Raw genomic sequence first — 72,089 nt, 5'->3', positions numbered from 1 at the left:
TTCCATAATCTCCTCATACTATTTATTGGTGATCCGTTGACGGAAGACTTCTTCATAAAAACTCTGTCTCGAAGTCAACCCAGCTCATCTGGTTGACTGCTCTCTTACTCTTAACTCTCTCCCACCACATACAAGCACCTCCAGATTGGCAGAAAGAGGCACGCTTGACCTTCTCAACTTCTGGCAAGTCAAGAGGCTCCATGGTGCTCTCAAGTGTCTTGAACCAAGCCTGGGCATCCCAGGGCTCAGTCGTGCCTGAGAATCTTTCTGGTTTCAGCTTCAGCCACTGGATGAGATATGCTTCTTGTCTTCTAGGTATTGTGGCGACTTCTAGGACAACCGATAGGACTTCAATCACCACTGGGGTCTCCACATTAATGGCTGTGGGAGTGGGAGGAGCTGGCTTCTGATTGGACATTAGATTGGCAATTACTTGCTGCTGCTCGCTACTTGTCTCTGAAGTTGAGCAACAACTTCAGAGAGAATAGGCCCAGGGGTTCTGGGCTCTTCGTTCTCCTGAACTCGGTCCTAAGTATGAACGTTACGGGGACGTCCTCTTCTTGACATCTAATTATACAGAGGAAAAGGCTTGATAGCTTCTCTAACCCTTCTAATTATACTTATATATGAATATAGAAAAGGGAAACAAAATCTTCTATCTTACTTAAGCATTCAAAAACAAATACTCTATACTGCAGTTAATAATAAGGAAAGCAGAATAAAGAAAGAATTTAAATACTTTCTTATTTGGAGACGGCAAGGATGATGCTGATGTGTGTGTGATGCTGAAGAATGGGAACTGCTCTGATACCAACTGTAACAACCCACCCTTCTTACTACTACTCTCTAAGGGTGACCGTTACCTAACTACTACTCTACTCACTAGTGTCACTTATGCTATTATTAGCGACACTTAGATTTATCACGGCCCTAGAGGAATTCCTACCGAAAAATTTCGACAAAGTCTCCCCTGTACCGGTGACCAAATCCATAATACAAACAAATATATAATAAACCATCAGCCACATGCGGCTGGTATATATACTTCACAACCACGCAGTAATAATGTCACAATAACTAAAAGGAAACTATTCTAGCAATAGTTAACAGATAGAACCCCAACGATAAGACATAACAAGCTACAAGTGCGGAATTGACTCAATTACAATCTCAACTTCATCATAGCATTAAGGAGAAAAGAAAAGGAAACTCTAAACAGGTAAATTTTGACAACTCCTTAGCAAACTCTTGATCTCTCCATAGTCCAGCCATCACACACCTTCATCACCACCACCTTGTCGCCTTCCTTTTATACTTTAGCTTTTTCTTTATCTGCAGTAGGAGGAAAAAGAAATCTATAAGTGAAACGCTTAGTAAGTACTAATCTATCTCACAAAAACTCGAAGTGCATAGAAATAATGCAACAATACTAAAACTGAAATGCTAAAAGAAAAACTGCATGTACTCATCTAATAGCAAAGTACTCCTGGTGTACTGAAATAAAACTGAACACTGGAAATAATACTAAAGGAAAATGCTCATGTGTATCTAGTAGAAAAGGACTAAAAATAGGAATCAATACTGCTCATGTTAAACTGATAGCAAAGAAAAACTAAAGAATCTACTCATGTAATTCTAATAGCTAATCATGCTGCTCATCTAATAGGTAAACATGAAAAACTACTCATCTACTAGATAAACATGGTAGAATAAAGAACTAAACTTACTGATTTTTAGAACTATATGAAACTTATTTCATTTGTTATAAACTTAATCTTTAATACTTTATGTTTATGTAAAACTCATTTTACTTGTTCAAAAACTTATACTTATAATACTTCAAAATAATAATCAACTTCTTCTTGGGCCCAGGATTAGTACCATCTTATGCGCGTTCCCTAATAGGTTGGGGTAGCGAGCCACCAATCCTAAAAGAGCAGACCTTGGTCTACCAGGGCCAAGACCTTGGAATTGGACACCTGGATTTGTTTGACGACAACCTTGTGAAGTCGGGTACTAGCATCTTCTTAAAATTAAAATACTTATAATCTTAATTACTTCTTCTTTAAATGACTTGGCATTTTAATAGACACCTTGTGTGCCAAAAATCCCTAAAGTCTTGACTTTGGAATTTACTTAAGACCTTGGCCTTTCTCTTTCTTTTCTTTTTCTTTCTTTTACTTTCTTTTACTTGTTAATACTTCTAAAAGTATTTAATAGGATTCTTATTTTTCCACTAGAATACATGGCTGTTCATGCTTGTTAAAATAGCAAATGAAAACTAAAGAAAACTGCACGTCTAATAGCAATAGAAAAGAAGTCTGCTCATGCTTACTAATAAACTGAAATACTTAAATCACATGCTGTTCATGTCCAGTTAATGACATACTACTAAAATCTGCACATTCTGATTAATTCTAACAAGTGGGACACAAGGAAAGGTTGCAGTAAATGCTTAATGAACTAAAATTCTGCACTTATCAAATCTACAACTAAAATCCGGAAACCAAAGAAACCACATCTGAAACACTAACTATAAGGCTGTTCTTTACTCATACTTCTCATACTCCTTGATTAGAGCTTATTAGAATCCTGTAGATATATCTAACAAGTGTAGGATTACAACTAACCAAGCATGCTATATAAAAATAACATAAGGGAAGCAGATCTGAACTCTCTAAGCATGTTATAAAACAAAGCAAAGGAAAGCAAATCTGAACTTACTAATCATGCTATAAAATAGAGCAAAAGAAAGCAACTTTGAACTTACTAATCATGCTATAAAATAGAGCAAAAGAAAGCAACTTTGAGCTTACTAATCATGCCATAAAGTAGAGCAAAAGAAAGCAACTTTGAACTTACTAATCATGCTATAAAATAGAGCAAAAGAAAGCAACTTTGAGCTTACTAATCATGCTATAAAATAGAGCAAAAGAAAGCAACTTTGAACTTACTAATCATAATAAAAGCTGTACATGTCCAACTAATAGCAAGTAAAAGCTACTGTTAAGGAACTACATACTAGAATTCTGCATTCAATGGAACAACTAAAACTGTACTTAAAAGAATGCATTGTTCTAAGCTCCAATGGAACTGTTTGTTGTTCCCATAAAAAATCTGCATTTACTAAGGTAAAAACACATCTAATTCTGCACCCATTTCATGGCACAAACCCAAATCCAAACAACAAGCTTAAGGATTTGTTTATGCCCATCTTTCCTAACATCTAACTGGTTGGCACAGCAAGATTACAAACCCAGATTACTCCACAATGAGGTGATCTCTTATTCAACCTAGAATATTCGGAATTTATAGTCATGGCAGCAACTAACACCATACAACCTGAAATCTCTAATCATGCCTCATTAGATTGGAAAGAAAACAATCAAAACCTTGGATCTATTCTAGAATCCCTAACATCAGAATTCACTACAGGTACAATTCTGAAAACACAACGGAAGCAAATTCTTCCCGGAATGATGGCATGGCAGAAAAAACTTGAACACATCCATTTTCCTTCTTTGAAGGTCACGGCAGATTCGAAACAAGGAGAAACAAAACCGAAAACAACTCCTACCACAGGTGAGTAGTACTTACCCTTGCTTTTAGGACTTACAACCGAGAGGAGAAGAGGCTTCTAGGGTTCCGGCGAGACTCAAAATCGCAGCGCCTTCTTCGCGTCTACGTGCTCTCCACGTCGAGAAGATCACGAGAATGTGAAGGATTCTCAGAGACAACCCTCCGCCGACCGCCGGAGAAGAAATTAGGGTTTCTGCAGTTTCGCCCGAGAAGAAACGGCGCACGCACGAAGAGGAAGAAGAGTAGCATGAGGGTTCGGGAAAGAAATTAACCCTTTATAACCTAGGTTTTAATTTTGCCCTTTACTATAACTTAAATACATCTTGCTACATACTTGGTTAACAAATCACGCGCAGCCCAGTTGGTTGGCTGTGTCTGGTTGGGTTAGGTTCGGCCGGAGGTCTTGGGTTTGAGTCTCACCTTCAACTTATTTTGGTCAAAACTTCTTTCTTTTTGTAAACATACTAAACGACATCCAAAAATTACGTAAAAATACTCTAAAAATCTCTAGAATATTTTAAAAATATTTTCAAATATTTTATGGACTTTTAAAACTTGAAATAGGGAAAATTGGGTCGTTACACTAGTTAGGATCCGTAAAGGGTAGCTTCGGTCAGTTCCACTTAGTCAAATGTACCAGGTCGAAGTCATATCTTCCTAGACATGCATAGACTAAGCTTTCCTAACGTACTATCATCCAGAACTTCACCAGTACAGTAGGTCAAGTTAAACCTAGCCCTTTTAGTTCTAACCCTAATTACCCTGCCAAGTAGTTTGGTTTGGATTACCCTGCCGAGTAGGTTAGTTTTGGAGGTGCCAGCTATTCTGGAGCCTCCCTACATTATTAATTTATAGATTGGATTTAAGTTTCTTAATTTAATTATATTTTAATTATTTTCTTTTAATTATTTATCTATTTATTAATATAATTTTCTTTTGGCTCCCCTTGGATCATAGCCTCGATATGGTCTATCAAGGTAATGTACTTGTCCTTGGGAACCCAATATTGACCAAGTTCAACTTGATTGACCAAGTTGGACTTGGGTACCCATGATTGGACCACTTTTCTATTTGTTCTGTGTACAAGTGACAAATATGATCTATACTTATTTTTAGGATTGAATCCAATTCCGGATCTGTTGTATACGCCCTTTTGTTTTCCAAGGATCAGATCAAGATTCTTGGAACCCAAAGTGAACCGTTCCAACGTGGTGTTCAAATCCTTGACTTGAATTTTCAGGTTGGAATTCTCTTCCTCAAGCTTTTGGACTTGAGTTGAGGTTCCAGTCTAAACGGATTCAGACAAGGATTTGGGGTTGGTCACTTCTTTAAGGGTTGATGCCTCTTTCAGAAGTGACTTGATCCGAATATTGGATTTTACTAATTTACGTAATAAATAATTAACTAAATTATTTAAACGCGGAATACTTACAGTGGGGTCAGGCCCTTCGGAAACGGATACGGATCCGTGGCTTCTTTCCGATTCAGCTTCCGATTCGTTCTCTCTCTCGAACATATTGATCTGGTCCCGGGCCATCAGTGCAAGGAGACTCGTCTGATCGAGTTCGTCATCGTCGTCTTCTGAGGAAGATTCTTCGAATGTTGCCTTCAAGACCTTTTTCCTTCTTTGTTTCTTTACAAGGTTGACGAGCTCAGCCGTTAGTTCGTCGTCTTCATCGTCTGAGTCAGGTTCTTCATCTGATTCTGGTTCGGTTCTACACCTTGGTCTTGGTTCACGTGTTCTGCTTGTACCTGCAACCAAAGCAATGCCCTTCTCGGTTGGCTGTGCATTAGTCTGCTTATGTAATTCGAACTCAGAGAATAATTCATCTAATTTTATAGAAGATAAGTCCTTGGAGACTTTGTAGGTATCTACCATTGATGCCTACAATGTACTCCTCAGAAACGCGTTGAGAGCGTACCTTATTATATCTCTGTTCTCGATCCTTTGCCCGATCGCGTGGAGGGAGTTGAGAATGTCTTGAATACGTGCGTGGAGTTGACTTGCTATCTCTCCTTCCTGCATTTTGAGATTATATAATTTATTAAACAACAAATCTCTTTTGCTTACCTTGGTGTCGGAGGTGCCCTCGTGCAGTTCGATCAGCTTCTCCCACAGCTCTTTTGCGGTTGAAAAAGGACCAACTCTATTGAGCTCCTCCTTGGTTAGTCCACACTGGAGGGTGTAGGTTGCTCTGGCATTAGCTTCCACCTTCCTGATTAGGGCTGGTTCCCAGTTCTCGCAGGGTGTAGGTTTGCCGTCTTCGTCGGTTGGCAGTTGAAACCCAGTCTTGATGATCATCCACATCTCGAACTGGATTTTTAGAAAATTCTCCATTCGTCCTTTCCAGTACCCGAAATCTTCTCCGGTGAAGAGGGGGGGGACGAACGGTGTTGTAACCTTCTTGCTGGGCCATTTAATTAATATGCAAGAACAAAATAGAACGAGATGTCCCAAGACTAGGTCTTGGATTAGTAGTGCGAGAAAAATTTAAAATAACGAGCTCGAGTGGTGTTGCACCAATTTCGATCAAAAATTGATTCGTAAAAAGAATTAGAATGTAGCTATTAAGCTAATTCTAATTGATTCCGTAAAACTGAAAATAACCACAAAAAAATACTTGATTGGTGGTTGCACCAAATCGAAGCGACCCCGCTCTGATACCAATTGTTGGATCGAGAAGTGCTAGAGGGGGGTGAATAGCGCTCGTGGTTATTTCGTTCAATTTAAAACACTCGAGATAATAAACACAACGGAAAAGAAAAGAACACAGTCAAATGCTAACACAGGTTGTTTACATGGTTCGGAATCTGTGGCGACTCCTACTCCAAGGTCCGCGATCGTTGATCGCTTCCGGTGGGCAACAACTATAAGCTCGAAAGATTATTACAAACTTATTACAATTTGAATTGTAAAGAAAACAATACCGACAACAAAAATATCAAATCTGGAGCTCCGGGTCGTCGGGATGTTGCTACAGCACTTCGAGAACTTCTTGTTAGCAGCTTGTCGCAGAAGGATCACTTAGAATGTGTGTTATTAAGCTGCTGATCGAGACCCTCTTATATAGGGTGTTCAAGGCGCCTCCAACCTGAAGTTTGATCCCGAAATCCACTCTGCAATAAGCCTCTGCACGCTGCCCATTATCCATTTGAAGGTGCCTTCAACGCCACTCCAAGGCGCCTCCAGGCAGCAGTCCAAGACGCCTCCAAGTCCTATGGAGGTGCCTCCAGCTCCTTGCCGCAGATAGCTTCTGCCTTGCACCCGAGGTGCCTCTAAGCTCCATGGAGGCACCTCGGATACTATTCATCCGAGGTGTGACTTTCTCATTTGTTCCTGCAAAATGTGTTAGTCCCAAACACATACCTTGCAAAACAAAGTTAGGACATAGTAGTGATAGTAAATAAAATATTGACAGTCTTCGGACTGTCCGGGACTGACTTTAGATTTCCTGTCGGAAACCCTAGGTCAACCCGACGCCTACTTTCCCTCTGCGGGGAACGCATCCTCACCTACTCCACTTAGGAGAGTTACCTGTTGTCAGTGCGATCCTCCAGATCGACTGGACTTTTGCTCAACGCTCGATGCTTCCGGACTTTCTGCTGGACGCCCGCTCCCCGACCCATCCAGTCTTCCACCTGGTTCGCGATACTAGGACTTTCTACCTAGGGTTACACTCCCTAGGACTTTTGCCTGAAGCCCTCGACCCGCCAAGACTTTCCGCATAGGGTTACCTCCCCCTAGGGGTTTTCACTTGCCTAACCGCAGCTAGGACTTTTGCCTAAGTATACTTAGGACTTTGCTGCAAGCTCATTCAAACTGTTAGATCACAAAATAACTTAACTTTGAACCCTTTTCCATTATCAAAACACGGGTTCGATCATCGGATGCTTTCCGCACCAACAGAGTTCGGGTGAGCCCTATTCCGGAAGGCAGAGATCACCCAAGCGAGCGAAAGACTCGGACTGAGGTGAACGGAGCTGGAGCAGAAGACCCGGGCTGAAAAAGTCAACGGGGTTGACTTTCTCGCCCGGGGCGCCCGGACCAAAAATATATCCAGATCTCAGTCAAACCGAGATCTATGCGTTGGGGATAAAGTTTTATCCCCACCAGGGTGCCCGGAACACTTCGGGGCGCCCCGACCAAGGCTATATATACAGCCTTGGTCCAGAAGCTTTTCATCAACTCAGAAATTGTGTATTCCAACACTTGTGTGCTTCCAGTTGTAGTTTAGCTTCTATTTTCCTGTGCGTTATTGCTGTAAGATGCTTCTCCGCCTGAAGGAGTACTAGTGCGATATTTTTCTTGGATTAACAACCTCCCCGGCGTTGGGATCTTAGATGGCTAGAGGGGGGGGGGGGTGAATAGCTCCTTTAAAAACTTAAACGAAAACTTCTACACAGATAATCGTTAGCACAGCGGAATTGGACAACTAAAGGAGAGAAAAACACAAGCACACTAACACTAGGATTTACGAGGTTCGGGGATAACTTGCCCCTACTCCTCGGCGTGTCCGTAAGGTGGACGACTCCTTGATCTTCGGTAGATCGCACCCCGGATAAACTCCGGCTAAAGATCCTCCTTCTCGGTGGAGTAACCTCTCCACAAAGATCACAAGAGTAGATTTGAAAGTGAAGCACAATTACTTACAGAGTGTGGCTAAAGGATTGAACAGTTTAACTTACAGCCACGAAGCAGAAAAACAACGACAGGAGGAATCAGCCAAGAGCTCAACAAAAACGCACAGCCTCTTGCTTGAACGACAGAGAGAGTTTTTCCAGAGTAAGAATTCTACCAAACCTCTCTTTTGCCTCCTTCTTATTTCTCTGCTCTCTTGCTGTCTTCAGCCAGAGCCAAGCCACTGCATCGAATCACGTCAACCAGTAGCGTATCACTGTCGCCGAACCAGGCGTCGCCAATCACGCTTCTTCCTCATCTGATTATCTGAGCTCACACCAATACCATCCTTGGTCTTCACTGGTGCCTCTGAACTCGAACCAATGAGGAAGAGTCAAGCTGATTGCAGCCAGTGAGCCAACTGAACAAGCCAGTGAACGTTGACGCTTCTTTTGCACAATCTGCAGCGATAACCAGTGGAAAAACCATTTTGTTTTATTCCTTTGATAGTCATTGATTTGAATTAAAGCATCACCATGGTACCTGCAACCTGTTACTCAAAAAGCTCACAAGCAGATGTTAGATCAGACGTATAACAAACGAATCAGAAATCAGCAGAAATTGACAGTGTGTGCAGACAGTGTGGTGGATCGGTCAGCGGACCGATCCACACCTTTGGATTGAACTCTGATCGGTCGTGAAGACCGATCAGGGTATGGCCTGATCGGTCGACAGACCGATCAGGGTTTAATGGGTGCGGTTCCTCGCACTCCTGAGATCATCACCTGATCGGTCTGGAGACCGATCAGGATATGACCTGATCGGTCCGACAGACCGATCAGGGTTCATATGGATCGGTCCACGGACCGATCCACTGCCTTTTTCCTTCTCGCGACATCATCTCCTGATCGGTCTACAGACCGATCAGATTACGAGCGGTCTACAGACCGATCAGGTTACACTCAGTGTGCTACTGAGTGTTTCCTGATCGGTCGCCAGACCGATCAGCAAACATAGTTTCACCAGATCGGTCTGTGCACCGATCAGGAAAACAAAATCCCACTGGATCGGTCTGTTGACCGATCCAACGCCCATGTGATATTGGGATTGGTCTTGAGAACGAGCTACCAAGCCCTCTCTGACCTAGTCCGGAGAACGAGCTACCGAGCCCTCTCCGACTTCGTCCGGTCCAGAGAACGAGCTACCGAGCCCTCTCTGACCTAGTCCGGAGAATAAGCTACCGAGCCCTCTCCGACTTCGTCCGGTCCAGAGAACGAGCTACCAAGCCCTCTCTGACCACTCCGTGCCAAGTCTCCATACTTGGACTTTTCCCATGCCAAGCTCCCTGCTTGGACTTTTCACCAGATGTCTGGTCAACCTTGACCCATTTGGATTTCCCTTGCCTGGCTTCACTCACCAGGACTTTCCCTCCCAATGGATCAACCTCGATCAGTAGTCAGTCTGAGTTTGATTAATATCTAATACAAACTTAAATCAGTGTCAACATCAAAACAACAGCTGTATCAACAATCTCCCCTTTTGTTGTTTAAGAACACGATTTAAGTTTAGATCAGAATTGTTCAAATTTTCATAATTTTAGGGGAATCAAGATCCTCCCCCTAAGACGGATACTACACTATATGAGGGTCTTCAAATTTTCATTCATCTAAACTTAGTTATCTTCTCCCCCTTTGTCAAACACCGAAAAGGTGCGAATATGGTAAGATAACATAAAGAGCTCCCCCTTAACCTTTACTGTCTGTTTCGTAAAGCACTTAGAATGCCCTCTAAGTGTATTATAAGACAGTAATAAAGAAATAAAGGACAAACAAGACATGCAAGTGAACAACATATTAATATCCAATAGAAAATGAAGCATAATAAAGAGCAAGCAAATAGAAAACGGAGTAGCATAAATACAGGAGTAGCATCAGAAGTGCAAACATCCAGGTCAGTCATAAAGACTAACAAATAACATCCAAAATACAGACAGCCAACAAACAAACTGTGTCAATCAACATCCTCACACTGAGGAATATCACCATCATCGGCAGGAGGGGTGAAATCCTGAGACGGCACGCTGGAGGATGGATAGCCTGGGTAAGACTGCGGAGGCGGGTAGCGTGCCATCCATCCGAGTAGCAACTGCTGTGTCACCACCTGATGACTGAGCATATCATCGTCCATCGAACTCGGCAGCCACCATCTCCTCGTGACGATCAAATCAGCTCTCCAACTCAGCGATCTGCCAGCGCAGGTCTGGATCCGCCTCGCCAATGTCAGCAGGAGGAGCAGCAACAGGAGCAGCTGCAGCCTGTCGTGGTAACTCACCTAAAGCTCTCCCATCCTTCCACTGAACATCCCCATTTTGCCCTATGATTCCAGACTTGGAAAATGCCCGTTTCCCAAGTCGGTAATCCTGCCTGACCATTTTGATTATTCTACCCTTAGAGACATCAACCTGAAGGGTCTCAAGCCAATCAGTAATTATATGCCCATAAGGCATATAAATAGTGAAGCCGCTAGGCTGAGAATATGATATGATCGAGGAGTAGATGCTCGACATGATATCAAAATCGAGACGCCGACGCAAACCATAAAGCATAAGACAATGATATGATCGGATCTCAGATAATGGTTTAGATGTGATAGGTAGAAGGCAGTTCGTGACAAGTTTAAAAAGAATGTAATCTTGAGGAGATAATCTCAAGGCTGCAAAAGTAGGGAAGTCAACATCTAGCTCATCTAGCCCTTGTCTAGGCTGTCTGAAGAAGTACTCATATATATCGTCAGGTGAGATATCAAACGGTGGAAGTAACTGATCTGGTAAGTCAGGAAATATCGAAAAGACATCACCGGAACACCTCCGACAATTGAGATACTCAAAGAAAGATGAGATACTGAAATCAAGAGTCCGCTTAGCAACTGTTGTTTTAAAACCTTGATCATTAGTCTCATGAAGGTTATTATAGAACTCAGAGACCAAGTCATAGTTGATATCCCGTTCCAAGTAGACTAGTGAATCGAGTTTGTAGTATGCTATGATTTCGGACACTTGTGGGCAAAATTCGTCCATGAATTTTCTATCCACGGACCTACAAGGGAGTAATTTGAATGTCCTTTGTTGAAAAGCTTGCTCAGACTGGCGGTTTGGGAATCTACTGGAACTAGCTGGTTGGGGTCGAGAGGGAGCAGCAAGAGCTTTGGATTTATCTTTGGACTTGGAAGTACCCTCACCTACTGGTTTCTTCCTAAGGGGACACAATGGGGTAAAATGGGGCAATGAGTGAGCACCGGAGCCACCAACAAATAAGAACCGAGACAACAATAACAGAAGATCCAGTGAGAAATGCAAACACAATGCCAAGTTTTAGAGAGGTAAGAAGTTACCTTGGTGCCATTTGAACTTTAGACTGGGGCTTCTGAGGGCTAGAGCTTCGGCTCGGGTTTGGCGTGCAAAGAGAAGAGAAAGGGTGGGCTGGTGGGAAGAGTCGGCTAGGGTTTCGCGTGAACGAAGAAAAGAAAGGATCGGGAGATTTTAAGGGTTTAGATGGGTGTACAGTGAAGAAATGATCGGACGGTTGTCCGATCCGAAGGTATCAGAAGCCTCCTGATCGGTCCCTGGACCGATCCAGGAACATCCTGATCGGTCAACGGACCGATCAGGAGACGATCAGTACGATCAGCGAGCTTTCTGATCGGTCGGTAGACCGATCAGAGATTGATCAGTGGCTTTGTGCCAAATTGATCTGATCGGTCTCCGGACCGATCAGGGATCTCTCTGATCGGTCTGTAGACCGATCAGAAAGAGATTAGTAGCGTTCCAGGCTGACTTGATCAGTCCGTAGACCGGTCAGTGTCTAATTTCTCCCGTAATTTCAGTAACTGAAAGTTGTAATTCCAGTAACTGAAAGCTATAATTTCAGTAACTTGTGTTCGATAATTCGTGGAAGTTTCTCTAGGGAAACTTCCATGTTCAGAGCCTAGAACCTATAAGCATAACTCTTACCTAAAAGTTATGGTCTGAACTTGTTTATAGCCTTGAGGTTTCAGATTCTTATCAAACCAAAAATCTCACACTAACTCCAACCATATGGAGTTTTGTCTTCTTGGTCCTTAAGAGTTCAAAACATATTTTTGCTAAACTCATCTCTATGATCAGGTTCAAGTTTGTCAAAATATAAACGACTTGTCCTAATTTTCAAACAAGGCATGAAAGCTGAAATTCTTGATCCTTGTTATGTTTAGTTTCAAGTTTGTCAAAATATATCCAAGTTGTTATTATTTCCTTTAATAACCTATCGTTTTATCAATCAAAGTCATGACATGAACCAAGCAACAATACCAATCAACACATCAACCATCAACCATGATTAGAAAATTTCTAGGCAAAAGTCCAACCAAGATTCCTTGGTTGGAATATATGAGTAAGATCTAGGAGCCAAATACACATGAATTATGTAATGGCCTTCCCCATACTCAATTAATATCTCTTCAACCTAATTATTCAAGGGATGCATGATACATTTTGAATAATTGGGTTGATCCTAGCATCTCACCCCATTTCTAGCAAACAAAAGTATTTTGTTAAACCTTATAGTTTGTGTGAGATGTTCCCAAGTTGCCCAAATTATTGTCCCAATTACTCTAGTCATTTTAATAGTCCTTATTGATCATGGTGAAGTTCTAATGACCTAAGGAGCCAAACACATTCCCAATTCCCTCCTTAAATGACTAAATTCATTCTCCGGAAGGGGTTTGGTGAAAATATCAGCTAGGTTTGACTTTGACTCCACATATGTGAGCACAATGTCACCCCTAGCTACGTGATCTCTAATGAAGTGATGATGCACTTCAATGTGCTTGGTCCTTGAATGATGGACTGGATTTTTAGTTAGGTTGATCGTGCTAATGTTGTCACATAGCACTTGTACACCCTTATAAGAAAGTCCATAATCCTCTAGGGTGTGTATCATCCACAACAATTGCGATACACTCTCTCCCATGGCAATATATTCGGCCTCGGTCGTGGAGAGAGCAACACAATGTTGCTTCCGACTTGACCAACTAACTAAAGATGAACCTAAAAATTGGCAACCCCCACTAGTGCTTTTCCGATCCAATTTGCACCCAGCATAGTCGGAATCGGTATAGCCTATCAAGTCAAAAGACTCTGTACGAGGGTACCATAGACCTACTCGAATTGTGCCCTTAAGGTATCTCAATATTCTCTTAACTGCAATTAAATGAGATTCCTTGGCACAGACTTGATATCTAGCGCACATGCCCACAGCAAAAAGTATGTCTGGTCGACTAGCTGTGAGATATAGAAGACTACCAATCATGCTTCTATATTGCGTTAGATCAATTGGTTTTCCACTCTCATCATTGTCAAGGCGAGTGCTTGTCGCCATTGGAGTGGACATTTCCTTAGAGTCACTCATATTGAATTTTCTAAGCATCTCTTGAGTGTATTTTGTCTGATGGACATAAATTCCATCTCGAGTTTGTTTGATTTCAAGTCCGAGGAAGAATGTCAATTCTCCTACTAGACTCATCTCAAACTCACTTTCCATGTGAGAAATGAATTCATTCAAATAGCCCTTGTTATTTGAGCCACAAATTATGTCGTCGACATACACTTGGGCTACAAAAATGTTTTCACCATCTCTACGCAGAAATAGTGTTGGGTCTATTTGGCCTCTTACAAAGCCCTTTTCTAATAGGTAAGTTGACAACCTTTCGTACCATGCTCGAGGTGCTTGTTTAAGCCCATAGAGAGCTTTCTTGAGCTTGTATACGTGGTTTGGAGCTTCGGTACTCACAAACCCCGGTGGTTGTTCAACATAGACCTCTTCTTTAATGAAACCATTTAAGAAGGCCGATTTAACATCCATTTGATAGAGCTTGAAACCTCTATGTGCAGCAAAAGCTAGCATCAAACGAATGGACTCTAATCGGCCCGGAGCATAAGTCTAATCATAATCGAGACCTTCGACTTGACTATAGCCCTTGGCTACAAGTCTTGCCTTGTTTCTTACAACTTCTCCCTTTTGATTTAACTTATTTTTGAAGACCCATTTAGTTCCAATAATGGTGGTCTTCTTAGGTCTAGGAACTAAGTCCCACACTTGGCTCCTTTCAAATTGACCTAACTCATCTTGCATAGCTATGATCCAATCCGGATCGCGCAATGCCTCATCAACTAATTTTGGTTCAATCTCTGAAATCAATGCGACTTCATTAGACTCATTTCTAAAGAATGACCTAGTCCTAACCCCTTGGTGGATGTCTCCCACAATTTGGTCTTGGGGATGACTAGTGGCTATCCTAAATTGTCTTGGTGTTGATGGTGCCTCATGAATGGTCTCACTAGGCACAGGCAATGACTCAATATCAGGCAAGGGATCAACCGGAGCCCTTTGTTGCCTTTGCTCATCGTCATCAGAGTCAACCTCGACTCTTTCTTCATTTTGATCATTCAAACTTAGATTTCTAAGTTCAAATTGAATTTCTCCTACATCCCTTGATTGATCATTTGAGTTGGGGATCTCTTCAAACGCTACATCTGAGGACTCCTCAATCAATTTGGTCCTATTGTTGTAGACTCGATAGGCTTTGCTGGTGAGAGAGTACCCGACTAGTATCCCTTCATCAGCCTTAGCCGTGAACTTCCCAAGATGATCCTTTGTGTTCAAGATAAACACCTTACAACCAAACACCCTAAGATGTTTAATTGTAGGAGGTCTCCCAAACCAAAGTTCATGGGGGGTCTTTCCTAAAAACCTATGTATCAATATTCGGTTTTGCACATAGCACGCTGTATTTACAGCTTCAGCCCACAAGTAACTCGGTAGTGAGTACTCATTAAGCATGCTTCGTGCAGCCTCTTGCAAGACTCGGTTCTTTCTCTCCACAACCCCATTTTGCTGTGGGGTCCTTGGAGTTGAGAACTCATGTCTATACCCTTTTGCTTGACAAAATTCTAAGAACCTATGGTTTTGAAATTCACCACCATGATCACTTCTAATGGTTTTAATTGTTGTTGATTTTTCATTTTCAGTTCTTCTACAAAAAGAAATAAAAATATCTATGGTTTGATCCTTAGTTTTCAAAAAGAAGGTCCATGTATATCTAGTAAAATCATCAATAATTACTAAACAATATCTACTACCATTCAATGAAATAACATTGTTACAATCAAACAAGTCCATATGTAATAAGTCTAAGGCAGTAGATGTACTCACAATGCTTTTACCTTTATGAGATGCTTTTGTTTGCTTATCCATTTGACATGCATCACATAGTTTGTTCTTTTGGTACTTGATGCTTGGTAAGCCTCGTACTAGTCCTTTGTTGGCCAACTTCCGAATGTTCTTCATGTTTACATGTGCCAACCTTCTATGCCAAAGCCAAGACTCTTCTTCTTTTGACATGAAACACTTAATCAAAGCATTAGTAGCACTTTTAAACGATACTTGATAAATATTATCAACCCTTGTGCCTACTAGTACCGTGTCAAGTGTGTCAATGTGTTTAACCAAACATTGACTTGAATGAAATTCAATTGTGTAACCCGTATCACACAATTGACTGACACTTAGGAGATTAAAAGTCATCCCCTTGACTAGAAGAACATTCTTGATGTGGAGACATTTGGATATATGAATGTCTCCAACCCCTATAACCTTAAGACTACCATTATTGCCAAAAGACACATTACCTCTATTTTTATTTTGTATGGTAGAGAATAGTGACTTGTCCCCTGTCATGTGCTTGGAGCATCCACTATCAACAAACCAAGTTGATAGACGCTCCCCCTCGACCAATGCCTACAAGACACGAAAGACGGATGTTTTAGGTACCCAAATTCTGGGACCTAATGCATCTACAATGAGAGACTTAGGCACCCATGCCTTAGTCACCTTCTTCCTAGTCTCATGAACCCTAGAAACATGTGTTCTATGAAATTGGGTTCTTGACACTAAAGAAATAAAGCTAGACTCCTTAGGTTGGTATCCTAATCCAGCCTTGTTGTAAACCGCCCTTTGGGCATTTAGAATCATGTCTAAGGTCTTAGAGCTGGTTGAGAATTTCTCAAGAATTTTCTTGAGCTTCTCAATTTCACCCTTCAAGGTTTTGTTTTCATCCTCTAGGGCCTCTTGATAAAGGTCATCGACCTCATCTTCCCTAAGGGCCCTTAATTTCTCTATTTCATCTTTTAGCAGTTTAGTTTCTGTTTTTGATTTTTTAAGGGAAGTAGACAAATGTGCAATTGTTTTATAACACTTTTCTAAATGGGGAGATGTTACCTCTTCATCATCCGAAGATGATGAAGTCGCGGCTGAAGAGCTTGAGTCCTCACTCTCGGACTCGGACTCCTCTCTTGCCATGAGGGCTAACTGCCGTGTACTCTTCTCCCTCTTCTCTTCCTCAGATGAACTTGAAGAAGACTCATCCCATGTAGCTTTTAGAGCCTTCTTCTTCTTGACTCTTTCCTCCTTCTTTTTGGCTCGTTCCTCCTTCCTTTTTAATTTCGGACACTCGCTCCGATAGTGTCCTTTTGCTGCACTCATAACATGTAACATTAGTTTTGTCAATATTTTGTTCACTAGGTTTACCTTTCCCTTTGTATCTTCGCTCCTTCTCATGATTCTTCTCACGAAGTTGGCCATCTCGCTTGATGATGATTCACCTTCATCATCGGACTCGGAGGAGGATGAAGATGAAACAATTTCTTTCTCCTTCTTCTTTTCTTTCTTCCTTCTTCCCTCCTTGCTCTTTTCTTCTGCAACCAAAGCAATACCTTTCTCTTTTTGCCCTTTGTTAGCAAGTTCATGTAATTCCATTTCACAAAAAAATTCATCTAACTTAACAATGGAAAGATCCTTGGATACCTTGTAGGCATCCACCATAGATGACCACAAGGCATTCCTAGGAAAAGCTTTTAGAGCATACCTTACGAGGTCACGGTTTTCTACTCGTTCATCCACCGAATGGAGACCATTGATGATCTCCTTGAACCTTCCATGTATCTCACTTACAGTTTCATTTTCCTTCATGACAAGGTTCTGTAGTTGGTTTAGGAACAAATCCCTCTTGGCGATCCGAGAGTCTCGAGTCCCTTCTTGGAGCTCGATGAGCTTGTTCCATAGATCCTTCGCACTTGTGAAAGGACCAACCTTGACAAGTTGATCCTTGGCTATCCCACATTGCAAAGTGACAACCGCCTTGGCATCGGCTTGTCCCTTGCGAGTTTGCTCGGTTGACCATCTCGATGAGTCAAGTTCCTTACCTTCTTCATCCTTTGGAGGTGAGAATCCCTCCTTGACGGAGAACCACATGGAGATATCGGTCTTGAGGTAATACTCCATGCGGCTTTTCCAGTATTGAAAATCTGCTCCATCGAAATAAGGTGGACGGTTGGTGCTGAGTCCCTCCTTCATGGCCATTGTTTAGCTCTTTGGGTTGTTAAGCCGTAATGAAGAGCACCAGGCTCTGATACCACTTGTTGGGATCTTAGATGGCTAGAGGGGGGGTGAATAGCTCCTTTAAAAACTTAAACGAAAACTTCTACACAGATAATCGTTAGCACAGCGGAATTGGACAACTAAAGGAGAGAAAAACACAAGCACACTAACACTAGGATTTACGAGGTTCGGGGATAACTTGCCCCTACTCCTCGGCGTGTCCGTAAGGTGGACGACTCCTTGATCTTCGGTAGATCGCACCCCGGATAAACTCCGGCTAAAGATCCTCCTTCTCGGTGGAGTAACCTCTCCACAAAGATCACAAGAGTAGATTTGAAAGTGAAGCACAATTACTTACAGAGTGTGGCTAAAGGATTGAACAGTTTAACTTACAGCCACGAAGCAGAAAAACAACGACAGGAGGAATCAGCCAAGAGCTCAACAAAAACGCACAGCCTCTTGCTTGAACGACAGAGAGAGTTTTTCCAGAGTAAGAATTCTACCAAACCTCTCTTTTGCCTCCTTCTTATTTCTCTGCTCTCTTGCTGTCTTCAGCCAGAGCCAAACCACTGCATCGAATCACGTCAACCAGTAGCGTATCACTGTCGCCGAACCAGGCGTCGCCAATCACGCTTCTTCCTCATCTGATTATCTGAGCTCACACCAATACCATCCTTGGTCTTCACTGGTGTCTCTGAACTCGAACCAATGAGGAAGAGTCAAGCTGATTGCAGCCAGTGAGCCAACTGAACAAGCCAGTGAACGTTGACGCTTCTTTTGCACAATCTGCAGCGATAACCAGTGGAAAAACCATTTTGTTTTATTCCTTTGATAGTCATTGATTTGAATTAAAGCATCACCATGGTACCTGCAACCTGTTACTCAAAAAGCTCACAAGCAGATGTTAGATCAGACGTATAACAAACGAATCAGAAATCGGCAGAAACTGTGATCCAGGTGTGGTGGATCGGTCGGCGGACCGATCCACACCTTAATTGAACTCGATCGGTCGTGAAGACCGATCAGGTCCTGATCGGTCGACGGACCGATCGAGGGTTAATAGTGCGGTTCCTCTCACTCCGAGATCATCACGATCGATGCGGAGACCGATCGAGATATGACCGATCGGTCCGGCTGCCGATCGAGTTCATATGGATCGGTCCACGGACCGATCCACGCCTTTTCCTTCTCGCGACATCATCTCCTGATCGGTCTACAGACCGATCAGATTACACTCAGTAGGCTGATCGGTCTACAGACCGATCAGGTTACACTCAGTGTGCTACTGAGTGTTTCCTGATCGGTCGCCAGACCGATCAGCAAACATAGTTTCACCAGATCGGTCTGTGCACCGATCAGGAAAACAAAATCCCACTGGATCGGTTTGTTGACCGATCCAACGCCCATGTGATATTGGGATTGGTCTTGAGAACGAGCTACCGAGCCCTCTCTGACCTAGTCCGGAGAACGAGCTACCGAGCCCTCTCCGACTTCGTCCGGTCCAGAGAACGAGCTACCGAGCCCTCTCTGACCTAGTCCGGAGAACAAGCTACCGAGCCCTCTCCGACTTCGTCCGGTCCAGAGAACGAGCTACCGAGCCCTCTCTGACCACTCCGTGCCAAGTCTCCATACTTGGACTTTTCCCATGCCAAGCTCCCTGCTTGGACTTTTCACCAGATGTCTGGTCAACCTTGACCCATCTGGATTTCCCTTGCCTGGCTTCACTCACCAGGACTTTCCCTCCCAATGGATCAACCTCGATCAGTAGTCAGTCTGAGTTTGATTAATATCTGATACAAACTTAAATCAGTGTCAACATCAAAACAACAGCTAGGTCAGACTGTATCAACACCCGGTTGTAACCAAGTCAAATCTTTGTGAGCCTCTTCTTTTACTTTCTGCTTATTTATTTTATGCAAGTGTTAGTTTAAGAAAAGTCAAGAAGGGTTTTGTGTTTTTATTTTTTACAGGCTATTCAACCCCCCCTTCTAGCCGGCTGTCGCAATCCAACAGAGGAAGCATCTTCCTTCTACTCCTATTATTTTGTTGATAATATTAAAACCAGACATCACAAGTGTCCTAGAAATTATGATGATGCTCAGAATATAGACTCATCAATGCTTTCTATGTTCAAATTTCCTGGTAAACCAATGGGTGCAGCTATTTCTAGATGGTTAACTCAACAAGAATATCATGCTGCAAGAACATACATACTCTTAAACTGTGATGAGGTCAGACCATACATAAAGTAAGTTGACTTCTCTAATAAAATATTTATTTCATTTTATTTGCTTGATATCCTAATTATCTTTAAATTACCTTCTTTTATAGCTTGTACGAACAACAACTATATCTACAAAATCCATCAATGGGTGCAAGTGAGGTAGCTGAAAAGTTAGAGATTGAATTTGCATTATGGTTTCAAATATATGTAAGTTAGAGAAATTTTCATAATTCTTCATTAAATTAAGTTCAATCTTAATTTATATCATCACTATTTTGATAGGTGAAAGATCGTAGAATATCAAATGTGCAAGATGATAGAATATTAAATCTTGCATCAGGACGCCTTCGCCAAATAATGGTCTACTCTGGTTACTATGTGAATGGTCTCAAATTCCACGTGATACAACAAGATTCATGGAGATTAACTTATAATTCTGGTGTTTGTGTTAAAGGATCTATTGACAATAATAACACTGAGTTTGATTACTATGGTAGACTTGAAGAAATCATAGAGGTTGAATATCCTGCATTACCTATAACAAGGTGTGTGTTGTTTAAATGTTCATGGTATGATCCGACCCCAAGAACAGGTATCAGAATACATCCAAATTATAAGTTAGTTGAGGTAAATGCAAATAGAAGGTTCAATAAGTTTGAACCTTTCATTTTTGGGGTACAAGCGAGTCAAGTTTTTTATCTTGAATATCCTACGAAGAGAAAAAGATCTAGTGAATGGTTGTATGTTTGTCAAATGAAGCCTTGTTCGACTATAGAAATGCTAAACACCATCACTGCTCAAAACCATGATGTATTTCAGAATCACGAAGTAGAGAGACATTCAGTTGATTCACAACTCGAATCTACATCACAATTACTTATAGATGTTAATGTCACTTACGAGGATATAGATGATGGAGAGATATCCAGCAGTGAGGATCTTGTTGAACTAACAGAGTCTAGCGACGACGACTTAGAAACTGTTAATGTTGAGTAGAAATGCTTCAAGAATCTAGCATTAATTAAATTTTAACATTATTGTTTATCAAGTAAGTTGTGCTTCAGTCATGTTATGTTGCTTAATTATCATTTAGTAAACTTTATTATGATGTGCTGTAATATTATTTTGTAGATAATATATATCATGGCTGACCATCCAGCACCACTCCGTGGATCTACAGTGCTTAGGGTGGTTGGAGAGTCGTAAGTATTTTTTTATTATTAGTAGTTCAAGTTCTTTATTTATAATATATATCTTATATCTTAATATTTTTTGTATACAGGTTTACTCCTGATGATTATCGAGTAGCGACATATATTAGCAGGAAATTTAAAGAAATAGTATGCATTTCTAGTACTACATGGAGACATGTAGACCAGGAGACAAAAGATTTTTATTATAATGAATTTGTGGTAAGTAAATTAAATATGTACAATATATTTATCCTTTATTATACTAAATTTTCAATTTTTAGTTGCATAAAAAATATACGTGGGAGGATGGACACGAGGTAAAATTTACAGCGGCGTGGAATATTTATTGTGCCAAATTGTACAAAGACCTCTTATATTATATGAGAAAGGATGGCACAAGGCCAACACTATCCGAGGAGATCTGGGGTGCATGGACGGTCACTTGGTCTGCAGATAGATGGCAGGCAAAGGCTCTAAAAGCTCGAGAAAATAGGAATACAGAGCCAAGTGGTCTGAGTACCAGATCCGCTTGGCATACATCAAGATCCTGATCCATTGTTGAGCACGCTATGGATCTGGTGAGTGTAATTTAAAGTTATATAAATCAAATTTTTATTTATTAACAAACTTGCATAATTTTGACCCAACTTATTTGTGTTTGTAGGAGCGTTCTTTAGAAAGACAACCTACTTGCCTGGAGATCTTCCTCAAGACTCACCAGAGAAAGGATGACACATATGTTGATACTCAATCCAAGAACATTGGAGTTTGAATTATTAACTTTATTATATTTAATCATTAATAATGATTAATTATCTTTAGTAATTATGTACAACATATAAATCGTATATTTTTTTTCTACATGGGAGGAAATGACAAGTAGGGTGGCTCAGGCATCTCAGCCACCAGTAGAGGGAGGGGAGTCACAGGATCTATCCACCCAACAAATAAATGATATTTATTATGATATTGTGGGTAGAAGGACAAAGAACTCCTCCCTCTACGACCTTGGCTCCCAGGCTAAGGTGGTATTTGATCCCTTGAGGTCTCCTAGGGGTCGTGCTAGTTCCTCTTTTTCTTCTTCTGAGGTAGAGTCATTAAGAAAAGAAAATCAAGAATTGAAGACTCAAATGACTACAATGGATCAGAGGTGGGAGGAGAGGTGGGTTGCTCAGGAGCAGGCATTGGCTAAGATGCGAGTAGTCATTGCTAGATGGGACCAGTCACAGCATGATATTGAGTCACAGGAGACTCGAGATCCATCAGACTCTGCTGATGATTAAATTTTCTGAGGTATGTTCAAGTATAACTTGATTTTTTAAATTTATCATACATTAAGTAAAATATATTATTCTATTTGGATATTATTAGATATTTATCTTAAATTGTATTACATTTTTTTAGGGGTCTGTATTGATACATTCACCGTCACTATCATTGCATATCCAAAATATAATCCAGGTTTTTTTTTACATGTAAAATTAGTTATATGCTGTAATTTTTGAGTTATATACTATATTTGTATTTCTAATCAGGACCCTTTGTATTTGACTTTCACAGGATTATATTTGGATATATGTAGGAGATGTATCATGGTAAGTATTTTGGATATGTTTTGGATATGTTGTATTTGCCTTTTACTTGTCATTCACTTTGGATAGTATGATTGTGAGTATGTTGTGTATTTGGATACTTATGCTTGTATTCTGTGCTAAATTTTAGACATTTGGACAATTATGATTGTGTTTAATATTGAATTTTGGATATTTTGATTATTTGTATGTTGTTTGTATGTTGTGAGTATGTTGTAGGAATTGTGATTTATGTGTGATTTGTATTTGTGTTGCCATCATTTGTGATGGTTTTGTTGATATGAAAATTGTATATAGGATAACATCTAAACAAGAGAGGTGCTATTGAATTTTTTAGCAGGCATTATCGACGGAATCATGATTCCGTCGGTAATTTCTGACCGAAAGAATGATTCCGTCAGTAAAATATCAAATCTATACAGTCATGTATCAATAAATTACCGACTGAATGATTGTTCCGTTGGCAATTACCGACAGAAATCATGATTCCATCGGGATATTACCGACAGAATGTTGGTTTCCGTCGGTAATTGTCGTTATCTTCCGTCTCCTCCCTGCCGACGGGGCAGATTTCTGTCGTTAAATATTATCGACGGAAATTTATATTTTCGTCGGTGAAAATCGACTGAATATCATTTCCGTCGGTAAACTCCCTTCCCGACGCGATAACTTCTAATGTTACAAATTCAATCGTTATTCCGTCGGTAATCCAAGTTATTGACGGAATTGTGACAAAAAATTCAGTCAAAATTTGCTATAATTTTTATAGTGTATCCTTCACTCTCTGAAGCAAGCAACACGCACAACAAACAAAGAATTCTGCTCAAAGGTAACCCTGTTTTTTTTTTCTTTTTTAGCAAAAAAGATGTAAGGCTACGATGCAACCACTTGCACTGCTCGACAAGGCAACGATGTGGCAGCCTCTTGAGTGACCGCCCCACCAAACAACAATGCGGTCGTTGCCTCGCAAGGCAGTGACACAGCCGCTCATGAAGCGACCATTGCCCACAAGGCAATGGCGTGGTTACCTCATGAGCGGCTGTTGCTTTGCGTGGCCACGTTGCTGTTTGGTGGGATAGCAACTGCTCAAGAGATCACTGCCACATCACTATCTTACTAGATAGCGTGACTGATCGCATTTGCACTGTACTAATATCTTAATTTCGCCCTTAATTATAGCAGTTATGAAACTGAAGTTAATACTATGAATTTTTTGATCATATTAAGTATGCATTGTAGCATCAAATTTGTAACAACTATGAAATTGAACTTGTCATAAAGCACGATTGACCGCTCATGAAGCGACCATTGCTTGCAAGGCAATGGCGTGGCTGCCTCGTGGCCATGGCCACGTCGTTGTTTGTTGGGGTAGCAACTGCTCATGAGATCACTGCTACATCACTATCCCACTAGATAGCGCAATTGACTGCACTTGCACTGAACTAATATATATCCTAACTTTGCCCTTAATTATAACAGTTGTGAAACTATAGTTATACCGTGAATTGATTTTTTTTTTATCATATTAAGTATCATCAAATTTGTAACAACTATGAAATTGAACTTATCATAACTAATCTATTGATTTAGAATTTAATATGTGTGATCACCGAATAGTATACTATATATATATTTTTTAGGGTGGGACATCTTTTTCATAAAAATTTAAAAAGCCCTTTTGATTATTGTCATATTTTCTTTGTGATATAATACATTCTCTCTCGTGGGAGACGTCCAACGAAATGACTTATTGTCTCGCTATTAATATTCTTATTCTTATATTTTGAAGATATGAACTATTGGTAAATCTTGCTAAGTTAGAATCTTACCAGCTATACAATAAATTTATTTATTTAAAAAAATTAATTAATTTAATTAAAAAAATAATTAAGTATTATTAATGAAAAATAATTAGTTATTATTTTTAAAAATTAAATATAAAAATATATGAAAAATAATATAATTGACTCATAAAATATGATATTAATTGGACATACTTAATAATGATTAAAAATTATAACAAAAAATCTATTCTGATTCTAACCATTTAGTATTATCTACTGTATAACTGATAATTTACTTTTCTCTGTTTTTGTGTTTTTAAGAGATTCCACTTCCTACAAACTCTGTCGTATAGGTTCTTGGTCGTCGTAGATTTGCAGCGAATAAGATAAAAAAGCACTCCCAAAAGCTTTTCCAGAAAAGATTGGCCAAGTAAGTGGTCCGCCATCTTGGGTAATCGTCAATTCCGTGTCATGTCTCTCAAAATTAGATCCACGAGGAAAACAGCTTGCTTCAATCTACAGTAATATCTAGGCAAAAAAAATATATATATATATGCATCTTCTCCCATCCTTTCTTCATCGCTACGACAAAGAGCAAAAGGAAAGAGAAACGTGAATTCCATTCTCTGCATCTAATCTTCACAACAAGCAAGCAAGCAAACAAACACACCAAGGAGAAAAGCAAACTCTAAATTAAAGTTGTAGAAAAGATAGTTTTGATTTTTTTTTACTTAATTACTCAAGCATGCTGATCTTATGCTTATTCTAATCGACACTTCGCTGGTGGCGTGACCACACACATGAACCCATCATGTTGCACAAAACTATGCATTTGACGGCGGCTCTAACCTTATATTTTATATATTATATATTATATTTAACTAAACCATTAAATTCCTTTTGCTTTATTTTTTAAATAATTTAGATATCTATACTTTCAATTAATTTGAGAGAGAAACAACTTTTTCTCATACAACATATAGATCTTCTAAATTTTAGAAGGTCATAATTTTTAATATCGGAATGAGATATTGTCTAACTTAAATCGAAATTGATTTTACTAAAATTTTGAAGTCTAAAAATATCGATTCTTTTTTTTTGGAGGCTCGAATTATATTTTTTTTACTATTTTAGTAATTTTATATTTTAATATTTATATTTTTTTACCTATTATGAAGCATGATTTATCTATATAAAGATTATTCCTAGTTATTCAAAAGAGTACTTCAATTTATTTAAAATATTTGTTCTTATTAAAATTCGAACTCTCGTAGTATTTTACCACTGACCCTTTTGAGGCGTTCTCAATCAATTCGGAATAATTAGTGTTAAAGAGTATTGGAGAATTGGAAAAAGAGGTATAAGCATGCCATTCCGAGACACCGAAAAAAATAAAATTAAAAAAATTGCAGATATGATTAAAAACTGGAAAATAAATTAAATATTGGTATATGTCCATGACAATATTTCAACAGGGCCCCAAAAATTTTAAAAACATCCCAAATTAATAATTTTTATTCGCTTGAAGAATATTATATATAGTTAAACGCTCGATTAGGATTGTGTGGAGGTCTTCGGCAGGCAGTCAGGCGGCCGAAAGGCCAAAGGCCCGGCGGCGTAGACGTCGATGTCGGCGTACTGCCCCGGGACGGTGGTGTTCTGAAACCGGAGGGGCGACCCCTGAACCCCTCCGTTGACGTCGGTGGCGGTGCCGCACCGTTCGTCCGGCGACGTCAGGAGGCGTGCGGCGCACGCCTCCGCGGGGTCGAAGTATCCTCCCCGCATCGTAGTGGTGTACAGCTCCGCGAACACGTAGCCGTTGTCGTCGGCCTTCCCCACCTGGTAGAGAACCACTCGGCCACGGTGGTCCCGGCACGTCACCACCACCCGCGCCCCCGGCAGCGGTCGAGCCTTCCCTAGGTTCAACGTGCCCACGCTCGCGCAGTCCTGGCAGTTCACCAGCGCCTCCATCGCGACGATCACCTTCTTCTCGGCGCCGGCCGTCGCCGCCGCCGCGATCAACGCCACCGCCAGCATGGCGCACCAAATCCTGACCGCCATATGCCTTCTCGAAACGAACACGCTGCCTTCCATCGGATATGGCAGGTGTCGCGAATATATAATGCATGCACGCCACCGCTGATACCGGTTCATTCACCGAACCGGAACTAATTGAATATTGAGCCGACCAACGGATATTTGTTCAGCTACAAATAGTTTATTAACATTTTCATTTAACTATTTGTTAAAAAACTAAAAAAGACATATATTTTTTTAATATTATCTGATGTGTGTCAAATTTTAATAATTTTCATTTACTGCATGCATCGAATGGGGTTCCAAATTGGTGTCAGAGTGGGTAGGGGGTTTGAGTGATTCCTAAGTAACATCTCTTTTAATAATAATAATAATAATATTATTATTATTATATAATTAAGATGGCAAAGCGACGTGGTGGGATGTCAATTGGGATTGCATTTAGTGAGTGGGTCGGATCGAGGATGGAGACAGATGGAGCAACATGTCGACGTGTCTTATCGACGACGAAGACAGATGTAGCATAACTATTGACGGGTTCCGTCTTAATTAGTGCGTTAAATGGAGACCAAGCTGTTGGCTGGTTTAGTGTTGATTTGAGTGTTAATGGCGAGGTTCGCGGAGGGGTTTAAATAAGTCAAATATAATAATACACCGTGTTAATTATTATATTCATCTTTTCGAATTGCAATTGATCCTATCGTAGAGATATAGAGAGATGACGTGTTAGACATGATAGATTAGTAATTGATCATAAGAAGATTTTTCTTTTTAAACGAAGCTTCTTTTTCGATGTTGTGCATAAGCAAATGATCAGTATCTAAAAATCAGAGGAGTCTTTGGTATAGGTCATTCGATGTTAAAATCAGTGCCGATCAGAATGAAAGAACAGTCAAAATCTATGTGTGAGAGTGGAGTTGCAAGGTTGGAGATGTTAGTGGGTGTACTTCATCATGGAGGGGACTCCCCTTTTATATGTCACCTCATATAATCTCCATAATCATGAAGTGATAAAATATATCAGAGGTTGTTAGGCAGTGCACAATAATTATTTGAAGAATCTTCTTTTTACCTATATGTATATCTCTTTTGTCGTTTATAACTTCTGTTATTACTGAGATTGATAAAGAAATATGCTATTATAATCGGTCTGCTAGTGGGAGACACGATGGCCCCTAAAGAAGATTTCAGAAGAATATTCTTTGACACAAAGTTGTTATTATGACAAATTATCGGGATATTGTCTGCTAAACGTGATTCGGCTGGTCCTTAAGCTAGCCACCCTATTAAGATACTGTTGTCGACTGAATATAATCTGGCCAGTCCTTAAGCCGACTGCCCTGTTAAGATGATGTTGTTGGTTGAATATATCTCGGCCGGTCTTTAAGCCGACCACTTCATCAAGATGATGTTGTTGGCTGAATAGGCCTTGACCAGTCTTTAAGTCGACCACTTTATTAAGATGATATAATCTGTTGAATATATCTCGATCGGCCTTTAAGCTGACCACTTTGTTAAAATGATGTAATATGCTCAGTGTACCCGACCGGTCCTTAAGCCAGTCGTCCTGTTATATTCTGTGCAATCTTGAGACATTCATTTGAAAGTGATATAATGTCTTAGCAATGTTAAAAATCTACTCAGGAAATAATATAGTGGCTCATGCTCCTTAAAAGTTCTTTTGATAATATATATGTTTTGCCGAAATCCTGTCTGTGTGGTAATATGAGGATAAGTATTGCACACCCGATCATCCTTTTTCCCGCCCGAGCTTATAATGGGATACCAAGAGGCGCCACTATGTTCTAAGAAATTCGGTTGATATATTGAGTTAAACTACATCATGTCATTGATCGGTCGGATCTTTATATGGCCAGGGTATGTATACCCGTTCGACCTTTAAAACTGGCCAGATACCCCTACACATTGTCGCCTATGGTTAGTCTATTGTAGAGTGTGTCAATCATTCCGACAAATGCATAAGGTCGGTCGGCCTTAAAGTTGAACCTCCTTAAGATCTAGTCGCCTTTGAGATATTAGATTCCCCGGTTCGCTCGACTTAAGGGTTGAACACCTTTTTCCGATTGGATTATAACTCGATCTGGCGGAATCTAAGAAGCTTAGTACTGGGTGATTTAATCAAAGCCAGATGAGGGGATTTCATTCCATTTAGCGTATCATTGTCACCTCACAATGACTTTGACCATCTCCTCACGTTGACTTTGACCACAACGTTACCTTCTGGATCCACTAATCATAACTTGTATCAACAATGATGATTAATATAATACTAAATGTTTGAAGTCTGGCTAATTAAAATAGATATTTTTTTATAATTTTTAGAATCATTATTAATAAAGATATCTAATTAATATCATATTTTATGAGTCAATTATATTCTTTCTCATCTATTTTTATATTTAATTTTTAAAAATAATACCTAATTACTTTTCATTAATAATATTTAATTAATTTTTTAACTAACTTAATTAAAATTTTAAAATAGATAAATTTATTTTCTAACTGGTCAGTAAAATTTATCCTTATATTTATACAAGGATAATATATACTAAAAGTACTACGACAAATATAGCAATATAAAATATGATATATCATCTTAATAATTATGAAAACAATAATAATTATGATGTGGCTGCCGCGTTGAATACTATAGGTTCTGATGATCGAAATACTGCAATAAATTAAATTTTTTACCGTGCACTATTATTCTATCCATAGTGTACATTGCATGTCGTACAACTCTAAATTAATGAAAATCATAATACATAAATAGTGCCCGCTACGATTAAGTGCATTTGTAATGCACAATCGAACATTACAGATGCTATAATCTACAACATGCGATTGAGCCCTATAGGTGCACTTAATCGCAGTGTGGTCAGTGAGCGACCACATGCTACTGATGCACTTAACCGCAACATGCAATCGCATGCTGAGGATAATAGCATCTGCAACACTTGATCACACGCTATTATTAGGTATGATATTAACTTCATATAATTATAATCTCACATACACATACCACACAATTATAATACCATAAATAACCATCAACACCATACTTTATCAAAATAATAATTCACTCATTAATAGAAAACAAACCAAACTAGTCACAGAAATTCACTTGATAATATAATTGTTGGAGCAATCTATGTGACTTTAAGTTTTGATATTTGTGCAAAGATTAAGTTAGGATTATTGTATATTTGATATGTACTTATGAGTGTGCGGAATGCAGGTACAATAAGGAAAGTCCAAGTGCGATCTTGGCAAAGGCAAAGTCCAAGTGGGATCTTAGCAAAGGTGAAAGTTCAAGTAAAGTCTTGGTGGTGTAAGTCCAAGTATATAGTCTTGGTAACGTAAGTCCAAGTGTAACTTAGCAAGAATGAAGTCCAGAGCAAGGAGCTCTCGTAAAGGTTAAAGTGCTAGAGGTGAGGAGCCTCTTGGTAATGGAAAATCCTACAATAAGGACAAGGCCGAAGGAAACTCTTGAAGGTAAAACATAAAGGATGTGGAAGCATCTAAGAGACACAAGACTGATGGAGGAAGCTAGAAGGCAAAGTCAAGTTGTACGAGCGAGGATGAGTGAATGAGTGATTGTACTCAAGGTAAAACTTTAGGTTTAGGGTTTATCAGTCGACTGGTATATGTCACAGTCGACTGGTGGTCGAGAACCAACAACTTGGAAGGATGCAAAATTTATGGTTTCAGAGTTACCAATCGATTGGTCTAGTCGACTGTTAAAATTAACAGTCAACTGGTAGCGAACAAAATACTTCTGTTTGCTTAGCCCATGAAGAACAGTCAACTGGTAAGTATGACAGTCGACTAGCATCGAGTTATTGGGTTGTAATAGTCGATTATGGAGAGGGCAGTCGACTGATGACTTTACTAGTCTACTGATAACGGGAAAACAACTTGGATGTTTTCCCTCGAGCTCTATATAATAGAGTTTGAGATGACTGGCTTGGGTGACGACAATAGAAGTGGTTAACCCCTATTAGAGTCTCCAAAGCTCTTCTTGTGATCCAAGTGCATGTGGTCAAGAGTTGTGGTGAGGTTTCTCCACCGACAAGGAGGTTGTGCTAGCCGGAGTTTGTTGGGGATTGATCCACTGATGGATTAAGGTTTTGTCCATCTTACAGACACGTCATGGAGTAGGAGCAAGTTATCTTTGAACTACATAAACAAACACGTTGTTTGGTTTGTTGTCTCTTTGTCTTTATTGTTTATAGATTAGCTTTCATCTTGTTAGTTTATTTTTGTATTCCACTGTGTACTAACAAGTATAGGAAACGATCGAAGTGGATGATCGTCTATTAACCCCATTTAGCCAAGCATCAAGGTCCCAACAATTGGTATCAGAGCAAGGAGCGCTCTTGAAAGACTAATCACCAGAAGGAGCACGCACTAGAGGAAGAAGACAACGAGATGGAGTCGGAAGGTCCGCTAGGATGGGACATCTAAATCCCACCTCCATATGATCGAAATGATTTCGAGTATTGGAGGAAGCAATTGGAGGCATGGTTCCAAGTCGATTGAGACCGTTGGGCTGTGCTGGAAGTTCCTTTCAAAGCTCCAAGGGACAAGAAGAGGAAGCGTCTCCAACCTCGGTATTGGACCAAGAAGCAAAGGGAGCAATCGGAGACGGATAAGGAGGTAACTATAATTGTATTGAATTTATTATCTTCTATTATTGTGTCACGTGTAGGTGAGTACACGTGTGCTCATAAGCTATGGAGCAAAATGATTGCTCTTCATGAAAATCCTACACAAGTGAAGGAGCCCATGGAGAAGGGCTCATTGGTCCTTCATTGGTCCAAGAGGAAGAGAATGACCAATCGAATGTGGAGATGAACTAAACATCCTATGAGGAGGAGGAAGTAGAATCATCCACATCTTAAGAGGAGGAAAAGTGAAAACGTCCACATATTCAAAGGAGGGAGAAGAATCCAAGATGAGTGAGGAAGAAGTTTTAGAAGCTCAACCCTCAACCTCAACTACTGAGAAGAGCACTAAAGTCCACATCAAGTGTTTTGAGTGCAGAGAGATGAGACACTACAAGAGTAGGTGTCATTACTCAAGAAAGTAAAGGAAGCAAACCCTAAATCCAATAAAGTTCTTTTGAAAACTAACGTGGGTTGTAGGGATGGTGCCAAAGAGAAGAGGCACATTCGATGCTTCATATGTGGTGAATGGAAACACTACCACACAAAGTCCCCAAGGAAGAGAGATCTCATAAAGATGGAGCAATTGAAAAAGTGGAGGAAGAATGGAGGCTCAAGTCAAAGGGAGCTCCAAAAGTAAAGGGGAAGGTAAACCATAATTTGAAGTTTCATTCAAATTTAAATTCCTCCATACATGTTAGAAATAATGTAGATTATTTATCCATGTATAATTATGGATTTAGGTACAATGATAGAAATAGGGTTAACATTTCCCTCTTAATTCCTCTTAATTATGTATAAATTTATGTATAAATTATGTACAATGATATAAATTATGTATAAATTTATATCAAACTATTTCCCTCTTAATTCCTCGCCAAATTAAATTTATTTTTCCTAAATAAATTCAATTATGTCCAATTTTAATCATTTTCAGTATTTTACACACTAATTCCTACAACTTTCATACTCGTGCATTGCTCCGAAAAGGTCTCTAGGATACCGAAAAGCTGCTCTGACAAGCTACACTCGAGTCTTTGATGTGCGTAGATTATATACACTTTTATGCATATTTTGACGCACATTCACATACTTTATTTGCGCTTGATCTATGCATTTTTATACCTCCTATCATATTTTCAGCATAACTACTCTTCTTTATCATAGATCTACTCTTTGTATATTTTTCTTATTGACAGGATGCACTTTTAGAGTGAAAACGATGCTTGTAGATAACTCAGAGAACAAATGAAGAAAAAAGGTCCGACCATGTGGAATCTACACAGTCGTATCACATGCTAGAGGAAGAGAAGACACTGACTGTGTGAACCCATATGGTTGTACCACAAGGTAGAGATGAAGCAAACCCCGACCGTGTGGAATCCACACGGTTGTGTCATTGAAACAGAGGAGTAGCATTCGGTCGTGTGGATTCACACAGTCGTGTAGACTTTCCAGAGCCAAAGAAAACTATGGTCGTGTGGAATCCACACAATCGTGGCATGGGTTGTGCCAAGCTCGTGCCCAGCTCTATAAAAGGGGAGTTCTTCCCCTGGGGAGATCTAACTTGGATGAGATCTAGACTTCTTTAACGCTTTCTTAGATGATCCGAAGTCAAATTCAGTATCTCCATCTCTCCAGAAGCTTAGATTGGATCTGAAAACCACTCTTCATATAGCATAAGCCTTCTTTCTTAAGTTTTGGTGATTTTGACTTAAATCGTTTATGTCTTTAGATTCTTTCCTCCTAGTTATAGAGTAGATCTCTTATTCTATGATTAAAGGAGTAATTGTGATATGAATTGATGTAAAACTCATGAATTTGTCAATTTTCTATCTATATGACATTGTTATATTATGTATATATTTGATCTTATGTATGTATATTGTGCTTGAATTTAATTTCCATGTTTGATTGAATGTTTATGTAGAATTGATAATTCCATAGAGGGAATGCCCTACATCGTATGACCAAGGGGCCATAGTGATAAGGGTATCCTGTTTCCAGACGTCTAGGACATTATCTTGAATGGAGAAGCAATTCTCCATAAGAAGGTAGAGAATTGGATATAATTGTTATTTCTATCTCTATGTTATTGATTGTTAATGTGTTCTTGTGATTTATGATCGAGGGGCCTTATTGATAGGGGTATCCCATTACTGGACTTCATAGGAATCACTTCTATTTAGTAGCATAGTATATGAGTTAAGATAGCCTTCTGGCTTGACCTGCAAGAGTCGTACTGAATCTAAATTCATATAAGTACATAGGAATAGAGGATACATGATAGATGATCCATGATACATTGATTAGCATCACAATGAAATCGAACCCCTAGAACATTTCCCAAACCAAGTTCCTCAACACTCTTTCTCTTTCACTCTCTTTCTCCTACTTACTTCTCTTTACATTTGTGCTTGAAATATTAAATCTTTCAATAGTTTAGCTAGTTTGTTGTGTTTAGATTCTAGTGCTTATATCCAGTCCCTGTGGGATTTATATTTTTATTACTTGATGATACCCGTATACTTGCAGACACGCATCATTCTTCCATTTTTGTATTGTCAGTATACATTTATTTCCTATCGTTTATATTTAATTTCTATATCTATCATTCATGATTATAATGATTGTCTAACGAAAGCACTTAATAAGCGTGGGCCTTGGAGTAGAAGTCGTCGAAGGCTCTGAATCAAGTAAAACTACTTGTGTTAGCACTTGTATTTTTTTTGTTCTTTTTTTACTGCGTATTCTCAATTTTTTAAAAAGTGAAGAATGACATTTACCCTCTCCCCTCCTCTAGCATCTTTACGATCCTACAATTGTAAGTGGATGGGACATTAACAACGGTGAAGACAATAGTTCGAGTTTGCTTTCAAAACTCTTCTCCCAAGGATAGTGGGTGATTAATCTGCTTCAGTGGCTCCACCTCATGCCTAGTGAACTCAAATAACATCGTTGAGATTGGTCGTAACTTATGCTGATCTATCTACATCTGGTCAAAGGCCTTCTCAAAGAGTATATTCACCAAGATCCCTGAGTCGACAAAGACTCTCACCACGTTATAGTTAGCTATAATAGCATGTACTACCAGTGCATCTTTATGAGGAGTAGCTACCCCTTTAGGTCTTGTGCACCAAAACTGATCGAGGGGCCTACCTTCATTCAAGGCTTGGTACCAATCCGATATCTCTTGAGTCAACTGTTGGTACAATCGTCCTCAGATCAAGATTAACCAATTTGACTAAGGTCAAGTTGTCTCGGGGTTAAGTAGGTCATGAGAGGACCAGATATTTGTCTAGAAAAGTTTTAACTGGAGGTTAGACAATAAGAAATCTTAACTGTAGGTTAGAAAATAGGAAATTCTAACTGGAGGTTAGGGAATGAAAAATTCATAGTGATGAAACTAGGCAGTGGAAGTCCTAGCGGGGCTAGGCAATGAATACCTAGTTGGGAACTAGGTAATTGAAATCCTAACAAGGCTAGGCAGTGAAGACATAGTTAAGAACTAGGCAATGGAAGTTATAGCAGGGTAGATAAGGGGAAAATGCTAAGTGGATCAAAAGTTGATCAAACACTTGGTGATCGAAAGTCCAATGGGAGTTGGCATAATATGGAAAATTCAAGTGGGTCAAAGATTGACCGAACACTTGGTAAGTAAATCCCAATTGGTCAAGGTTGACTGGGGTTTGTACAAAGAAACCTTAAACTTAGATTAAAGGAGTTAGAGTTGGGCAATCGATTAAGTTAATCGATTGACCCAAAGTAATCAATTATAGTAATCAATTGAGCAGTGTGTCTAGCGAACAGAAGATGTTCAAATTGATTAAGCAGATTTCCTAATCAATTGGGAATTGTTCTAATAGATTAGGATAATTAACTAATCAATTATGAGCTATTTTTGTAAAGTACAAAAAGGGATAAATTAAGTCAACATGGTCAAATTGATTAGAGTAATCGATTGGGAGCTTTGTCGCAATAACACAAAAGGTGTTGGGATCAATTGAGCAATTGATTAAGCTCAAACCAATCAATTAGAGTAATCGATTGAGGATCTTTTCACCACAGAATAGAAAGCATTGGAATCAATTGGGTCAATTGATTAATGTTAGGATGTATACTAAAAGCCTAGCTTTTGGTATAAACATTTATCTAGAAATAAGAATCACATTGGTCAAATGTCTACATTTATGATAAATGTAGTTGTTCAATTAATTTATATTGTAGATAACATGGTGTGTGGTGTCACACACAGAGGATCATGTTATCAGTACCTTATAAATTACAAACAGTAGCTCACGACCAAAATGGAAAGGAACAAACCATTGTAAGGTCGTAGTGTAATTAGGAATTAGTTTATCTTAACTATATAATTACACTAGTACACTTAGAGTGTATTGAGTAGGACCATTAGAGGTCGTTTCTTTTATACTGACTTTATAAAGAAACAAAGACCTTAGTTATTATGGAAGTGTGTGCTCTTAATCCTAATATAATAACAAGCACATATATTTGATATTTATTTCTTTAATTTATCAATGGGTGAGATTTAGTTCGATAAATCAATAAGCCTGATAAGTTGGGAAATGATATCACTTATAGTGTGTGTTGTTGATTATAGAAAGAAACTGTGTCCAAGAGATACTAGGTTGATAATGTCCCCAAGAGGAGCTCATAAGGATTGTCATGTTAAACCCTGCAGGTGGACTTAGTCCGACATGATGATAAGGTTGAGTGGTACTACTCTTGGATTAAGATATTAATTAAATGAGTTGTCAGTAACTCACTTAATTAGTGGGCATTCGACATCTTAAATACAGGGAGACTAACACACTCATAATAAGAAGGAGCCCAAAAATGTAATTTGGGATTGGTGCGGTAGTTCAATAATAGTTCTCTAGTGGAATGAATTATTATTGATAAAATTAAGTTGTGTGTTCGGGGCGAACACAGGATGCTTAATTTTATCGGGAGACCAAAACCAATTCCTCCTCTCGGTCCCTATCGTAGCCTCTTATTTATAGAGTACTATACCCACCTATACCCACCTTCTATACCCACCTAAAGGGGTCGGCCAAGCTAGCTTGGGAACCAAGCTAGGGCCGGCCTATGCATACTTTAGGGTGGTCGGCCCTAGCTTGAACCCAAGCTAGAGGGGGGCCGGCCACATTAAATTAAAAAAGAATTTTAATTTTAATTTTTATTATGCGGAAGATATAATTTATTACAGAGGATTAAAATTAAAATATCTCTCTTTAAAAGATCTACAAAAGATTAAAAGAAAGAGATTAGATCTCTTTCCTTATTTGTAGATTGGAAAGATATTTTATTTTTTTCTCTTTGAAAATTATTCACATGTAGAAAATTAAAGAAATTTCTTTTTATCAACCATGAAGGAATTTTAAAAGGAAATTTTATTTTTTAAAAATTCCAAAGACAAATAAGGAAGTTTTAATTGTTGATTGAAACTCTCCTAATTTTTCTATTTGAGGTGGCCGGCCATGATTAGTTGATTAAGAAATTTTATTAAATTTTTCTTAATTAATTATTGTCAAAGAAAGTTAAGGAAATTTTATTATAAATAAATTTCCTTATTTGCTAAAGCCAAGGAATATAAAAGAAGGGGTAGGGATGCCTTCATGAGAGACAACCTCTATTATTCTCCCTCTCCTATTCCTTGGTGTGGCCGGCCAACATCCTCTCCCTCTCTTCCTCTTTGTGGTGGCCGAAACTTCCCTCTTGCTTGGAGTTCTTGTGTTGGCCGGATACTACTTGGAGAAGAAGAAGAAGAATGAGAGAAAGCTTGCATCCCTTGGAGCTTGGTTGGTGTTTTTCTTCTTCCTTGGTGAAGCTCTTTTGTTTTGGCCGAACCTAGCTAGGAGGAGAAGAAGGTGATTGGTGGTTTCTCATCTTGGAAGATTGTTGCCCACACAACGTCCGAGGTTAGAAGAGGAATACGGTAGAAGATCAAGAGGTCTTTCTAGAAGGTATAACTAGTAATTTTTCCTTTCCGCATCATACTAGTTATTTATGGAAATAATACCAAATACAAGAGGCTTACGATTCTAGAATTTCGAATATGTTTTTCGATGTTGTGTTCTTTTGTTTTTTCTTTTCCTTGTGATTTGATTGTTCCTTTCGGTTAACCTAAAGTTATTTTAGGAAATTAAATATTAGCTTTCTATAAAAGGTTTTGTCTAGTCGGTGGTGGTTGCTCCCATATCCAAGAAGGTCATGTGCCTCGCCACGTCAGTACTGGGAACCAATTATGGAAATTAATATTTAATGAAATTAATAACTTAAGGTGACTTGGGTCGAACGTGTTAAGTTCCGCAGGAGATCCAAGTCAAAACCTAAAAGAACATATAGATTAAGTTTTGAATCAAACGTGTTAAGTTCCGCAGGCGATCCAAAATTTAATTTAAAAGAACACATGATAGCTAGGAAAAGGTTCAGACCTTTGTACAAAATTTTTGTACAGTGGAATCTCTAGGTTTTCCGAGTAGCAACCAACAATTGGTATCAGAGCTAGGGTTTTGCCTCTGTGTATTTGGTATTAGTTTAATTATGCACATGTCATACATAATTTAGGCAGGTTAATAGTAGGATGTGCTAACTTTGTAGATGCAGGATCCAACTATTATGGCTTATAGTTTTTTATGTGTGTGATTGGACCCTTGGACATGTCAAGGGCAATTTATATGTGTGTGCATGATTGTATTATAAAATACAGCGGGAGCTGTATTTAGTTTTTATTAGGATTTTATTTTTGATCTAGTTACATGTACATTCCTTTTATGGAATATAGGATCGATGGATGTAAATTTTATTTTATGTTCGATCTAGTTTACATGTACATTCCTTCGAGGAATATAGGATCGAAAATGTAAAATTCTATTTATGTCGCGGATCGAATCTTGCAAGGCGTGGAACCTTTTGACGACAAGAGGCGCAGCGGAACAAGGAGCAAGATGGATGCGACAACTAGACCCGGTGGCGGTGGCCAAAGATGGCAGCAGCTAGGGTTAACGACACACGGAGGACAGCAATAGATAAAAGTCATAATAGTTGAAAATTAGTTTTTCTCTTTATTGCTTTTTATGCTGAGACTGTGTGTGCTTGTTAGTATGCGTGTTAAGTAGACTAGTATAGTTAAAATTTCTCACTTTAAATAACTAAGTGGGAGAGGGATTAGTATATAAATCTCATGGTCTCCATTACTGGTTTGTAAGTGATGCAACAAGCTTGCGTGTTGGCTCTAAGTGCCTCCCTCCACAACGGATGAGTTTGTTGCGGATCACTAGATCAAACTTCCTTTATGGATGGTTATAGGAAGTTATTTAGGATGTGTGTGATCTTCTCCAACTGAAGGGGCACAATTCTATTTAATGGACTTAGTATCAAGTAATGGTATACACTTAGACACATTTAATAGTATCCTCCCCAACGGAGTCACTACTATTACTTGTGTGACCAAAAGGAAATCAACTATTAATTTGTCATAAAACTAGGTTGACAAGATAATAAAATTAAAGGGTTAAAACCCCTCTTACAAATGATTGATTTTGTATACGTTCACACTAACGTGGCATACAAAATTAACGGTGTTTGAGATAATTTTATTTGTCATAAAGTTACATTGACAAGATAGTTAATGGGTAAAACTCTCCTCTTACAAATGTTGATTTTGTATACGTCCACACTAACGTGGCATGTAAAATTCACGGTGTTTTGAGGTGTTGGTAAATTTAAATAGTATTGTTAGAGGAATCAATATTTTTTTAAAATTTAGAGTCTTGACCAAATATTTGATTAAAGATAGACCAACTATTAATTTTATTCGTCATAAAGTAAGGTTGACGAGATAATAAAATTAAATGATAAAATTTCCTCTTTGAATTTGTATACGTGGCATACAAAATTCATGGGGATTTTTAAGGAGTTGGTCTTAACCAAATATTTTTGTGATTCTTAGGATGATGGTCAATCCCTAGCTGATATACTTTAGGATAGACTTAGTGGTCCCAATTATAATTGATTGGAAATAGGATTTGGACATTAAGGTAGACTGTCCTCTTAGAACTAAGAACAATATAAGTGTATTTAATTCATTAGTTGAAACATGTTTAGTGGTGTTATCTACCAGAACCTGGAGTGTAGATACAGATGACATTAATCATGTCCGCAATTCATTGCAGGGTTCCAGGAAACCCGACAACTAAATGAAAATAAAAACACCGTCCACATGGGCATTACTGCAAAAATAGCAGCTGTTGCAGTGGGAGAGGTTTATTCTCTAATAGGAATAAAATATGGATTATTAGAAATTGTCTTTACATACTAAGTTTAGAAAGAACCTGATTTCATTTTCTAAACTATTATAGAATAGATATTGTGTCTATTTTGATAAGAAAGTTGTTATCAAGAAAAATAGGGAAGTTATCTATTCTGGTATGTTGGTTGATAATTTATAATCCAATAACTCCCACGATGCAACAAATAGAAATTAGTAACACATTTTCTAACTTTAAGAGAAAGCAACCTTCGGAAATGAACCAATTATATCTTTGGCATCTAAAGCTAGGTTATATTAACTTAAGTAGGATTCATTGGTAGCTGATGAACTTTTGGGTTCATTAGTAGTGGAAATCTTTCCAACCTGCGAATCTTACTTGGAAGGAAAATTAACCAAGAAGCTTTTAAGTCTAAGGGGTATGAAGCCAAAGATATGTTGAAATTGGTTCATTCTGATTTGTGTGATCCTATGACTATCCAGACAAGAGGTAGTATTGAATACTTCGTCTATTTTATAGACAACTATTCAAGATACAAATAAATTTACTTAATGTACCGCAAGACTAAGTACTTTGATTAGTTCAAAGAGTACAAGGCTGATGCGGAGAAATGTTAAAGTAAAAGTCACTATGGTAAGATCGTAGTGGCAAGTACCTCTTGGGAGAATTTAGGAGTCACTTATCAGAAGTAGGGATTCAATCCCAACTAACTGCACCTGGTACACCCCAACAGAATGATGTAAAAAAAAAAAGAAGGTATAGGACTCTTATGGAAATAAGTAGATTGATGATGAGTTATTTTGAAAATTACCAAATTCATTTTAAGGATATACTCTGGAAACAGAAGTGAACATAGTACCTTCCAAAGTCAGAACTCTCTACTCATATAGAATTGCTAAATAGACATAAGCCTATTTTGAAGCATATTCGGATTCGGGTAGTCCAGCACATATGCTAAAGAGAGACAATGATAAGTTGGATAGGAATTCACTTGTTTGTAAGTTATCCTAGAGAAATGAAAGTAGGTTTATAGTCTTAAAAATCAGAAGGTTATTATTAGCATCAATGACCGATTTTTAGAAAAGGACTATGTAATAAACCACAAGCCCATAAGTAAATTTGTTCTTAAAGAAATTATAAAGGGCATGTCTAATCTAGTACCAACTGTACAAGATGAAATATCACAAGAAACTGCAACACGTATCACAATTGATACACAATTATAGACAGTGCATCATCGTAGTGGGAGGGTTGTCAAATAACCAAAAGGATTCATGTTTTGGGAGAGTTTTTGGACTTGATCCCAAATGAACATGAGTCTGATCCCGGAAATATGATGAAGCACTCCAAGATAAAGATGCAGTATCTTGGCAAAGACCAATGAATACAGAATTAGAATATATGTATTCTAATCAAATCTGGAAGCTTATAGAACCACCAGATGGTGTAAAAGTCATTGGGTGAAAATAGGTCTACAATAGGAAAAGATGGATAGACAGGAAGGTGGAAACTTTCAAAGCAAGGCTTGATGAAAAAGGAAACTTTTTCACTGGTAGTCATGCTTAAGTCTATCCGGATTCTTTTATCTATTTGGCAAGAGGATGTCAAGACAGCATTCCTTAATGGAAGTCTTGAAGAAAGCATCCATACAAAGCAACCAGAAGGGTTCATTGCAAAGGGCAAAGAGCATCTTGTGTGCAAGCTCAATTAGTCTATGAACTGAGGCAAAGCTTCAAGGTCTTGGAACATCCGGTTTATCAAAGGAATCCAGACCTTTGGATTTATTGAGTAAACGGATAAGTCTTGTGTATATAAAAGGTGTGATAGAAACGTGGTGATATTTCTTGTACTATACGTAGATAACATTTTTAGTAGTTGGAAACAATATCAAAATGTTGTCAGAAGTAAGGGTATGGTTGTCCAAATAATTTGATATAAAGGACTTGGGAGAATGTATATATTTTTGAGATCAAAGTAATAAGGGATCGCAAGAAAAGAATATTTTACTTATCCCAAGCTTCATATATCGAAAAAAAAATCCTTGCTCATTTTAAGTATGCAAAACTCCAAGAAAGGTTTCTTACCTTTTTAGCATGGAGTAACTTTATCTAAAGAAATGTCTCCGTAGACATCAAAGGAGATAAAGGACATGAAGACAGTTCCTTATGCTTCGGCTATGGGAAGCCTAATGTATGAAATGCTGTGTACGAGACTGGATATCTATTTTATCGTGGGCATAGTTAGTAGATATCAAAGGAACTCTGGATAAGGACATTGATCTGCGGTAAAGCATATATTGAAGTACCTTAGAGGCACTAGAGATTATATGCTAGCTTATAAGGCAGATAATTTGTTTCCTGTGGGTTGCATGGATTTTAACATCCAATCGGAAAGGGACAATAGTAAGTCAACCTCGGGGTTTTGTGTTTACTTTAGGAGGTAAAGTCATAACTATGGAAGAGTGATAAGCATAGGTGTTTTTCTGGACTCTACCATAGAAGTTTAGTATATGGCAAGCCTCTGAGGTAGCCATAAAAGCTGAATGACTCAATAACCTCAAGATAGACTTAGATATGATTTCTGGTTTGTCCAAAGATTATTACAATTTATTGTAATGATATTGGTGTAGTAGCAAACTCGAATAAACCATAAGTCTATAAGGCAAGTAAACACAATAGAGCGCAAGTACCACCCAATACGAGAAATCGTATAAACGAGGAGAAGTTGTTGCCGCCTAGATTGCATCCGGTGATGATCTATAGATCCTTTCACTAAGGTCCTTAAGGCAAAAGCTTTTGATGGGCATGTTGAAGGGTTGGGAATCAGATGTATGGTAGCAGATATGACAGCTTAGTCTTTTAGTATAAGTGGGAGATTGTTAGGATGTATACTAAAAGCCTAGCTTTTGGTATAAACATTTATCTAGAAATAAGAATCACATTGGTCAAATGTCTACATTTATGATAAATGTAGTTGTTCAATTAATTTATATTGTAGATAACATGGTGTGTGGTGTCACACACATAGGATCATGTTATCAGTACCTTATAAATTATAAACAGTAGCTCACGACCAAAATGGAAAGGAACAAACCATTGTAAGGTCGTAGTGTAATTAGGAATTAGTTTATCTTAACTATATAATTACACTAGTACACTTAGAGTGTATTGAGTAGGACCATTAGAGGTCATTTCTTTTATACTGACTTTATAAAGAAACAAAGACCTCAGTTATTATGGAAGTGTGTGCTCTTAATCCTAATATAATAACAAGCACATATATTTGATATTTATTTTTTAATTTATCAATGGGTGAGATTTAGTTCGATGAATCAATAAGCCCGATAAGTTGGGAAATGATATCACTTATAGTGTGTGTTGTTGATTATAGAAAGAAACTGTGTCCTAGAGATATTAGGTTGATAATGTCCCCAAGAGGAGCTCATAAGGATTGTCATGTTAAACCCTACAGGTGGACTTAGTCCGACATGATGATAAGGTTGAGTGGTACTACTCTTGGATTAAGATATTAATTAAATGAGTTGTCAGTAACTCACTTAATTAGTGGGCATTCGACATCTTAAACACAGGGAGACTAACACACTCATAATAAGAAGGAGCCCAAAAATGTAATTTGGGATTGGTGCGGTAGTTCAATAATAGTTCTCTAGTGAAATGAATTATTATTGATAAAATTAAGTTGTGTGTTCGGGGCGAACACAGGATGCTTAATTTTATCGGGAGACCAAAACCAATTCCTCCTCTCGGTCCCTATCGTAGCCTCTTATTTATAGAGTACTATACTCACCTATACCCACCTTCTATTCCCACCTAAAGGGGTCGGCCAAGCTAGCTTGGGAACCAAGCTAGGGCCGGCCTAAGCATGGTTTAGGGTGGCCGGCCCTAGCTTGAACCCAAGCTAGAGGGGGGCCGGCCACATTAAATTAAAAAAGAATTTTAATTTTAATTTTTATTATGCGGAAGATATAATTTATTACAGAGAATTAAAATTAAAATATCTCTCTTTAAAAGATCTACAAAAGATTAAAAGAAAGAGATTAGATCTCTTTCCTTATTTGTAGATTGGAAAGATATTTTATTTTTTCTCTTTGAAAATTATTCACATGTAGAAAATTAAAGAAATTTCTTTTTATCAACCATGAAGGGATTTTAAAAGGAAATTTTATTTTTTAAAAATTCCAAAGACAAATAAGGAAGTTTTAATTATTGATTGAAACTCTCCTAATTTTTCTATTTGAGGTGGCCGGCCATGATTAGTTGATTAAGAAATTTTATTAAATTTTTCTTAATTAATTATTGTCAAAAAAAGTTAAGGAAATTTTATTATAAATAAATTTCCTTATTTGCTAAAGCCAAGGAATATAAAAGAAGGGGTAGGGATGCCTTCATGAGAGACAACCTCTATTATTCTCCCTCTCCTATTCCTTGGTGTGGCTGGCCAACATCCTCTCCCTCTCTTCCTCTTTGTGGTGGCCGAAACTTCCCTCTTGCTTGGAGTTCTTGTGTTGGTCGAATACTACTTGGAGAAGAAGAAGAAGAAGGAGAGAAAGCTTGCATCCCTTGGAGCTTGGTTGGTATTTTTCTTCTTCCTTGGTGAAGCTCTTTTGTTTTGGCCGAACCTAGCTAGGAGGAGAAGAAGGTGATTGGTGGTTTCTCATCTTGGAAGATCGTTGCCCACACAACGTCCGAGGTTAGAAGAGGAATACGGTAGAAGATCAAGAGGTCTTTCTAGAAGGTATAACTAGTAATTTTTCCTTTCCGCATCATACTAGTTATTTATGAAAATAATACCAAATACAAGAGGCTTACGATATTTCGAATATATTTTTCGATGTTGTGTTCTTTTATTTTTTCTTTTCCTTGTGATTTGATTGTTCCTTTCGGTTAACCTAAAGTTATTTTAGAAAATTAAATATTAGCTTTCTATAAAAGGTTTTGTCTAGTCGGTGGTGGTTGCTCCCATATCCAAGAAGGTCATGTGCCTCGCCACGTCAGTACTGGGAACCAATTATGGAAATTAATATTTAATGAAATTAATAACTTAAGGTGACTTGGGTCGAACGTGTTAAGTTCCGCAGGAGATCCAAGTCAAAACCTAAAAGAACAAATAGATTAAGTTTTGGATCAAACGTGTTAAGTTCCGCAGGTGATCCAAAATTTAATTTAAAAGAACACATGGTAGCTAGGAAAAGGTTCAGATCTTTGTACAAAATTTTTGTACAGTGGAACCTCTAGGTTTTCCGAGTAGCAACCAACAATTAAATGCTTCCTAATCGATTTATATGACTCACAAATCGATTAGGCATTCGAAAAAGAGTTGTTCTACAAGTTTTTGAATGGTCGTCTGATGTAACAATTGATTAGGGATAAGCCTAATTGATTAGGAGGTGTTGAAGTAACCCTATAAAAGGGGTTTTTATGAGATTTGAAGCATACTTGTTCATGCTAGTTGTTGGAAATTCTAAGGTGAAGTGTTACTGCATTTTCCAACGACAAGAGATCAAGCATGCAAAGTTTCATAGTATTGTGTATTTACTTTTTTGTTCTTGTTGTATTTTTTTTCGAACTTGCATGAGGCTTCTCTATCTTTGAAAAGTTTTCAAAGAGGAATTTCATAATGGATGAAATTGTGAGAGTCAGACCCTTGATTATTCACCTAAAGGAGGTGAAGACCAAATAAAAATGAAGGGGTTAGTATTACTTTAAGTTTTCTGCTGTAAATCAAGTTCAAAAAGTGATCAAAGCAATTCACCCCCCCCCCCTCCCTCTAGCTCTCTATATGTCCTAACATCTTTGACCATGATTATTTCGACCCCGATTCGAATCTCCATCAGTTGATCCCTCGAGTTAAGGACTTCAAAAATTATAGGGTAATTCGTCATCCAAAACATTTCTTAAGAAAGGGGTGCTCTGAGGGTTCCTCTCCTCAACAGGAAAAGACTCTTTGCCTTTATTCTATTTCTGAGGAAGTATTTCTCCCGCCATTAATCCATCCGAGTGTTCTTTGGGTAGGATCGTAGTCTTGCTCGATTGTTTGGTGAAGGCGGCATAAAGAGGGTGTTATGTCCAAAATGAATGGATATATATCCACAATGATATGATATTGTCCACTTTAGGCCTAATCTCTCATGGCTTTATTTTTGGGCTCTACCCAAAAGATTTCATGCTAATGGAGATATCTTATATTTTTTTAAAACTATGATCTTTTTCAAAATTTTGTAATGTAGGACTTTGATTGAATCCCCAACAATTTTCTGCTCAAATGAAGGATCACAATTACTCTCATGGTCCAGACCTTCTCGCGAGCATCCAATCACCCTGACCTACTCCGGACCTTCCCATGAGTATCCAATCACCCTGGCCTGCTCCGGGTCTCTCAGCGACCATCCGATCATCCTGACCTACTCCGAGCCTCCCCGTGACTTTATTCAAGGTCACTCCACATAACATCCGGTTTGGACCATGGCTCTAATACCATTTGTTGTGTCCAAAGGATGTTCATATTTCCACAATGACACGATATTATCCACTTTGGGCCTAATCTTTCATGACTTTGCTCTTGGGCTCTACCCAAAGGCCTCATGCCAATGGAGATATCTTATATCCTTTTAAACCCATAATCTTTTCTAAATATTTTTAATATGGGACTTTAATTGAATTCCTAACAGAGGGCTCCTTGGATCCACTGGTATTCGACTAGGAATAGGCGGCACCTCTATCAAAGCTGTGGGTGCCTCTTAAAGAGTCAGATTTGTCAAAGTGAGTCCTTGCAGAGATCACTATACTATCTAGTCAATCAGTATTTGGAAGTCTCCTCAGGCCATCCTGATAGTTTCGCCTTAAGCTACATCACCTGCAAAGTTGGGATCCTTGATGGTTCTCTTGGGTTCCACCATCTTAACGTCTCAATTCAGATGATTCCTATAGACGATGTCAAATTTAGTCCTGTTTGAGATCGTGATCTGGTAAAACAACGAAAAGAAACTGCCATGAAGAAGATCATAGATGACACGATGATGGGGGTTACAAGAAAGTCTTGCACCCAACTCAGTGAAGTGCTTAGAATTGACTCTGAGATTGGACTCGGCATAACCACTCCAACGCTCAAGTTAGCACAGGGATTAAGGGAAGATTAAAGTGGTGAAATAATCAAAGGGTCCAAATAGTTGTGTTTGCAACCTGTGCCTGCGAGAGCGAGAGTCCTTTTATGAAGTTGTAGCTATATCTTCCCATTCCTCGTACTTTGAAATGAACGCTTACATTGCTCATGTCCTTCGGATGAAACGGCTACGTTGCCCACATCGCTCGTGATAAGTTGCTACGTTGCCCATGTCCTTTGGGAGGTAACTACTATGTTGTCCAAATTTGTCGGGAGTAGCGGTTCAACAAACCACATAAGAGGTAAATCCTAAATGAATTGGAGGAGTTGAGCGACTAGGTCGGAGGAGTCGAGCGATTACACCGAAGGAGTGGAGCAACTGAACCGGAGGAGTCAATGTTTACTTTAACCTCTATCTCTACTTAAATATTGACCCAGACCTTTGACCAGGCAACATCAAATGTGGGTTCCTATATTCCCACATCAATTGGCATAAAAATAGGATGTGCATAATCCATTTTAGCCCTTTGAAAAATACCAACAATGTATTTACTTTCTAAGAGGATATAAGCTTTAAAATTTTAATAAAAAAAATGAGTGGAAATTCGTGATTAAAAGATAGAGTAGAATAATGATGTCTTTTTTTATCATTACCTTAGAAGAATATCATTAATAAAAAGAAATATCATATAGTTAACCTTGCACTTATAAAATAAAGAGAAATCATTCTTTGTATCTTAAAAATAGTAAAGATCATTTTTAACCTCACTATGAAGTAAACTAGTGCATGTTATTCTATCTATTATAAGACAATGATTATAGTAAAATTCAAAAAAGATATTGTTATCAAGACTAAATTAATTTTATTTTTTTTAAAAGTTCGATTAGATGATTGAAATTGTGTAAAACTTGAGTCATTACCTATTATACCGTATTTGAGACATAATAAGACACTTTTGTAACGATGTGATAACCTTAAAAAAGATAATAATCATAAGAGGGTCATTTTTTATTAGAATCATCAAAGGGACGTCCCATCCCACCCGTCCTTTTTGTGAAATGACACATTTGTTTTCATTTGACCAATTTTGACACTTAGACACACTAGTTTCAATTTTTTGACATGTCAATTTTGAATTTAAATCCTAAAATGTTGGGGAGGATTTTAGCATATTCAATAATATTTATATTGTAACAGCTATAATTTCATAATACTATAAAGTATACTTAACATGTTCAAAAATATTCATATTATAATTTAGACTTATTTTATTTAATAATATTCATGTTTTAGTAGTTATAAGTTGTAATTGTTCATCGATTTAAGATTTATTATATGTGATAGAAAATAATATTATTAAAAAGTCTGCTTATTTTAAAAGAAGATATGTGGGTGTGGAGTTTTTTTAATTAAAAAAAAATAAAAAAAAAGACGCTGATGTGTTGCTTTGAAAAAAAAAACACTGACGCCCTATTGATTTTTGAAAAAAAAAATTGATGAATTTGCTGCTGTTGCTGGAAAAAGGAATAAGAAAGGAAAATGTTACTTGAAAAATAAAATAAAAAACACAGAAGAGAAGGTTTGCTAGGAGAGAGGGCTGGAAGGAGAAGAAAGAAAAAACATACGATTTCTGTGGGCTGCTTTGTGCTGGTTTAGTGCTTAGGGAAAAAAAACTGCCGATGAAGAATTTTTGGATTAATGTTGGAAGATGAAGAATAAAGAACAGATGGAAGGAGTGGTTTGCGTGGTCGATCTTTTCTGAAAGAGCTTTTGGGAGTGCTTTTTTATCTTCTTCGCTGGAAATCTACGACAACCAAGAAAATACTATACGGCACGGTTAATTTGTAGGAAGTGGAATCTTAATGTTAAATAAGAACAAAGTTGTTGTAAAATGTATCGAAACAAAATTAAGGAATCAAAAATACATTTTTTCTGATCTTTGATCATCGATCTTTAGCCCCATGTACAACGGTAATGGCATCACATCAAATCCACCTGCGAAACTGGATAAGTTGTTCTTTTCTCCCTTCAAAAGAACGAAACATTTTGTAAATGTTTGCATGGACGATAAATCATCAGTTCATTCATTCATTCATTCATTGCTTGCTGGGCGCGAGGGCCACGGGGCGGAGGCGACGCGGGCGTAGAGGAACTCGTTCCACACGTCGGGGACGCCGGGAAGGCACCAGTGGATGCAGTCTGCGTACGTGGCCGGGTCCGCCTGCTGCTCCGCCGTCAGCAGCTTCCCCTGCCGGAGCGTGTGCACCGACGTGTGCCCGTCCTTGCGCAACTCCGACAACGCCGTGATTTTCACCATCGACACCGGCACCTTCTTGTTCAGCCTTCTCAGCACCTCCTCCGCCACCTCGAACAGCCGCCAGTCGGTGCCCACGTCCAGCGGGTGCGACAGGTTCCCCACCGGCTGCGTCTCCATGGCGCACTTGATCCCCGCCGGATTATCCCATTCCTCGCTCCTACCACCACCATCGGATTTAATTTAGAATTATATTAAATCATAAATAAATCGGAGTCTCAATAATTAATCTTGATTAATTTTCAAAAGAGACGTTCAGAAGGGGGAAACCTGTAGCGACGTAACCGAGTAGAAATTTCGCCTGTCTTGATTAATTATATCTATTTGGTCAACTGCTAATTTCATTTATAATTTTAATTAAAAAGGACAACAAAAAAAATCAACTTACTTGATGTGGTTCGGAGACATGCTCATGAAGAACACCGTGGTCCGCTTTGGATCCACATTCTTCTTCACCCAATTCGCCCATGTATCCAGCACTCTCCGGTACGCCACCGGCCGTTCGACCTCATCGTACTCCGTCGATCCTTCATCGAAGGATCCTCGCCTACCCCAGTCAAGTTAATTCACAATTTTATAAAAGTATATATTTTCAAAATTCAACAATTAAGACTAACAATAACGTACAGGACTTTCATGTCGAGCGTGTTCAGCCACCAAATATAAGTGTTAAAAATGAGGAAGTCGACGCTCTTCCAATTTTTTCCGTGCTTGGCGATCGACTTGGGCATTATGATCCGGTTCAGGATGCTGTGCTGGTTCGGGTCGTCCGAGTTGGACTCGACCAGGAACGGAGCCCAATAGAACTCCACGCTCGCATTGTAATCCTGCAGCATGTACACGTCCATCCAATTAATCAACCAATTAATCGCATCATTCATCTTAATTAACTATAATTGAATCGGCAAGCTAATTAATTACGTGGAGGCGAAAGACGTTGAGTGAACCGTTCTTGGTGAGGGTCTTCTTGCCGGGTGGAACGGCGGCTTGGACCAGGCAGACCATCGACTCCCATTGATTCCGGTTCAGCGAGTCACCCACGAACATGAACCGCTTCCCCCTCAATCTCTCCAACATTACCCTCGCATCGAATCTTTAATTTTTTTATTTTTTTTTAAAAAAAAGGTTTTTATCACCAATTAATCAATATTAATACAATTTTCCGAATTTTTTTTTTTTTTTTTTATAAATATAAATATTTGATTATGTTTACCTGGGCAAGGTGCAATCTTGTGGTTGCCAGCGCCACTTCTGGTAGTCGTCATCCCGGCGACCATTCCTCATGCACGTGACTTGCTCGGTCAAGAACTCGCACGCCGGCTCCTTGTAGAGAGGGTAGTTGACGTCGTCGTGCACCCACCGCCCGGTGAACAGATCGCAGCTCGCCGGCACGTCCACCACCACCCGCATCACCTCCTCCCTCCGCTCCTCCTCCTCCTCCTGCTCCTCCTCCATCGACGCCTCCGCCGCCGCAGCCTTTGCCGCGTCTGCTTCCTTGTCGCTAATCATCGGGTCAACGACGAGGAGGCCGAGCTCGTCGACCACGCCGGCGGGCTTGTCTCCCGCGCCTCTGCTGCTGCTGAAAGGGAACTCGGCGATCGACTTCACGTCCTCGTTGTAGATGAAGGTCACGAAGAGGAAGACGGAGATGAGCATCACGAAAACAGAGTACCTCCCGTTCTTCCTGCCGCCGCCACCGCCGCCTCCTCCGATAAACGGCGTGCCTTGCTTCGCTCCGAACGTCTCTGAAGCCAAAACCGACGCTTTCCGGCGAGGCAACATCTCTTCTCTCTCTCTCTCTCCCTCTCTACGTAGAAAGCTTGAAGTCAAGCTTCAAGAATTTGTAATAAATAGATAGAAAGAGAGGTAGATGCAGGGACAGAGCAGTTGAATATGATCGAGTTTTTTAGATTAAAGAGAAGAAAGAGATTAAAGGGGTAGGTGTCAAAGGGATTCGTTGTGGTTAAGCTTTCTTGTTCTCTTGGCGAATTAATTTAAGAGTAAGAAATAAGCTTCAGAAAAAAAGGAGATTAATTGACTTATTAAATGGAAACATATCTTATTTGTGTTAATTAACTAATGTTAATATTTTTGTTATAGATCAATTAGTCTGTGCTAACCCAAACGGCTAATAACATAATTGCAACCTTAAGTCAAACATCCCAAATTAATCAACTCAGATTCACTGTCCTGTATTTAGTGGTTCTAGGATCAAAGTCTATGATCTGTCATGTACATAATGCCCTCTCATTAATGAAGCTGACTTGTAGATGGTTAAAGTATGTTTTGTAGAGTACAAATTGTACTGACAACACCAAAAAGATAACAAGCTGACACATGAAGCATGATTAATGATCTTACTTGTAAATAATTAAATTCAATTTGTCAGTTTACTGGTTTAACCCATTGACTTTGTTTTGTTCCTGTTCAACTGAAGCAAACAGGCCACCAAATAAGGAAGAGAGACCAATAACTTTGTATCTAATTAAACAAAGTAGAATTGGAAATGAATCACTTGTTTGTTTTTTTATCTAATGCAAAAAAAGGTGTGTACAGCAAATGTCTCTGTTAATTGAAGTAGGAGCTAAGTGATGGTTGCTTGTGTGGTGAGGTTTCTGATAGGGTTGGTGGGCTCGAATATGCAGCTTGATGAACAAGTTGGCAAGAGACAAGAAAAACAAGAGGCAAATACACAAGGATGTTATAGAGTTAATGCTAGAACAAAATTGGCATGGAGGAAAAAATAAAGAGAAATTAATGCTTGCAAATTAAGTTTAGGAGATGAGGAAGCACTATAGCAGGTTGTTAGGACATTAGTCTGATTAGAGCATATGAACTCCCAACAGAAAGTTGACACCGCATCGCAATCTTTACTGACACAAAGGAGGTGATGTGAACAAAGAGTAAAACAACAGTCTTCTGAGCCAGGATCCATTTGACTCCAAAAACACAAAACTTAAAAACAAAAATATGATCTAATTGTTTGATTATAGCTCACTGTGTTGCTAACTATCTAAATCCTATAAGTTGCTCTTGTTTTCTAGTGAAAGAGAATAATGCTTACTCTTTGGCATGCAATATTTTCACTCCCAGAGGTTTACAAGATCTTTACATATTTTGATTTCAAGTTTTGTGCCAAGTTGAACCAGTGCCTCCTTTGAAGATCTAGGTCTCCATCTCAATTAATGTGTGCGACTAAGAGCATTGTCCTATTGCACTTTCCTTACGACCCTCATTTTGTGTAATGAGTACACTCTTATTAGAATATGAATTGACAACTTTCTCTCTCTTTTCTTTGAGCAATTAATATTATCTTATAGTTTCGTTCATCTCATCTCTTGTAAAATTTTCTTTTCTAATGCACTACAAAGTCCTAGATAAACCACTCTCAAGATTTGACAACCTCAATTTTTTTTATTTGAATATGCACATCAAAATTATAACGTGGAGTATCCCTATTAACACATGTGATCTATGTGTGTGTCCAAAAAAAAAAAAATCACAACTTTCTTATTCTCTTCCTTTACCTACTACTCATTGCTGATATAACATTTGAACCTCCGAAGAAAATTGTGAGACTTAGATCTTAATTTTGTATATGATGCACTCTTTCGAGCCTACCACTTTGTCAAACACTCGTTACATTGCCCGTTGGTTTAGGGTTTCGAGAAGCTCATATTTGGTACATGTGGATTCAAAAGTGATCCTTAAAGAGCGATTGTTTGTTTTTTAAATTTAGATATTCATGGTGGTAAAAGGTAATTACATTCGTCTCCACTAGTGCCTTTGTTAATTTGTCCTAGGACTAACAGAGGAGGTAAATTATGGGTAATTACGAGTGACTACTAGCATTTGGAATAGTGACTGACGTATAAGGAAGGTATTTACCTCGGCTATGCCGAGATTCGAACTCCAGACCTTATGATGATAGTGTTGGTGCGGTTAGACCGTCAGCACTAACGGTTTAACTCAAGTTTTGATGAATGACAAAATAGGTTAAGTTAGTTTTGTTGTTATCTAACACTCTGATTGAGTGTGCAGGAGAAGTCCAGACAGGTCGACGGACTGACCTGATGTTTGGCACGAAGCCCAGCTAGGTCGACGAGCCGACCGGATAATTGGCACGAAATTCAAACTGATGGATCGTTTGAAGCGATAGAGGGGGGGTGAATATCGCGCGCTTTAAAATTATTCTTTTCTTTTGAAACCAAAGTCGTGCAGCGGAAAATAAAGAGAGACAAGGTATTTTACTTCGTTCGGAGTCTAGCTCGACTCCTACTCGAAGGCCCGCAGTCCTTGACCGCACCGATGGGCAAAGCACTAAAACTCTTCTCTCCGAACTCCTCGGAGAGAAGCAGATCGTACAAGTACAAGAGATATAAGATAGTAACAACTCTACTATCTTATATAATTTAAGTGCAACAATAATAAATTTACCGACAAATGAATTTGAAAGTCGAAGCTTGTGGTCGGCGCGAATGCAGAGATTGATGGAGACTTGTTGCTTCGAGCAGCTTGCAGAACAGCAATTTTTTGATCAGTAAAGTTGTTACTGGCCTCTGACCTCGAGCCTTAATTTATAGGTGCACTGAGGTTCGGTCGACCGATCCTTCTGTTCGGTCGACCGAACCAACTCCGATCACCCACAACTGGAGTCTGACGTTAGCTCGTAAATTCTGCATTAATTGGCCTTCAATGGTTCGGTCGACCGAACCCTTTTATCGGTCGACCGAACAAGCTTTTACCTTGTTCGTCGAAGTCTGCCAGAATCTTGAATTAATGCGAGTTTAATGTTGATTGGATCGGTCGACTGATCCTCTTGTTCAATCGACCGATCAGCCCTTCTTTCCTTTGCTTGCTGATCGTGTCTGATGCACTAGCTGTGCTGAGTCACCAAGGTTCGGTCGACCGATCTTACTGTTCAGTCGACCGATCTTACTGTTCGGTCGACCGATCAAGCTTTGATCGGCCTCAGTCTGTTTTAGTCTGATCTGAAACACTGCTTTGATAACTTCTGTTTCGGTCGACCGATCCTCTGGTTCGGTCGACCAATCAAGTCTGACCTGCAAAACAGTGTTAGACCAAAAACATCCTGCAACATAAAGGTTAGCACAATTATAATGCATGAGTAATATAAAAGATAGTAGAACTGTCTTGATCTCAACTTTGAAACATTCCCGGTTTCTTCAGTTGGATCAGCGACCTAAGGTTGTTCCCTCTGGGAACCCGACCTCACTGTCGCTCCTCCAGTTTGCTTAATTACCTCAACCTACCTGCCAAACTTTGATCCTCCAGATCCAGTTTGGACTTTTCACTCAGCCTTGATCGACTCCTCAGGACTTTTCTTTTGATCTTCAGTCCTCCAGACTTCTCGATCACACCGCCAAGCATTGGGTCCCCTTGACCTGCTTGGACTTGCACCTGGGTTCCACGATCTGCTAAGACTTTTTTGCCTAGCCTCCAGCTAGGACTTTTCGAGTTGAGTAGTCATCCTGCACACTCAATCAACTTGTTAGATCACAACAAGACTTAACTTGGAACCTTTGACAACATCAAAACTCAGGTTTGATTCTGGTGCAACTTGCACCAACAATCTCCCCCTTTTTGATGTTTGACAACCAAGGTTCAAAGTTAAGTTAAACATATGCAACTAGTAAATAAACAAGCAATTTCAATTCTTATTTCTCCCCCTGAAATAATCATCTCCTCCTGAATTCACTATCTCTCCCCCTTTGACACACATCAAAATTAGGGGAAGTCAAAAAACCAAACATAGAACATAAGAAAGTCTAACATTTGAAGAGAAGTTAAACATTTAGTAAAGGAAAACTAACTATTCAAAAAGATACTAAGTTTTGAAATGATATCAAATTTTTCTAAGTTTCAAAACCATATTTTTACTAAGTGATCAAAATTTGAAAAAGAGTTTAAAGATAGAAAATGATTTATAATGTGAAAAGAGTTTAAGAAAACACTTTTAAAAAATCAATCTTGAAATTAATGTTTTTTTTTGAAAAAGATGTTAAAGAAAACAAGTTTGAAAATAAATAGACTAAGTGAAAAATTTTGAAAACGTGTTTAAAGAAAACAATTTGAAACACTAATAAAGTTTATAAAACTATTTTGAAGATAACTCCCTTAAAATTGATATTTATCCTAAAAGTCCAAGCATGGTTCAGTAAACTAAGGAAAAAGGTCCTTATGATGAAATGTTCAACCTTTGTCCAAGACTAGCTATCACAAGATAGTAGCAAGTTGACTCAAGTTGGTCAATTTGAGCATTTATAACTAGCAAGGTTTTTAATTACTAGTCAACTCAAATTGATCAATGTCTGTTATTTAAAGCCCAGATTTATAGCGATGCACTGACATAAGCATCTGAAATCTAGGGCTAAGTCCTAAACATCTCACTAATTCTAAGTTTTCAAACAAGGGGTCCTACTGTGCTTGTGAGATGCTAGCTCCTAGAACTATAGGATCATGCAGTTCTACAGTAGATCCTAAGCTATTCCAGAAAATATTTTTAAAGAGTTTTGAAAAACAAAAATTTGAAAGGAAATTTTTTGTAAATAAATTTTGAAAAATTATATAGTAGTAATTTTCAAAAAGAAAAGAAAACAAACTATTCTATTAAACATATCCCTAATTGTCGTCTTAAGGTACTAAATTCAGCTTCAGGTAATGGTTTAGTGAAAATATCTGCTAAGTTAGATTTAGATTCAGTATATTTAAGTTCAATATCTCCTTTTGAAACGTGATCTCTAATAAAATGATGTTTTACTTCTATATGTTTGGTTCTAGAGTGATGAACTGGATTTTTAGTTAGATTTATTGAACTAATATTATCAATGTAAGTTTTTATATTTTTGTATTCTAGATTAAAGTCCTTTAATGTATGAGACATCCAAAGTAGTTGGGCTACGCACTCACCTATTGCTATGTATTCGGCCTCAGTGGTAGATAAGGCAACACACTGTTGCTTACGGCTAAACCAACTAACTAAAGATGATCCTAACAATTGACAACCTCCACTTGTACTCTTCCTATCTAACTTACACCCAGCATAATCCGAATCCGAGTATCCGACTAAGTCAAAATGTGAGGTTCTTGGGTACCAAATTCCTACATTAATAGTGCCTTTTAAATATTTGATAATTCTTTTAACCAGTGAAAGATGAGTTTCTTTTGCACAAGTTTGATATCGGGCACACATACTAACTGCAAATAAAATGTCAGGTCGACTTGCAGTTAGATAAAGTAAATTCCCTATCATACTTCGGTAATACTTTAAGTCAACAGGTATACCATTTTCATCGTTATCAATGGTTAGGTTACTTGCCATTGGTGTTTTAAGCCCTTTACAATTTTCCATACCAAATTTTTTAAGAAGGTCTTTTGTATACTTAGTTTGATGTACATAATTACCATCTTTAGTTTGTTTAATTTGAAGACCTAAAAAATAATTTAATTCACCAACTAAGCTCATTTCAAATTCATTTTCCATTAAGGTTACAAACTCTTTTAGAAATTTTGAATTGGTTGAACCAAATACAATATCATCTACATAAACCTGGGCTATAAAACTGTCTGAGTTAAAGGTTTTAATAAAAAGTGTAGGATCAATTTGACCTTCTTTAAAATCCTTGGATTTTAGAAAACTAGATAGACGTTCATACCAAGCCCTAGGTGCTTGTTTTAATCAATATAAAGCTTTTTTAAGTTTAAAATAATTTTTAATAAGTTTAAAATAATTTTTTAATAAGTTTAAAATAGTTTTTAATAAGTTTAAAATAATTTTTAATAAGTTTAAAATAATTTTTAAAATAATTTTTAATAAGTTTAAAATAATTTTAATAAGTTCAAAATAAGTTTTTTTTATAAGTTTAAAATAATTTTAATAAGTTTAAAAATAATTTTTTTAAGTTTAAAATAATTTTTAATAAGTTTAAAATAATTTTAATAAGTTTAAAATAAGTTTTTTTAATGAGTTTAAAATAATTTTTTAATAAGTTTAAAATAAGTTTTTTTTAATAAGTTTAAAATAATTTTTTAATAAGTTTAAAATAAATTTTTTTTAATAAGTTTAAAATATTTTTTTAATAAGTTTAAAAATAATTTTTTTTAAGTTTAAAATAATTTTTAATAAGTTTAAAATAATTTTTAATAAGTTTAAAATAATTTTAATAAGTTTAAAATAATTTTTAATAAGTTTAAAATAATTTTTAATAAGTTTAAAATAATTTTTAATAAGTTTAAAATAATTTTTTAATAAGTTTAAAATAATTTTTAATAAGTTTAAAATAATTTTAGTAAGTTTAAAATAATTTTTAATAAGTTTAAAATAATTTTTAATAAGTTTAAAATAATTTTTTAATAAGTTTAAAAATAATTTTTTTAAGTTTAAAATAATTTTTAATAAGTTTAAAATAATTTTAATAAGTTTAAAATAATTTTAATAAGTTTAAAATAATTTTAATAAGTTTAAAATAAGTTTTTTTTAATAAGTTTAAAATAATTTTTAATAAGTTTAAAATAATTTTTTAATAAGTTTAAAAATAATTTTTAATAAGTTTAAAATAATTTTAATAAGTTTAAAATAAGTTTTTTTTATAAGTTTAAAATAATTTTTTAATAAGTTTAAAATAATTTTTAATAAGTTTAGTTTGAAACAGATTTGAATTAATTAGAATTGATTTTAGTTTGAATTAGAATTGAATTTTATTGAAAAAGGTTATTGAACCCATGTTAGATTCAAACTTAGCTTTGGGTTAATCAAACAGGCGTCCTAAGGATAAGTTTCAGTTCAGTGGCGAGGCATATGGCCTACTTGAATATCATTAGACCACTTGCTGAAGACTTTCCAAACTGTTCTTGCCCAAAAAACTTAATACTAAATTTTGGTCTAACTAGTCCATGTTTGACTGAGGTAGCTTCGGTCAGATCCACTAAGTCTAGTGCACCAGGTAGAATTCCATATTCAACCTAGACATGCCTTCGACAGAGTTTCCTTGACGTACTATCATCCCAATCCATTCCGGTGCTATGTTATAGGGTTTGGTAAACCTTTTTCATCTAACCGTTCTAATAATCCTAATCCTAAGTATTGAGTTTGTTTTAATTAAGTTGGTTGGATTGTTTTTCTAGTTGCTCCCCCTGAGTCATAGCTTAGATAAGGTCTATCTAAGTAATGGACTTGACTCTTGGGGACCAAGTAGAAATTTGGTTTAATTGGTTTGATTAACTGTTTTATTTGAACCCATGCTTGGACTTGCCTTCTAGTATTTTGACTGATTAAGGATAAGTATGATTTGTTTATTTGTTTTGGTTTGTAACCGAGTCCCGATTTGTTGTACACGGCTCGTTTCGATCCAAGTACCATATTTAGACACTTGGATCCCATTTCGAACTTTTCCAACGTTTTCTTGAGTCGCTCGACTTGACCTTTCAAATCAGAATTTTCTTCCTTAAGTTTTTCAACTTGAGTTGAAGTTCCGACTTGAACTTGGTTAGTCGAGTCACTCAAGTTAACTTGTTGCTTAAGGTGGTCTATTTCCTTAAGTAACAAGTTATTTTGTTTTTCCGATTTTGCTAATTTTTTAAACAAGCATTTAACTACTTTAAGTAAATTTGACTTTGAATAAATTGTTACCATATTTGGATCTTCCGATCCGTTGCCTTTGATGTCGATCTCGGACTCGTACTCGTCCTCGGACTCGGAGTCGGAATCTTCATTTCTTGCCATAAATGCAAGATGGCTTGAGTGCTTTGTTTGTTCCGTGTCGGATTCGTCGAAAGAGGTTTCGTCCCAAGTCGCTTGAAGTGCCTTCTTCCGTCTTGTCGATTTGGGTCGTTCTTCTTTCCTATTTGGGCATTCATTTTTGAAATGCCCCTTTTTGTTGCATCCATAACAAATCATTTCTGATTTGTTTTGGATCTGGTTCGGTGGAGTCTTTTTGGTATTTCTTCTGAACTTTTTCTTAGTCAACAATCTTTGGACCATGTTGACTAGTTCTTCTTCGTTTGTTGAGTCTGAGTCTGACTCGCTTCCAGACTTGATCTTCGTTTTTGATTTTGTCTCTTTGCTTGAACCTGCATACAAGGCAACTCCTTTCTCGACATGGCTCATGTTAGATTGCTCGTGTAATTCCAACATACAAAACAATTCATCTAACTTAAGAATTTAAAGATCTTTGGAAACTTTGTACGCATCTACAATTGATGCCCACAAAGCATTCCTCGGAAAAGCGTTTAGAGCGTACCTTATTGTATCGCGATTTATGAGTTCGTGTCCGATCAGGTGAAGACCGTTGAGGATGTCCTTTAGTCGGGCGTGTAGTTGCGAGGTCGTCTCTCTAGGAAACATTTTTATATTAAGTAAATTATTTAAAAGAAGATCTCGTTTGTTTACCTTCGAGTCGTTGGTTCCTTCGTGTAACTTGACTAGTGAGTCCCACAAGTCTTTGGCGTTGTCGTAGGGACCAACTCGGTTCAACTCCTCCATCGTAGGTCCGCACTGAATGGTGTTGATCGCCTTGTAGTTCAGTTGTGCCTTTTTGATCATTTGGGGAGTCCATTCTTCTGGTTCTATTGTTGTTCTATCCTTCGTTGGGGGAGTATATCCTTTCAAAATTGTGAACCAGAGCTCGATGTCGGACTTCAAGTAACACTCCATTCTATTCTTCCAGTAACTAAAATTCTCTCCCTTGAATAGTGGAGGTCGAACCGTGCTATAGCCTTCTTGATATGAGTTCGACATCCTTGCAAATCAAAGATCAAAAAGAAAAAGTATTTCCAAGACTTTTGTCTTGGGATTAGTAGTGCTTGAAAAATAAAAATTATTCAGAAATGAAAAGAAAAGATTTTAAAAGTTGCTTTGAAAATCGATTAAAAAATTTCAGAGCTAACCTGCTCTGATACCAATTGATGGATCGTTTGAAGCGATAGGGGGGGGGGGGGGGGGTGAATATCGCGCGCTTTAAAATTATTCTTTTCTTTTGAAACCAAAGTCGTGCAGCGGAAAATAAAGAGAGATAATGTATTTTACTTCATTCGGAGCGTAGCTCGACTCCTACTCGAAGGCCCGCAGTCCTTGACCGCACCGATGGGCAAAGCACTAAAACTCTTCTCTCCGAACTCCTCGGAGAGAAGCAGATCGTACAAGTACAAGAGATATAAGATAGTAACAGCTCTACTATCTTATATAATTTAAGTGCAACAATAATAAATTTACTGACAAATGAATTTGAAAGTCGAAGCTTGTGGTCAGCGCGAATGTAGAGATTGATGAAGACTTGTTGCTTCGAGCAACTTGCAGAACAGCAATTTTTTGATCAGTAAAGTTGTTACTGGCCTCTGACCTCAAGCCTTAATTTATAGGTGCACTGAGGTTCGGTCGACCGATCCTTCTGTTCGGTCGACCGAACCAACTCCGATCACCCACAGCTGGAGTCTGACGCTGGCTCGTAAATTCTGCATTAACTGGCCTTCAATGGTTCGGTCGATCGAACCCTTTTATCGGTTGACCGAACAAGCTTTTACCTTGTTCGTCGAAGTCTACCAGAATCTTGAATTAATGTGACTTTAATGTTGATTGGATCGGTCGACTGATCCTCTTGTTCGGTCGACCGATCAGCCCTTCTTTCCTTTGCTTGCTGATCGTGTCTGATGCACTGGCTGTGCTGAGTCACCAAGGTTCGGTTGACCGATCTTACTGTTCGGTCGGCCGATCAAGCTTTGATCGGCCTCAGTCTGTTTTAGTCTGATCTGAAACACTGCTTTGATAACTTCTGTTTCGGTCGACCGATCCTCTGGTTCGGTCGACCAATCAAGCCTGACCTGCAAAACAGTGTTAGACCAAAAACATCCTGCAACATAAAGGTTAGCACAATTATAATGCATGAGTAATATAAAAGATAGTAGAACTGTCTTGATCTCAACTTTGAAACCTTCCCGGTTTCTTCAGTTGGATCAGCGACCTAAGGTTGTTCCCTCTGGGAACCCGACCTCACTGTCGCTCCTCCAGTTTGCTTAATTACCTCAACCTACCTGCCAAACTTTGATCCTCCAGATCCGGTTTGGACTTTTCGCTCAGCCTTGATCGGCTCCCCAGGACTTTTCTTTTGATCTTCAGTCCTCCAGATTTCTTGATCACACCGCCAAGCATTGGGTCCCCTTGACCTGCTTGGACTTGCACCTGGGTTCCACGATCTGCTAAGACTTTTCTGCCTAGCCTTCAGCTAGAACTTTTCGAGTTGAGTAGTCATCCTGCACACTCAATCAACTTGTTAGATCACAACAAGACTTAACTTGGAACCTTTGACAACATCAAAACTCAGGTTTGATTCTGGTGCAACTTGCACCAACACAAACGGGTCGACAGGCTGACCGAACGTTTGGCACGAAGTCCAGCTAGGTCGACGGGCTGATCGGAAAGCTGGCACGAAGCCCAGACGGGTTGAAGGGCTGACCAGACGTCTGACAGATAAGTGAAGGTAAGTCACTGGAGGGGAGTGACTGTGAGGACGTGTTCCTGGGAAGGGAACTTAGGCGTCGATCCGACTTAGAACCATTTCGGAACTCTAAGTCGAGATCTTAACTAGATTCCAGTCTCGGAGAGACGAAATCTAATTAATACGCTACTTGTTAAACTTGAACTGTGCTAACACTTTATTTTGCAGGATATATGTATTATATATTTGCCTACAAACTAACATTTTCTTGCAGGAAGGAAGCTGCTGGAAAACTAGGGTCCGGGCGCTCGGAGGTGAAAACTTATCCTCAGCGTTACCTCGCCACGTGGAGCGCCCTAGTTGGCTCGGCTACATCATGTTCAGGGCGCCCTGAAGGTTCTAGGCGCCCCGAACCTCCTATATAAGGAGGGTCAAGGCTGAAGCTCCAACAACAACTCAGAATCTACTCTCTTGTGCTCCTACGACACTGCGAAAATATCTCCGACAAAGTTTTGTTTTCTTTCCTTTCTTATTTTCATAATTGTCGGTTTTTTTGTTTACTACATAATTCCTATACTTAGCTTGTAATAAGTTACCGAATTATTAGTGATTGCCCATCGAAAGCACCCTTGTGTGCGGGCCTTGGAGTAGGAGTCGCCAAAGGCTCTGAACCAAGTAAATCGTCGTGTTCTCTTTGGCTTGTTTTTCCGCTGTGTTTACTCTACGAATTTTTTTTAATCGATATTCACGTCCCCCCCCTCTATCGAACTCTACGATCCAACAAGTGGTATCAGAGAAGGTACTACTCTGATTTGGTGCAACCACCAATCAGACAGGTGGTGTAATTTTGTTTCCTTTTTTCGGTTTTCAATGTTTCGTCTTTATCCCAAACTGGTATTATTACCTTTTTGGGAACTCTTTTCGTTGCTATTAATCTGATTTGGTGCAACACCAAATCAGTTTTCCAGTTTATTTCTATTTTAATCCCGCACTACTAATCCAAGACCTAATCTTGGGACTCTGTTTATCTTTTTCTTTACTTGTGTGCGGGATGTCTCAACTTGAAGGCTTCAACACAGTACGTCCTCCCCTGTTCAACGGGGATGACTTTTCGTACTAGAAGAAGCAGATGGAAATCTACCTAAAGATGGACTTTGACCAATGGTTCAGCGTCACAAGAGGCTATAAGACGCCGGTCGACAACTCCGGAACCCCACTGGACCCAGAACAGTGGACTCCGGATATGAAGAAGAAAGCTTCAATGGAATTCAAAGCACTCAACACGCTCCAGTGCGGACTGACGAAGGAAGAATTAAATCGAGTAGGACCGCACCAAAATGTGAAAGAACTTTGGGACAAATTGATCAAGCTACACGAAGGAACAAGAGACGGAAAGGTAACGAAACGTGACTTGTTATTAAATAAGTTATTTAACATTAAAATGCAGGAAAGAGAATCGGCAAGTCAGCTTCACGCGAGGATCAAGGGCATCCTCAACGGTCTCCACGCAATAGGACATCAAATGGAGAACAGAGACTTAATAAGGTATGTCTTGAACGCTTTTCCACGCAATAATTTATGGGCATCTATCGTGGATGCCTACAAAATCTCTAAAAATTTATCCAAACTAAAATTAGATGAGTTTTTTTGTGAATTAGAATTGCATGAGCAAACTAACGCTAGGACCGAGAAAGGTGTAGCTTTGTTTGTAGGTTCTTCCAAGGAGAGATCTAAAAACAAGTCTGAACCCGAAGAAGAGTCGGATCAGGAGATTGAAGATGAAGAGTACCTGGTGAACCTGGTAAGGAAGATGTTCACCAGGAGAAAGAACAGCTTCAGCAAGAAGGACCTGCAGAAGATCAACTCCCCCGAACCAAAGAACGTAACGTGCTTCGGATGCAACAAGAAGGAACACTACAAGAACGAGTGTCTGAAACTGAAGAGCGACAAGACAAAGGCATCCAAGAAGAAGGCTCTCAAAGCGACTTGGGGTGACTCCTCCTCGGACGAATCGGAGGTCGAAAATCAGAAGCACTAGAGCCACCTCGCGCTGATGACCCTCGAAGAAGAATCGAACGAAGAATCGAAAGACAGGTCCGAACCCGAATTGAGCCACGAGTTCGTACTCGTTTCCGAAGGTCCCGATGAGGTAAATTTTATTTTAAATAGAAAATTTTTTAAAATTATTTCATGCTTGAATAGTAAATTAGTTAAACTAGAAAAAGAAAATAAATTGCTCCTTGAGGAAAATCAAAATCTCAAGGAATAAATAAAAAATCCAAATCCAACTCAAGACACAACACTTGAGGAGGAAACTTTATTACTAAAACTAGAAATTAACAAATTAAAAGAAATGTTAGAAAAATTTACAACTATATCTAAGAATTTATATCTAATATTAAATAATCAAAAAGCAACTTTCAACAAAACCGGACTTGGCTATAAGTCAAGTTCAAATAAAACATTTAAATCATTAATAACTCAACACAAACAATCAAGTAAAGTTTGGGTTCCGAAAGTGTGCCTAACTACGTAAGTAGGACTCAACCAATACTACATACCCAAAGAAAAAATACATTATATAAAATCAAATAAATCAAATAAAAAAATAAAATACAAACCTAGACCAACAAATTCAAAAACCAAATATTTTAAACCCCACCAAGACTTAAAATATCATAAGTAAATTATAACTATAAAAAGAGCAGACATAAACCAAGAACTAAAAATCAAAAAATAAATACCAATAATTCAAGGGGAGCCTCCAGAATAGCTGATACCTCCAAAACTAACCTACCCGGCAGGGTAACCCAAACAAATCCTCCCGATAGGGTAATTAGGACTAATTAGAAAGTGTTCAAGTTTAACTTGACCTATGGTACTGGTGAAGTTTTGGATGATAGCACGTTAGGGAAGCTTAGTCTATGTATGTCTAGGAAGATATGGCTTCGACCTGGTGCATTTGGCTAAGTGAAACTGACCGAAGCTACCCTTTATGGATGCTAACCAGTTTGACCAAGATTTTGTACTAAGTCTAGTGGATCGGACTATTTGAAAAACCTCGAAGGCATGGTTACTCTAATGATGTCCAAGTGACTCACCATAGCCCAGAAGTTTATCCAGAGAATGTCTATCTGTTGGACCCAAAGCTAAATATGAATCTAACACAAAGTTAAACCAAACCCTAAAATTGAACCTAATTCATCTCACAAAATTATAGAATTTCCTGATTGAAAACATAGATCGGGTGAGATAACTAAGGACACAATTAAAATTAAATTAAAATTAAATTAAAATAAATTAAAATTAAATAAATTAAAATAAAATAAATTAAAATAAATTAAATTAAAATAAAATAAAATAAAATAAATTAAATTAAAATAAATTAAATTCAAATAAATTAAATTAAACATCTATTTGTTTTCTGCATCTTACCATTATCCACTCGCGACATAGCGATGATGCGACCATTTCACTCCTTTCTCTTATATGTTATTTGTCATAGATTAAACATAGATATTAGTCTACACATCTTTCAGACCATTATCTACTCAGCTGGATATATCACCAGCGCTCAAGTTCATATGCTGTTTTGTCATATTTTGACGGCATATTTCGCCCACCTACAAATTGACGTTACCCGAGGTAATGTTCGGGCCATGACTGAGTTCGACATCATAGGACCTAGGAGCTTCTCTTTAGCAGGTGTCCATGTGGATGATGATGGTGTCATGTCTTGGCGGAGGGGGGACAACACCAGCCAGACCTAGATGCCCAGGAGGAGGCAGAGCATGATGAGTTTATGGTCGCGTTATTCGACGAGGGCGCTCCGACCCCTGTACCACCTCCATATCCAGGCCGAGCACCTTGTCGCGCTCCTCGCACTCTAGGCGATCGAGTTGCTGGACTCGAGCTATCCATGATGAGCCTTCGCCAGGAGGTCTCCGATTTGAGACGAGATGTGAGACAGGATATTTCTGACCTTCGACGCGATCTGTCCAGTTCCCCAGAGGATGCTCGGACCCGTCACACTGAGCTGATCGAGATGTTTCGTTCCTTGGGTTCCTGACCACCCCCCTCCTCATCTTGATAGACTTCCTGATCACTATGTATATTTTATTCTACCTTGACTTTGACATTGACTTATGATATTTTGGGCTACACCTACTTAGGTATATCTCAACTTTGAAAATGATTGATTCTGATTTGTTTAATAGACTAGGAATTTTAAAATTGTTTTAAAAAATGATTATTTTCAAAATTCTAAGGAAAAATGTTGTTATGTCTTTAAAATTTTCTATTTTTAGAATTTCAAAATCAATTTTAGCCTTAGACTAGAATAATCCCTTAGAAAGCATGTTCCCCTAGGGCTAGTATTTGAGCATCTCACCAATATCCTAGGATTCCCTTGTTTGTGATTGCCAAACATAGAAAGGGGTGAGATGCATGGGCAAATTGCCTTGACTTAAGGTGCTTATGTCAGTGCATCGACATAAGTTTAGGCGTTAAATACCAAACATATATTAATCAAGTTAAGTCATTCAGTTTAGTCAAACACTACCTGATGCTTAGACTTAACTTGACTAACCAAGTGAAAGTTGCTATCCTCTAAATAGTCAGTGAGTAGCTAACTGGTTAGACAGATTTTGTAATGTCAGGTTCAGGGAGAGGATAACTATTTTTATACTTATTTTAAATTATTTCTTGCAAAATATCTCTTTCTAAATCAAGTCAAAACTAAGTATTTTAAAAAGTTATTTAAAATTTTCAAAATTAGTTTTGAAAGTTAAAATCATTTTTGAAAATTAGCTTTACCTACAAATTTTAAACTTTTCAAATTCAATTTTGAAAATAACAACTTCTAAACTTAGTTTTTGATTTAAAACCCCCAAACTTAGGTAAAAAGTTAGTTTTTGAAAATTGGATTCTTCATTTTGAAAATTATGGTATTTTTGGAAATTGTATTCTACTTAGGTTTAAAAAATATATTTTTGAAAATTTATTTTTAAATTGGAGGCTACAAACTCAGAGTTGAAAATAAATTTTACTTAGTTAAGTTTTTACAAACTCAAACTTGATTTTCAAAACTTGACTTGTAAATTGAACTTAACCCTAATTTTTTTTCTATCTTTGCAAATTATGTTTCCAAATTGCAAAACTCTTTTTGAAAGATTCAGTTACAATTATCTTTTTAAAAGTTAAACGTAACAATTTTTTGAAAAAGTTAAATTTAAAAACCTAAGTCATTTTTCTATGCTATACTTCCCCAAACTAATCTGACTTACATTTCTAAATTTCGTTTACCTTGTATTTTTTTTAAGTTACCTTGTTGTTATATGTTATTGTTTGATGAATGCCAAAGAGGGAGGGTTAGGTGGTTAAGTTAGTTAAACAAACAGAAACATAACAAAGTCTAAAAGCTAACTTAACAACTTATGCTTGCTTCTTACATGCATATTTATCACTAACTTAACCAGATTGTCATTGCATCAAAAAGGGGGAGATTGTTGGTGCGGTTAGCACTAACGGTCTAACTCAAGTTTTGATGAATGACAAAATATGTTAAGTTAATTTCGTTGTTATCTACCACTCTGATCGAGTGTGCAGAAGAAGTCCAGACAGGTCAACGGGCTGACCTGATGTCTGGCACGAAGCCTAGTTAGGTTGACGGACCGACCGAATAGCTGGCACGAAGTCCAAACGGGTCGACGAGTTGACCGAATGTTTGGCACAAAGTCCAGCTAGGTCGACAGGCTGATCGGATAGGTGACATGAAGCCCAGACGGGTCGAAGGGCTGACCGAACGTCTGGCAGGTAAGTGAAGGTAAGTCACTGGAGGGAAGTGACTGTGAGGACGCGTTCCCGGGAAGGGAACTTAGGCGTAGATCTGACTTAGAACCATTTCGAAACTCTAAGTCGAGATCTTGATTAAATTCCGGTCTTGGAGAGACGAAATCTAATTAATACTCTACTTGTTAAACTTGAACTGTGCTAACACTTTATTTTGCAGGATATATGTATTATATATTTGCCTCCGGACTAACGTTTTCTTGTAGGAAGGAAGTTGCTGGAAAACTGGGGTCCGGGCGCTCGGAGGTGAAAACTTATCCTCAGCGTCACCTCGCCACGTGAAGCGCCCTGGTTGGCTCGGCTACGTCATGTTCAGGGCGCCGTGAAGGTTCCAGACACCCCAAACCTCCTATATAAGGAGGGTCAAGGCTGAAGCTCCAACAACAACTCAGAATCTACTCTCTTGTGCTCCTGCGACGCTGCGAAAATATCTTTGACAAAGTTTTGTTTTCTTTCCTTTCTTATTTTCATAATTGTCGGTGATTTTGTTTACTACATAATTCCTATACTTAGCTTGTAATAAGTTACCGAATTATTAGTGATTGCCCATCGAAAGCACCCTTGTGTGCGGGTCTTGGAGTAGGAGTCGCCAAAGGCTCTGCACCAAGTAAATCCTTGTGTTCTCTTTGACTTGTTTTTTCGCTGTGCTTACTCTACGATTTTTTTTTAATCGATATTCACCCCCTTCCCTCTCTATCGAACTCTATGATCCAATAGATAATACTTTATACGTTAACCACTAAATCGTCCCAAACTAAATTTAGACATTCAGCTCTTATTGAAGTGTGGATGGATTCTGATGGATGACCTTAAGGAGACACATTTGTCTCTTGCTTTCCATTCAATGTTGTACACGATCTCAAATGGGCTATTAAATTCACAATTAATGAATAGGTACTCTTAATTTTCAGTTCTAATGTTGTAGAATTCATACCATAGTTTGTAAGATGACAATTCTATTTAGAATCATAATCTTATGCAGGATCGATTTAAATTAGATCGGTCAAGATTGGATAGGTAGAATCATATGTTGATTTAATTGATTTGAATATAAATATTAGAAATAATCTTCTAAAAACTTATTGATAGAATAAAATACTAGGAAATAGACATCCAAAATACATAATTTTGGAGAAAGAAATAAAAAATATTATTAATAATAAAAATGTTGAATATAAACCAAAAAATGTTTTTAATAGTCTCAAACTTTTAATAATAAAAAAATGAAGATAATCCTAATATAATGAAAAAATTATTCGAAGTCTTTGAAAAAAAAATTAAATGATATTTTTTGACCTAAAATTGAGCTATTATAACTAGGTTACACCCAGTAATAAATGTAAATTTTTAAACAAGCTTTGATTTAATATATTATGTATTATGTGATTTAATCTGATTTAAAAGTTATGACATCTTAAAATATAGAATCGTATGATCATAGAATCATACAGATCCCACTAATCATGTAAAATACCGGAAATATGTGAGTATTAATAAGGGAATTTTTCAGAATTTTTGGGAATTTTTCGGGAATTTTTCGGAGACCGTATGGACGAGTTCACGGGGATAAAAATGGGGCCCCGGGAAAGCCTATTTTGGCTACCCCATTTAAATGAGGAAAAGTTGATTTTTCTTAATTCCTTTTTCTATTTTCTTTTCCTTGTTTTTATTTGTTCTCTTCTCCTCATGCCGAACCCGTGCCTTTCCTCCTGACTTCTTCCCCGCGCGTGCCGAAGCCCTCTCCCCTTGCCCTAACCGACGCCGAGCGGTTTTCTTTCCCCCTCTCGCGACAAAACTCCTCGGCTTCTTCTTCTCATTTCTGCCCTAGCCATCGTCTTGGCTGAGCTTTCTCCACCCGACGGCGCCATCCCCCAGTACATCGCCAAGCTTTCTTTTCTGACCCAGCGCCACTCTTGCTCCGCCCTTTCGCCAAGTGACGGCGCCACTACAGTCGATAGACGAGCCCTAGCGCTGGCCACCCTTGAGCCCTCTACCGATCGTCGATCTCCCTTCTTCCCCTAGCGACACTGCCGACCACCGGAACAAGTCGGTGCCATCCTTACTCTTGTGTCGTGCGCTAGTTTTGGGTCTCTCGCCGGTGTGTATTTGTTTGGGTTTAGTATCGGACAGGAGCAAGCAGTGCCGAGTTCTTCTTGTGTCTCTGCTTGATAGTGCCGAAGACAATACCGAGCTGTGCTTTAGCCGGATCTTGGAGGTAAGTATGGTTGCTATTAGGTTAATAGTGATTTAAATCTGTACTGTGGTTGAATCCCGAATCTGATTTGTGATCTCCACTATTGACCTCACTTTTGATCCAAACAGGGTACTAGAATTCCAGAAGAGGATAAAATTTGCTGTGGGGTTTTTCTTGGATCCGGCAGTCACTGCTTCTAGCAAAATTCTTTGATTTCCAACAGCAAGAACGGCTGTGGAAATTGAGGTAAGCTGTAGTGCAGTTGTTTCTTTTGTTGTAGCATGCATCGAATTGAAGGAAAGGTTAGGAAATGGAATTGGACTCGAATTTATTATGTTAGGACGGATATATATATATAATCAAATTGTATAGTGGAACGAATTAGGGTTTAAGAAGCTAACCCTAGTTGGTTGAGGTTTATGGATTAGGGTTTTGCTCTAAATTAGTGTAAGAGATTTTATTTAGCTATTTATATGATTGTAGCTAAATGAAATATATTTCTATTCGTGACACAGGACTTTGACGCGAGATGAGTATTTCGGAGTCAGATTTGGACCATTTTATCGGAGGCGAGTACTTTGACTTATGTCTTTTGATATGCATAATAATGTGTTTAACATATAGCATGATTGTGTTTTCCATTTGTTTCGGTTGGTCACTACATGATCTATTACATATTTGCTTGTTTACTCGTTATGCACTGCATGTTATTATTTACCTGATCATACATGCTTTAGGTAGTGACCCAACCACATGATACATTATGTTAAGGACCTAGGGTTTATTTGATACCCTATCTGTTTGTGTACCTTCCATTTGATTCATTATCTTGTAGTACACATTTTATATTTATGTATGGAGCATGCTATACTATTCGTGATATTGCCATGTTTAGTGTCATGCATCATCTTGCATGATTGCATGCTGTGCGATTGTCTGCTCCATTATTGTTGAGCACATCGTCAGTTACATGTATCTGTACACACCACCACTCATGGGTTAGTGGTATATCAGACAGGTGTGTGGCAGTTCTGTTGTTTGGCTCCGTTGGTCTGGTGACTCAGCGTGGTAACCGGTAGACAGTTCCGCTCTGTTTGACTCCGTTGGTTAGTGTAGCAGCGTTGTAGCCGGCAGGCAGTTGGACTTTGTTTGGCTCCGTTGGTCCGCTCATGGGTAGTGTGACTCATCGTAGTAGCCGGCAGAGAGTCCTCCCCGTCATCGTGTACCGGGAGATGAGAGCATTGCGCTCCCCCATTTATTATTTCGGGGTAGGAGTATGTGTATCCGACAAGATCCGCACACGGTCACTCAAGTGATGTCGAGTGCACTTGTCATCTACCCACTCGGACTCACCATTGTGTGTGAGATGGTTGATCACCATGTCATTGGCATCATATGCATGATGCATTTATTGCTTGTGTTTGCGTTTTGCTGGATTTATATGGATGCATATGATTGACATGCATACAGATTATGACACTTTTTGACGACCCAGTTATCTTTATACCTTGGTCCTGGTTAGTACAGTTTCTCCTGTTATTATTTCAGTTGCATTTATTCTTCTCGTATTCAGGAGACTGTACGCATGATTAGTGTTGTTTGTTATTTACTTTATTATGCATATCAGTTGTACCTGTTGAGTGTTGGACTCACCCCGCCTCCACTGTTGTTATTTTTTTTCAGGTTGAGGCTGTCCGGAGCAGTTCCAGTCGCTAGTCCCCATTGCACGTAGTGCTAGTCCTCTACTGATCACGAGTTGTTGTTTTAGTTTTCTCTATCAGACTATGTTTTGGTCTTGTAATGTTTTACTTATGGATCTTGTATGGATTTTTATCGTTGATGGATTTTGGTATGATTTAGATATATTTTACTCCATGCCTGTTTGGACGGCAGAAGAGGTGAGTTTGTCGGATTTATGTTTTACGAGTGTAGTGGAGTAGGAAAAATCGGATTTGAGCTTTACGAGTGTAGTTGAGTAGGGTTATTTTCGAGTCATCGTATTACTGTTCTATTTGTTTACTATTAAACTGCGTGGTTGTGTCAGCCAGAGGCTGAAATTGATATTAACTACGTGGTGATTGTTTTATTATTGTTATTATTCCAGCCGCATGTGGCTGAGGTATATAGTGATTGTAGAAAGTTTCAGATTGTCTGTCGTACAGGGGAGATGCTGCCGAAATTTCTTCGGACAGGGACTCCTCCGGGGCGTGACAATTTATTTAGTATCAGAGCTTAAGTTTTACGATCGTTGTTTTCGTATTTTGGATTTTTGGGATAACCTGATACTAATTTATATGGTATCAGAGCGCCAAGGTTTGGCGATACCTGTTTGGTTTCCGTGTGTTGGATTTTTGAGATTTATCTGATACCAATTTATTGGTATCAGAGCAGGGTGTGATACCTGCTTTTAGTATTCTGGATATATTGTGCTAGCCCAAGTTTACGAGTCAAACTGGGTAGTTATTTTGGTTGCACGGATTTTCCATTACGTATATGTTTTGGACTTTCGTTTCGGATTAATATGGATTTCCGGTGATTTTCTTGTACTGAATTCCGAGGTCAATTTGGGGACTGGACATCGACGGAACATCTCCAGACAGCTATTAGGAATGATGTTATTTTGGTAATTAGTTATACTGGTAGTAATATCTGTAATAAAATTTAACAGATATGAGGCGATCTA

The 72,089-nt window shown here is 38.3% G+C and overlaps 2 protein-coding genes across 2 annotated transcripts; both read right to left on the bottom strand.

Moving 5' to 3' along the window:
- Positions 1 to 26,014: 26,014 nt before the first annotated feature.
- On the bottom strand, positions 26,015 to 26,554 carry LOC122054815 (protein SEED AND ROOT HAIR PROTECTIVE PROTEIN-like). The gene has a single exon (XM_042616243.1). The coding sequence runs from the start codon at positions 26,552 to 26,554 to the stop codon at positions 26,015 to 26,017; it is 540 nt and encodes a 179-aa protein (XP_042472177.1).
- Positions 26,555 to 48,603: 22,049 nt separating this feature from the next.
- Positions 48,604 to 50,843, bottom strand: LOC122056390 (protein ESKIMO 1-like). The gene is made up of 5 exons (XM_042618320.1): positions 50,127 to 50,843; positions 49,835 to 50,006; positions 49,541 to 49,740; positions 49,302 to 49,460; positions 48,604 to 49,073 (listed from the first exon to the last, which is right to left on the bottom strand). Exons 1-5 carry the CDS (start codon positions 50,693 to 50,695, stop codon positions 48,692 to 48,694), a joined length of 1,482 nt encoding a protein of 493 aa, XP_042474254.1. The 5' UTR covers positions 50,696 to 50,843; the 3' UTR covers positions 48,604 to 48,691.
- Between the last annotated feature and the right edge of the window lie 21,246 nt (positions 50,844 to 72,089).

This window comes from Zingiber officinale, chromosome 3B, assembly GCF_018446385.1.
Source record: "Zingiber officinale cultivar Zhangliang chromosome 3B, Zo_v1.1, whole genome shotgun sequence".
Classification (NCBI taxonomy): domain Eukaryota; kingdom Viridiplantae; phylum Streptophyta; class Magnoliopsida; order Zingiberales; family Zingiberaceae; genus Zingiber; species Zingiber officinale.
Note: the sequence above shows the minus strand (reverse complement) of the source record. Positions and strands in the feature narration are given on the sequence as shown.

Excerpts from the sequence above, each read along its gene's own strand:
- LOC122056390 (XM_042618320.1), bottom strand. The coding sequence starts at position 50,695 with ATGTTGCCTCGCCGGAAAGCGTCGGTTTTGGCTTCAGAGACGTTCGGA. Across the intron at positions 49,461-49,540 it reads ACGCTCGACATGAAAGTCCT|GCGAGGATCCTTCGATGAAG; the intron begins GTACGTTATTGT and ends TGACTGGGGTAG. Across the intron at positions 49,074-49,301 it reads ATGTCTCCGAACCACATCAA|GAGCGAGGAATGGGATAATC; the intron begins GTAAGTTGATTT and ends TGGTGGTGGTAG.
- LOC122054815 (XM_042616243.1), bottom strand. The coding sequence starts at position 26,554 with ATGGAAGGCAGCGTGTTCGTTTCGAGAAGGCATATGGCGGTCAGGATT.